This window comes from Cotesia glomerata, linkage group LG3 (genome assembly GCF_020080835.1).
Source record: "Cotesia glomerata isolate CgM1 linkage group LG3, MPM_Cglom_v2.3, whole genome shotgun sequence".
NCBI classification, from domain to species: Eukaryota; Metazoa; Arthropoda; class Insecta; order Hymenoptera; family Braconidae; genus Cotesia; species Cotesia glomerata.
In genome coordinates this window covers 13111913-13184001 of record NC_058160.1, presented here as the reverse complement: position 1 = coordinate 13184001, position 72089 = coordinate 13111913, and the positions used below count along the sequence as shown (strand labels likewise).

General features: G+C 32.6%; 4 protein-coding genes and 7 long non-coding RNA genes across 22 annotated transcripts in view; 6 read left to right on the top strand and 5 right to left on the bottom strand.

The window, feature by feature from the left end:
- LOC123262004 (alpha-1,3-mannosyl-glycoprotein 4-beta-N-acetylglucosaminyltransferase B) overlaps positions 1-5948 on the bottom strand; it is a 102939-nt gene extending 96991 nt beyond the window's left edge. For 2 of the 3 annotated variants that reach the window (XM_044723966.1, XM_044723969.1), the window contains exon 1: positions 5924-5947. The gene's annotated coding sequence lies outside the window, so the exon portion shown is untranslated. Of the gene's footprint in view, positions 1-5923 lie in introns of all 3 variants that reach the window. The other variant, XM_044723968.1, reaches the window with a different exon arrangement.
- LOC123262007 lies at positions 4358-4990 on the top strand. Its single transcript, XR_006508825.1, has 2 exons — positions 4358-4788; positions 4892-4990. It is a non-coding gene; the product is annotated as an uncharacterized LOC123262007 (long non-coding RNA).
- Positions 5949-14113: 8165 nt separating the features above from the next.
- LOC123260967 lies at positions 14114-17412 on the top strand. The gene is made up of 2 exons (XR_006508587.1): positions 14114-15959; positions 16051-17412. It is a non-coding gene; the product is annotated as an uncharacterized LOC123260967 (long non-coding RNA).
- A 343-nt stretch (positions 17413-17755) lies between these two features.
- LOC123260968 lies at positions 17756-19384 on the bottom strand. Its single transcript, XR_006508588.1, has 2 exons — positions 18814-19384; positions 17756-17895 (listed from the first exon to the last, which is right to left on the bottom strand). It is a non-coding gene; the product is annotated as an uncharacterized LOC123260968 (long non-coding RNA).
- A 138-nt stretch (positions 19385-19522) lies between these two features.
- Positions 19523-20877, top strand: LOC123260966. Its single transcript, XR_006508586.1, has 3 exons — positions 19523-20120; positions 20246-20545; positions 20622-20877. It is a non-coding gene; the product is annotated as an uncharacterized LOC123260966 (long non-coding RNA).
- Positions 20878-21428: 551 nt separating this feature from the next.
- Positions 21429-22671, bottom strand: LOC123260965. Its single transcript, XR_006508585.1, has 4 exons — positions 22540-22671; positions 21905-22143; positions 21658-21796; positions 21429-21583 (listed from the first exon to the last, which is right to left on the bottom strand). It is a non-coding gene; the product is annotated as an uncharacterized LOC123260965 (long non-coding RNA).
- Positions 22672-29626: 6955 nt separating this feature from the next.
- LOC123261346 lies at positions 29627-30463 on the top strand. Its single transcript, XM_044722936.1, has one exon. The coding sequence runs from the start codon at positions 29627-29629 to the stop codon at positions 30461-30463; it is 837 nt and encodes a 278-aa protein (XP_044578871.1).
- A 3844-nt stretch (positions 30464-34307) lies between these two features.
- On the top strand, positions 34308-43368 carry LOC123262211. Of its 3 annotated transcripts, XR_006508888.1 has the most exons (9): positions 34308-34415; positions 34560-34585; positions 39481-39555; positions 39880-40903; positions 41198-41391; positions 41497-41731; positions 42594-42683; positions 42767-42869; positions 43090-43366. It is a non-coding gene; the product is annotated as an uncharacterized LOC123262211 (long non-coding RNA). The 3 variants fall into 3 exon arrangements; XR_006508889.1 differs by lacking the exons at positions 34308-34415; positions 34560-34585 and having other exon boundaries at positions 39100-39555; positions 41482-41731; positions 43090-43368; XR_006508887.1 differs by lacking the exons at positions 34308-34415; positions 34560-34585 and having other exon boundaries at positions 39103-39555; positions 43090-43362.
- A 2637-nt stretch (positions 43369-46005) lies between these two features.
- LOC123262210 lies at positions 46006-51155 on the bottom strand. 4 transcript variants are annotated; one of them, XR_006508884.1, is made up of 10 exons: positions 51067-51155; positions 50738-50922; positions 49389-50413; positions 48901-49094; positions 48561-48795; positions 47612-47701; positions 47426-47528; positions 47121-47205; positions 46487-46675; positions 46006-46412 (listed from the first exon to the last, which is right to left on the bottom strand). It is a non-coding gene; the product is annotated as an uncharacterized LOC123262210 (long non-coding RNA). The 4 variants fall into 4 exon arrangements; XR_006508886.1 differs by having other exon boundaries at positions 46006-46675; positions 50738-50812; positions 50897-50922; XR_006508885.1 differs by having other exon boundaries at positions 46006-46675; positions 48561-48810.
- A 723-nt stretch (positions 51156-51878) lies between these two features.
- LOC123262208 lies at positions 51879-69394 on the bottom strand. Of its 5 annotated transcripts, none has more exons than XM_044724356.1 (7): positions 68961-69394; positions 68643-68887; positions 68319-68458; positions 68089-68241; positions 67949-68009; positions 67403-67616; positions 51879-51888 (listed from the first exon to the last, which is right to left on the bottom strand). In XM_044724356.1, the coding sequence occupies exons 1-6, from the start codon at positions 69089-69091 to the stop codon at positions 67420-67422; spliced, it is 927 nt and encodes a 308-aa protein (XP_044580291.1). In that variant the 5' UTR covers positions 69092-69394; the 3' UTR covers positions 51879-51888; positions 67403-67419. The 5 variants fall into 5 exon arrangements, with proteins under 5 accessions (XP_044580291.1, XP_044580289.1, XP_044580290.1 ...); XM_044724355.1 differs by lacking the exon at positions 51879-51888 and adding an exon at positions 66596-66683; XM_044724354.1 differs by lacking the exons at positions 51879-51888; positions 67403-67616 and adding an exon at positions 66161-66683.
- Positions 69395-69816: 422 nt separating this feature from the next.
- Positions 69817-69916, top strand: LOC123262209 (the record flags this gene model as incomplete). Its single annotated transcript, XM_044724359.1, is given in 1 exon segment — positions 69817-69916. A coding segment is annotated over 1 exon segment (58 nt), but the record flags the coding sequence as incomplete, so codon positions are not given.
- Between the last annotated feature and the right edge of the window lie 2173 nt (positions 69917-72089).

Below are 72089 nucleotides of genomic sequence, written 5' to 3'. Positions count from 1 at the left end.
TTTCAATAGCCAGTGTAGAAGTCGTGAGGTAGGGTCCTTAATTCTATGAGCCCAAACTAAAGGTCTATGATCAGTGACTAAATAGAACTTTTTACCATACAAGTAAGGTCGATAGTGTTTTACCGCAAAACCAATTGCAAATAACTCTTTTTCGATAACGGAATAGTTTAACTCTGCTCCTTTTAGGAGTTTTGAGGCATAGGCAACGGAAGATCTTTTCCGATCTCACCTTGACTTAGAACAGCACCGAGAGCATAGAAAGATGCGTCGGTAGTTACAATAAAAGGTTTTGTGAAATCGGGAAACTTTAGAATGGGTTCTTGACATAACAAATCTCGGAGATTTTCAAAGGCCTTTTGTCTTTCGTCAGACCAACGAAAAGGTTGCCCTTTCTTCAATAGTTGAGTAAAGGGGCGAGATATTGATGCAAAATTAGGTATGAACCGGCGATAATAGCCTGTTAAGCCCAAAAACTCTCTTATTTTCTTTGCATTAGTAGGGACAGGGAAGTTTTTGACTGAACTTATTTTGCCAGGATCGGGACTCAACCCATCCTGACTAATTATGTGACCTAGGTAAGTGACGCTTGTTTGAAGAAACCGACATTTATCCGTTTGTAACAATAGCCTAGCCGTCTGTAGCCTTCCCAACAACTTAATTACTTTTCTTTCATGCTCTTCTAATGAACTAGCGTAAACAACGATATCATCAAGGTAAACAAATAGTTCAATACCTTGTAACCCTGACAATATATTGTCCATTAATCGTTGGAATGTACTAGGGGAGTTCTTCAGCCCAAAAGGCATTCTTTTGAAATGATAATGACCGTTGGGGGTAGAGAAAGCAGTTTTAATTTTGTCTGCTTCATCCATGAGGATCTGATGAAATCCGGAGGCTAAGTCAAATACTGAGAAATATTTAGCACCACCAAGTTGATCTAAAATCTCTACAATATTTGGCAGGGGATACGCATCTCCGACGGTTTTTTCATTAAGGTGACGAAAATCAATGACAACTCGCCATCTTTTTCGCCAGATGAACTTGGTTTTTTGCTGACTATCCATACTGGTGAATTATACGGAGAGTTACTTGTTTCTATTATCCCTCCTTCTAACATTTCTTTTACCTGCCTTTGAATTTCCTCTTTATGCACTTGTGGATACCTGTACTGTCTTGTATTAATTGGTATATCGTCAGTTGTTATAATTTTATGTTTCACGTCATTAGTTCCTATTAATTTATCCCCAGGCAAATAAAATTGATATGGAAATTTGACAACTATTCTTACTATGCTGTTTCTTTCTTCTGTATTTAGTTCGTCAAGATGTAGTGTTTGTATTAGTTTTTGGACTCTTTCCCGTGTCAAGTCATCTCGAGTTTTATCACTTATATTTTCTTCCCTTTTTCTATTCTTGTTTAGACCTTCAGTTTCAATTTCCTCCAGCGTCACAGATGGTAGTTCTATCTTCCTTTCCTCTTCATTACAATTTACTACAAAAATCCAGGCGATCCCGTTTCTATTTCTAACTAAGGCACTTCCAGCATATATATTTTGCTCCAAATTAAGTTTTTGTATTACTCCTTCTTGTACCTCTCGGTTTGTTATTCTAACTGCAACCTGCATCCTACATCTTGCTGGGATTTTGACATAATGTTTTTCCAACGGTATACTGATATGTTTACGATTTATTTTCAAAGCATTGTCCTCGAAACAGATGGTGGCCTTGAAAGTTTGAAGAAAATCTAAGCCCAAAATTCCGTCTTGTTTTAGGGGTATATCCGGTCCAATAACTTGAAATTTACAACAAATAGAATTAAAATTAATAGAAACTTGCCCGAGGGTGATGGCTGATCCAGACGTTATTCCTGAAAGTTTATATTTAACACTTTTGTCGATTTTTAAGCTCGGTGATAAACAAGATATTTTTATCAAATTAACGTCTGCGCCTGAGTCTATTAGTAGTCAGTACTTTTGCATTTTTAATAGTTCATCACTGGTAATAGTGATGCAGGGTGGCGTAACATGGTTTGATTCGGCAAGTTGTATAGACGCTTCAATTTGGGATGTTGACCGTTCCGTTTCGACTTTATTACTTTGATTTGTACCGTTATTTTGATCGCTGCCATCAGTAATAGCGGCTTGGTTTGGGTTAGAATTATTTGTTACACCCATAGTATGTTTTCGTCTACAAACAGAAGCTACGTGATTCCTTCTACCGCAAGCTGTACAAAACAAATTTGAAGCTCTACATTCCGACTTAATGTGTCCTTGACCTCCACATCGGTAGCAAATCTTAGATTTCCGGTTAAATTTATGAAAATTTTCGTCATTGTATGTCTGAGCCACGTGTACGGCAGCAACTGCAGGATGATTTTTAAAACTTGAGCCTTGACCTGGCTTGTGATGATTATTATTTCTCTTTCCTCCTTGGTAACCGCCCGTGAAATTAATGTAACCTGATGTATCATTAGTTCCCATATTATGAGCCCGAGTATTGAAAAGTGAATCCCTCTGTTCCAGTTCCTTTTCTAATTCTAAAGCTAAATCGATCGCTTGTAATAAAGTTAAAGGTTTTGACTCGCTACCCAAAGCCCTAACTGTCCTCTTAAACCGCGTACAAAACTGTCCCGCGCTCCTTCTCGTGTGCTCGCTAATAACCCGGTTCTTATTTCTCCCGAATGTTTGTCAATAATTACTTCAGAAGTACCTTGGACGATTTCTTTGATTCTAGTTGCAAAATCTACAATAGATTCGCCTTCATTTTGATGGATATTAGAAAGAAGTGATTGCCACTGAGACAATGTGCGCCTTGGCGCTAAAGCAATTTTGAGGTTGTTCAGAACTTCTTCAAAAGTTAATTCTGATTCACTCGAAACATATCTACTAGCTTTGCCTTGAATGCGGGACTTTATTAATTGAGTCAAATACAATTTACCAGATGGATGTATCAAATTTACCGTTTGTTTGCAAAGTTCAATGAAACTATTTACCGGCATATTTTCTCCATTGAAAATAGGAATTAAACTCACTGCATCTTTGATATTCATATAAGCGAGGGTGAAAAAGATCGTTTGATCTTTGAAGATTATTTGTAGCATAACTGTGTTCATTATTTTTACTAGGTAAAACAGGTGTATTGAGCAGTGTAAGATTATTGAAAGTATTAGTAATTGGGATAGAATTATCAAAAGTTGCCGAGGAAAGGCCAGACGTACTTTCAGTATTATTGTTACTAATAGGAATACTTTCGACTACTTCTTCTGGTACTGTGAGAGGGGTTTCTTCTATAGCAATGATTTTTGTGGAAGGGGTTGAAGTTGACATTTTGGTGCCGTTCATTGAGATGTAAAACCTAAATATTTCTTACTAAATTATTTAAGTTAACTAGAAATTTTATAAATTGAAATAAAATATGGATCCAATTATCCTCGGATAAAATGATAATAATTCAAATTTGTCGTTAAATGATATTGAGATTGACAGGTGTTTTGACAGCTTTTAGTATAATTTATCTTTTATAAAATTTTAATAAAATTTAAGAGCAATTTTACTTATGCAGTAACAAAACTATGATCGCAAATTTTTAAAATAATTTTCAGTATCAACAGTTAGTCAATTTTATCAAATAGTCCCGAAATTTATCAAGCTTCTGTCGATCTCGATGTCATAATAATTGCTACTTTACCAAAATCTTTAACTGACGTTATATAAGATTATTATTTTAAAAATCAATAGATTTCATCGCTAGCATATCATATGACTTACAATTATAACTTACAGTTTGCAGATGTGATACAGGCAGAATACTTATAACTATTAAAATTCACTGTCACTCACAAATTGCCCTTTTTAAACACTAATTTTTGCACTACCGCTAAATTCACTACACAGATGGCTGTATCTCAGGTAGCAGTTCCTTAGTAGATGACCCTCGATGGTTGGATTGGCTCGTTCAATTTCCACTTGGTTTCCTGGATCGTTGACCTCGTAGATTATTTCAGTGGTCCTTGATTCTCGATTTCCTCGATGATTTCGATGACCCCTGATTTTTGGTTTCGTAGATGTGTCCAATGGAAATCGAATTTGTCACCGAAATTTTGCGTTTTTAAATTTGAATGGGGTGAATTAATTAATTCACCTGAATCCCGACTACTGTGACTATCCCACCGCTGTCACCAGTTGTTATGTCCAGCGAGGTCACTAGATTGCTCGTAACGCCTCTTCTGGACTGAAGTGTGAGTTGTAGTCACGCGGGATCAATTTAAATTTGTTGTTGTTTATTAATTCAGTTTTTGATAATGGGATTTGTTAGATTAAATTAAGAAAAGGGGGAAACTTTAGTTAGGCGAACTGTTTTAAATGATAAATAAATAATTATCAGAGAGCTTGATTTTATTCAGTGGTTTCATCTACAGCAAGTGCTCGGTTACGGCTCTCAGGGAGAAGTGTTATTACAAGGAGTCTCGGTTTTAGGTCCGAGTTTTCCAGTTTCACTTCCTCCCTCTCTGGTTCACACCAATACACTTAACATATACATGTCTTCATCTAACGTTTACAGAACGCATACAATAACATATATTCGAATACACACTAATACTTATAACTTTTATATGTAGGTTTACTGTATACTAACTAGGTACCCACACACAGACATATGTGAGGGCTGTCATGCTATCCTATATTATTCTTATACTTTAGATTCTTATATTTGTTAGTTACAATAGTTATTACTTTTGGTGTTTAACTAATTATTTCTACCCTTATTATTTATTATAATATTATTCTTAGTCAGTATTTTACTATTATTATTATAGTATTATAATTGCATGTATTATTGCTTATTAAATATTAACAAAGTTAGATTATAATATTTCTTTTATGTATTTTTAGTGTTGCGGCTGTGGTCCGACTTGTGCCTTTTGTATCGCATTTGCCCTGTTCCTCACCTTTCTTTAGGCTCTAAAGACAGTGACATGGGGAAACCACAGGGAAAACCCATGTCGATACAAATATATACATCATATTAAAAATAATATGAATCTATCATTATTTGGTTATTAATCCATATAAAAACTATCCTTTAGTTAAACTAAAAACATTAATATTATTTAATAATTATAAGATATTCTAAAAGTATTTGTTTATTTATCTAACAAATGGTCCTAGTGTTGGTTGTTTTAAGGCTTTATGCTTTCTATTTCGTATTTATTATATCTCATAATTTGTGACCTCTTGAGAATATTTAGCTAAAATGATTTTAGTTAGAAAAACCCTTAATAAAATGTTTAACACGTGTTTTCCTTTTTATGAGTTTTCACAAAGGTCTAGTTGTTAAGTAACACGTGTGCATTTTATTCAAGTACTTTTATAGTTCTGGGAAATGTTGACAAAGTTAGTTGGTTGATTGTTTATTTAAGGAGATTACTATACTTTAACTTATGTGCTACAACAATTTTGTATATAAACAAAATGCATTATTTGTAATATATAATTTATTATAAATTAAGTTAAATAATTCAAATTATAGTGAATTTGCCGCGTAATGCATCAAATCGACATCTACTATATCATCGGATATAACACAAGTAAGAAAAATCGAAAGTTTACTTATCAGCCTATGTTATACCCTAACCTATTTGGATCAACAATAACAACAACAACAACAACAACACATAATTTTTATGACAAATCAATCACAACAAAAAAAATGATTTAAAAAATTTCCGCTAATAACTTTTTTCAATTTTCACATGCGGTATTTTTTTATTAAATTTTTTTCATAATAATTTCACTGTTATAAAATTCTAAAAAAATTTATAACATTTGTCAACTTTAGTGTCATAATTTAATGAATATTGGAATATTTATTAATATTTTTATAGATATCAATAGGTTAGAATAAAGAATAGCTATAGATTTTACCTCATCGAAATCCATTATATTTTTTTTATTTTAATGTTTCATAAACAATAAATAATATTTTTAATTTAATTAAATAGTGCATAAGCGTCAATTAAATAAAGCTCAGAATTTTCAGCTTTATCACTGCTCTTTATCTAGATGGCGCTTTGATCGAAATTATACAGTGTGATCGAATTCGACGCTCGAAGCTGGCGTCAAGCGTCATCGTGAAATCGCACCTTTAAGTTGTAACCTCATGATGACGCTTGACGCTAGCTTTGAGCGTCAAACTATAGCTCCACCTAGCTGAAATAAATAAAGACATATCCAGCGTCAAATGCCAGCGTCAAATTAAAAAAATCAGCGGCGAAAAAAATGTATGAATATCGAAAGTCGATATCTCGAGATATACCTAGAAGCTAGTTCTTAACCTAATTTTTATAAAAACACATGGTAATAGTAAAATAACTTATGACAACAATAAATGTTAAACATTAATGAAATAATTACATCAAATTTAAGTGACTTATCGAAATTTCAATGGCAGATGAATATGATTATCAATTGTGGATTTATCAGTGTCAAAAAATAATTCGTCAAGCGCAAATAAAAAAAAAAATTCGACGTAAAAGGATCATATGTGCTTTATTATGCAATGAAATAGTTATCCAGAGATCTAAAAAAAAATATACACCAAAGAAATTTTGGATCCATCCTTTATTTAAATTACGACGAGAGCATGGATTTTTCGAAGCCGTCTTCCCAACTCTTTCTTCATACTCTGAAAAAATTGAAAATTATATTCGAATGACAGCTGTACAATTTGAGCAGCTCTTATATCTAGTTGGCCCGAAAATATCAATAATTGATTACTTTTTTCATATAAAAAATAATTTAACCAAATTTTATCCAAACATTTTTCCCACATTTATTGTTTCCATTTTAAATAATGTATTACTTACATCGACGAAATCTTCAAACAGTGCCATTGCATTTGCCTTCTAAAATTAATATTATTCTATATTTATTTATTTGTAAATTGACGCTCCACCCTCAGCATAAAAAGCTAAACCGAGTTTAGCTTTTTACGATTTGACGCTACTAAGTTTTTTCCAGGTGGCAGCACGGCCTAAATTAACCACGTGACCCAATTTGACGCTCATAACCAGCGTCAAGCGTCAGCATGAGGTTACACCTTTATTGTTTTTATCCCGTTTTGCAAAAATTGAGTTTTTATTAGATCTCGACGTTTTAAGGGGCTCACTGAATTTGGCCCCACTTTTTTCGATTTTCGGATTTTTTTTATTTTTAATTGTTTGTTCGCCGTTTGTTCGTTAATGTTCGAATGTAAAAATCGTTTGTTCGTCTTTTATTTATTTATAATTAATTAAACAAATGGTCACCCTTAAGTTGGCCCCCCTTACTAGATATCTTTATTTTTATCGCTCAGATTAATTAATTTTGATCAATTATCGTTTGTTCGACGACTACTGGTGATTGTTCGATCATAAAAATAATTAAATTCCCAATTATTAATTATTTTATATCTAATAAGCAAACCATCAATTCACGCCTACACTGCGCATGCGCCAGCAGTTTAATGGCGACTGAGCGATGCATAGTGCATATCATGTAAAAAAATGACATTATAAATAATGCTCCATTTCGAATATCATCAAATTATACGATTTGAATGAAGTATTTATTCAACAGTATGGGTACCTCGATTAAATATAAAGGTATTTAATTCTGATTAGAAAATATTGTAAGTAGTTCCGATAGTGGTAAATTTTATGGAGTGTACATGTGTATATGTGTAAATTTAGACAAAACCGTAGAAGTAGCAGTGATATCTCACACTCCGATAGAAAATGTGACTGTAATTCTCACGAAAATCAGAGGCATTTTCAAGGGTTCCAGGGTTCCGAAGGACGTCGAGGTGGGTGTAGAGGTAGCTGTAGCAACTGGATTCAACATTATTTTTCATGGTTGTGGACGATGAAAACGTTATTCTGACTCTAAAAATCAACAGGGTAATGCTGTTAGTGAACCCAAGAATAATATGAAATTCAATAATGATTACAATGTTAGGTAAATTAATACTGAAATAATTCAAAAAATTTAGTTAAGCTTTTAATTGTATTACTATTTCGTCGGTGATGATTATTTTTACTATTTTTTATTCATAGATTTTTTTATACTATATAAACTGATTTATCAGTTTAGATTATGATTGGCCAAAATAAATGTTGATGTTGATACCAAGAACAAGAAAAAATATGACAGTAGAGATGAAACTGGAGTTGGTGAAAGAGAATCTGCAGAGAAAACTGATGTTATTCACTACGGCAAAGTCAAATCGTTATTTAATGATATTAACTGTGATGGCGACGATGAGAGTGAAAAGTTAGTATTGCTTTCAAGTGTATTTTCTTTTTTTTTAAATTAAGAAATTAACCTTAAGTTTTTAACGTTAATATTTTATTATTTTTATTTTATAAAAAAGAGACCGTTGTACAAAAATAGCGATCAATGTTAAATTGATAAAAAGTTATTTTATTTGGAGAAAGTAATTAATAATTTTTCTTGTAACAAGTCTATCAAAAATTCGAAAACTTTGTAACAATGAAAAATCAAAATTAACTTTCTCACAAAAAATTTTTATTTCCCGATAGAAAATCTCAGCATTCGAATTGACGAACCGAGCGTAAGTTGAAATGAAAAACGAAGTATCCTGTTGGCTGGGTTCTAGATGACTGCATTTTTCATGGACGTGGACGATAAGAGCATGGTGGTACTTATCCTCCAAATCAAAAGGGTAACGCGGGCAATAAACCTTTAAATACTCTAAAATTTAAAGTGATTTTGAGGAACTAAATTTCAACTTCGATAACTCAGGTAAATTTTCATTAGCACTACTACTTATTACACTAAAAAAAAGGTTTGCTTGAACTACGAAAATTTTTCGAAAAAATCATGTATTTTGGTATTTGGTACTAAAAGACAATTCCTTAAGACAAGGATATTTCATTCCAGCCAAGATAAAATTCGTTTTCCCAATTATTATCTTGAGTCGAGAAAATTAGTTCTTCAATAATAAAATTCTATATACTTATCATAAATTACCCTCATAGATAACGTAAAATTTGTGCTGGATTCCTTTTAATGATTGAGTTGAATGATAAATATGATTATCACGCTATATTAATTAGATATGTTTATTAAAACTACTTTTTAATCAATGGCGTTTAATTTATATTATAATCGTTCACTTTTTCATTATTTTTTATTTTTTTAATAAGAATTAAAAAATGTGATGATCCATGTTAAAATTAAAAAAAAAAAAATTGATGCTGGCATTGAGAATGAAAAAAAAAAAAAGAATTACAATCGCCCTTTAATTATTGACGTTTGGCTTATGCACATAGCGCATATATTTTTTTAATAAATTTCATTTTAAATGTTGATGATTTTTTATTTAGATCACGACTGGCTGAATAAAATAGATGCTAGTATGGAAAATGAGGATAAAATTGACATTGCATTTAAGACTGAAGCTAATGAACGAGGACCTGGTGAGGAAACTGATACTCTCCATGATAAAGCTAAATTCGTTTCTCATCAATATGTAGTCATCAACATGAGTATGGGGTCAGTATTTTTTCATACCATATTTATTTATTTATCTATTTTTACACATTCATAATCATTTGGTAGTTTAAATGTATTTAACTATACCTATTCAGTAATTAAATTTAAAGCTTATCTGTTAGTGTAAAAAGTGTAAAAATTAATTATTGTACAATTTTTGTTTATTTATTTAATTATTATTGCTAAAAAATTTAAATTATCGATGAAGTGGAGTTATCATATGCCGGTATAGTAAAATTTGATTTTATCGTGGAAAAATTAGACAAATTTGTTATTTTATAACTAAAAATAACAAATAATAAATAACAAATAACAAATGAATTAAAAGTGTGATGAGTTACAGCTTTAAAAAAAAAATTTTTTTTCGAAAATTCACCTTTAATTGATCGTCAGTTATTATTAATATACATATATTATTATACTTGTAGTGCTGACAGCTTTAACAAATGACAACTACGTCCGTTATATTATTGTATAGATATATTGTTGCTTCCATTGTTGTAAGAAAATTTACCAACTAAGTTAGGTGTAGAAGGTTAATATTAATAATTTTTTTGATCTGATTATTTTAATAATTTTTTTGTTTTTTTTTTCTCTTACAGGCAGCTTTCGAGTAACTTATTATGCCACCTGTAGCAGCTGTGCCGGTCGATTTAGCTGTGAAAGTATTAAAAAAATACATAGCTCATTTCGCCAATGATGAATTTCCATTATGGAAGTCAGAAATTTGGAAAAAAATTGCCAACGATCCTGAGCTAGAGGGTAAATGGTCTATTGGTAGCGTGAGAACGAATGTTAGAGAAGATAGAAGAGGAATTTTGAGTGAAGCCAGAAGACAGTGTGGTATCACTGTAAATATTATATCTAATAAAAAATCAAACGTAAATGAAAATTGTGACATCTCAGAAGAGTCAGATGAAGATTGTGACGAGGATGATTTGAATGAAGAATCAGATTCTGAGAATGATGATATTTATAAGCATGAATGTTTTACAGTAGAAATTTCCCGGGATCTGTGGAATGAAATACACAACCATGAGCCTCTGCTTTACAAAGGTCGCAAATATATTGGGTTTAAACCCAAGGTGTGGACAAATGCAGTATCTACTGCTTTTTGGAAGCAGCACCATTTAAAGTGTGCTTTCGTGTTTAAAAGAGGCAGAATTACCGAAAATGGAAGAAATTATGCGACTATAACCGGACGCTGTAGAGCTAAAAATTGTCACAATCCAGTGAAAGGAATAATTAAAGACTGTCCTGGAGAGGTCGGGCCCGTATATATTAAAATGTTTTGTCGTGATACTCGTTTCGTAAAGCACGAAGATGTCAAAAGACCACTTAACGGAACAGAACGTGTGAAAGTGCAAGCAGAACTTTTGAAAACTCGTGCTTCTGCTTGGAGGAACGATAAAGCCAAAGATTATATAGATCCGGGAGATACTGGTTCGCCGTTCGTGTATGATTCGAATACTCTGCATCAAGCGAAGAAAGAAGCTAGCAACAAGAAACTTGGTATTAAAACTGATGACACGCGAGACATGATTTTAGCGATTAGAAACATGAATGTTGATCCGTCTTATGTTAATTCGATTTTGGCGATTGGTGATACACCATTTTATGTATTTTATGCAACTCCAACGCAGTTTCAAGCATACAGTGAATATCAACGCACACATCGGCAATATTCATGTGTATGTATAGATGCAACCGGTGGTGTTGCAAAAAAACTCATCGATTCAAGAGGCGACAAGACAGGTTATATTTTTTTGTACGAAATTGTGATAAATTTTAATGGAACTTCAGTAGCCGTGTATCAAATGTTGTCGGAGGTACATGACACTTCTTTCATCGCTTTTTGGCTCTCGCGATGGGTACAGAAAGTTAAATTACCCAGCCAAGCAGTTTCTGATGGCTCAAAAGCCCTCTTAAATGCGATGTCGATTGCTTTTAATAATAAAACATTAAAAGAATATATTAATTTTTGTTTTGAAGCATTAATTACTGGAACTAATAAACGCCCCAACACGTTTATTAGATTAGATACTGCACATTTCATCCATTCTGTGTCTAGGTGGAAGTGTTTTGAATCAGCATTAAGTAAAATAGTTAAGACTTTTTTTATCCGTTGCATGGCGCTAATTGTTGACTGTCGAGATTTAAAACAACTGGAAGAAATTTTTATTTTAATGCTAATTGTTGCGAACACAGAGTTTGAAGATTCAATAATTGCTGTTGATAATAACTGTATGACCCCTTTAGACGCCAGAAAACGCTTGGAGGGATTTATTTCTGATAGAAACATTAAAGTCGCAGAAAGTGATTTAGATGAACCTGATTCGGACGACAAAATTCTTCTGGATAAGCTTTCTAATTTTGATACAGATCACCTCGGTTGGTCTGTCTCCATTTTAACGTGGGTCGATAATTTAAGTCGAAAAGCTAATACAATTATTTTTACTGGGTCGAATCTAAATAGCTTTCGTGTACGTGGTTTATATGACAGACTACTAGAAAAAATTAAAGAGTTTCCAATTTTTACAAATATTTGCACTCCAGAGACGATGTCTAGAGGAACATCTTGTTTCGTAGAAGGTGACTTTAAAGATTTAAAATTGGATTTAGAGCAACAAGTTAAATTACCTACTACGATTCTTAAATTTTTAAAGCTTCACATATCACAATTATTAGGTGGGATTTGTATATTTCGAGCTAAAGTCAATAAGTTCATTGTCGATAATCAATTTAAGGATGACATGAATGAATGTGAACACGGAAAATGGTTTGAAAACTGGAAAGGGCAAGGAAAGGAAAAAACTGCTAGAAATGCATGGACAGCTTGTGAAAATCCAACAAAAGAAGAAAATGATGAAAAAAATGATAACGATGTTATATTTGTTAATAGTGAAAGCCCAAATAACGATTCCTCAATTTCCCATGATCATGATTATTCGATTAAATCGGAGAACTTGGAAAACGTTTCATCGTCGACACAAATCACAGAAATTAGTCCAAATGAAAACAATCATAATGATAACAAGAAAAATGTAAATATTACAACTGACTTACCTTCTATTGAAGTAAATAATGATTGTTTACTTAAAGCTGTAGAAGAGATAAATAAGAATAAGATGGACAATAAAAACGAAACCAAATATTTTCAGAATTATCCTGAAGTAAAACTCCAAAACAATTTAATTAATGAAAAAGTGAAAAAAATTTTTGTTTTAAATAATGGAAATTTATCTGGTTCGGTTTTTTTCAGTAAAGAAAATTGGATAGTATACAATACGTGTCCTTTTGACACGATTGTTCAAGTATTATTTCATAGTGCACTAGAACATCCAAACTTTCATGAATTTCTCACACAATCTAATATTCCAGTTTTTAAATTTTTATCAGATTTTATGAACAGTGGGCCATCTAAAAAAATTTATGAAAAGAGACTATCACTACTGCATCCATTATACATTGGAACAAATGATGGGAAATTGCAGAAGATATCTGACAAAGGTTCGAAAAGCTCTGTGCTATGTCAGACTATTAATTGTCAAGACAATATTATAAATTTGTGGAAGACATTGTTGCAAGAGGTACCTGGAGTACTTGAAGAGATGATGTGTTCGAATCCAGGTTGTGGTTGCTCTTACACAAAAATTTTACCAGTTCTATTCGTTAACCATAATGTAATAATCAAAAAAGGATTCTCTTCATTGGAAAAAGCTCTAGATTTTCATCCGAAAATTTTTAATGTTTCGTGTTCATCGTGTAAATCTGGGAAACAAACGCGTCATTATACTCCTAAAGAGTGCATTTTTATTGAATTAGATATTCGTGGAAGTAGCAAGGAATCATCTGGACGTACCTGTACATTAAGCGAACTTCCAGCTAAAATTACTTTGAAAGCTCACAATAAGGATGAAATTTATATTGACTTATGTTACCGGTTAGTGAACCTTATTTTATATTATTTTTACATGTATGTATTTAGAACTAAAAATTATTATTCTATGTAAATTTTCAGATTGTCTGGAGTAGCAGCTTATGATGTCGGTCATTATTTTGCATACTGTAGGAAAATATCAGGTAGTTGGAAAAAATTCAATGACCTCAAAGTGAAACCTGAGTATGTGTCACCTAGCACTCAATTGCAGCCTCACGGAGTTTTTTATGTTTTAGAACCACAATGAGTCATTCAATTGTGATTTTTTAACGAGTTAAAGAATGTTATGTTCTTGTGATTTTATTTTTATACTTTTTAGAAAAAATGACCAATGATAAATAGTAATAATGATAAGCAATTATAGTTAACATTAAAATATAGTATTTTTAGATTAAATATGCAATATTAAGTTTCGATCTTTAATTTAAAAAATTTTAAGCTAATTTTTTTTTTAAAATATAAACTTCAAAATATTTTAATTTATAATTGTGTGACTTATTTTTATCATTTTCACATTGCTATTCAAGTAATATAGATTCTTTAGTAATTAATTGAATCTGCTTAATTTTTATTATCTTTCATTGAGTAATTAATTTAAATCTTAAAATAAATTAGTAAAAGATAAATTATTTGACTTCAGTGTCTCAATACTTATATAATTGATTTTTCTGAATGTTTTGAAATGAATCTTCACTATGTGGTATCTTATAAAAAATAACTTTAGTATTTTGACTTGGTTTTTAACTAAGAATGAACATTGATTTGTATAATTACTAAAATTATTTAAGAAATGAAGAAGTTTGGATTAAATGATGAAATTTGAGTGTACTTTTATAAATTTGTGACTTAAGTGCTTAATTAAAAAGCCTGATTTAGAAAAAATTTCATAATATTCATTGTGATATAATAATAAAAGAGTTTGAAATTATTAGCAATTATAATGATGACTGGTGTTATTTTCCTTAGGAAAATCTGAGAGAAATTAAAATTCGAGACAATTACAGGAAGTCGGTTTAACTTTGATGTTTTATACTTACAATGAAATATTTTACTATCAAACGAAAATAACTTTATTAATAGATTAAATATAAAGACTTAAAAAACTATAACCAAATCATTTAACTCCATCAAAAAAATGAATCCAGTTCAATAAATAGACCTATTTTAAAAACAGTAAAAAATCATTTTCGACTGACGGTGTGTCTGATGAATTATTTTATAAGACACGGTGAGTCCTTTTATTTATAAATTAAAATTTGTGAGCATTTTTTATATTTAGTCTAATTACTAATTGATATTTAATAAGTAGGCATGAATGAATTTTCTCACTGAACATTGGTTATCAACGTTAGCTACTGTAATGAATGGTACGATTGAGTTGAACGAGACTGGTGAATAAATCTCTCTAAGCTCATCCATGGGTTGATCGATGAAACAGTTATGCAAACATATCTTTGATAACCCGTTTAAAACTTGGAAGGATAAATTGCAAAATAGAATAGAAAACTGCGTTAATATACTTGCTGATTTTTACATAAGATGAGATTTTTACTGTGTTGGTGGATATTTTCATGGATATTCGACATTGTTGTTTAATAAGTATTCAATATTACAAAAGTTGAGGAACGTTTATAAATTTTATTGATGGTGTTCATATCATTATTACAGTATATTTCCATAGTTTATTTAATAAAAGATAAATTTGAATTAAGATATCAAATCATAAAGAACAAGAATCTATTAATATTAAAGAAAATTCTGATGATTTAATGACAAAAAAAAAAATTTATTGCTTTAACCCGCGATTGTTCAATGAAGACTATCAACTTTTGCTCTTATTCTGCCAGCAGTCTTAAAGACATAGCGGATTCATATTAAACGTAATTTCAAAATTAGTGGGCTGTGTAATTTTGATAATTATAATTATAAACAATTAATAACTTTTTAATCATTTTTTAGGACAGAGCATTAGACCTTAATTATGCGTTTGGTTCAAACATGTACTCTGAATCATCCCGAAAGTGATATTAAAGTATGGAGATAAATAGACAATTAGTTTTTCTTTGTTTAATCTACTTAAACATCTGTTTGATGATTTAGCTGAAACAGATCAACTACTGTGTAAAAATCAAGACGATATTTAAAACAATGAGACAGGTGCTGGCTTGTTGACAACTTGGATATTGAGTGTCGTTAATTCAAAACAATTTTTATTTAACTATATAAGACTGACAGGAATATACAATAAAATGCAATTTCAAATATTCTAATTTATAGTATTTTATTGTAGGTTTCAAATTAGTAGAAAATTAGGAGATTTACCGAAAATAGGAGAAAAATAACCAAGCGATTGAACTCCATAAGAAAAAAAATTTCAGTCTAACAAACTCAGCATCTTGCGAACAAAACGAAGATTACTTAAAAAAAAAGTATTTCATCTGAAAATTAATTTCATATCAATGTATTGTAAGTTCTTATGGTTATAATTAACAATTTGAAATTCTTTTATAAATTTATACTAAAAATTAATACCATATATTTATTTTTTATTAATTAGATAGATTTAATTTACTACAGGGGATGCTACGAATAAGCTTAACAAGAGTATTTTAATAAATTGATTAAATATGAAAGAATAAATTGCAAAATAAAAAATTGTCCATCAAAGTATTTTTTAGCTTTGTCATTTAGACGCATTTACAAAGAGGACAAGTACTTTTATTAAATAAATAATTAAATGATCACTGTCTAACCGAAACGAGAGTAATAACAGGATAAAGAATTTCGTATGCCTAACCCTATAAAGAAAAAATGATTAGTTCGAGATAAAAAAACACCGTTATCTTAGAATTATGTAAATGTAAATTAAAAAAATGAACTTTTTTTAATTAAAATGAAGTTTTATGAAACCTTTTGATTATTTACTTTTATTAAAATTACAAAGTTATTTTTTTTAATTAAAAGACAATATTGAAACTACAATTAAAATGTCCAAGAATGTCAAATGTATACACTTTTACTAGAAAAAAATTTCTTATTCTACATAGGTATGTTTAATGTCCATTTTTCATAACAAAATTATGTACAGTGTTTAATCTCCATAATTTTTTAGTGGTTGATTAATTTTTAGAAAGAAATTTCTTTCATCATAATTAACAATTTTCAATGAAAAAAATTACAAAACACGATACATAAAAAAAAATCTGCACATTTTTTGAGGTTAACTAATAGTTTATCAACAATCATATATACTTATATACATTTTTAACAGAATTATAAACAGGCCTACCATTTTAGCAAAGAAACAAATTAAAAACAGTTGTATGATATACACACCCACACACATATGTACATATAAGTTAAATTCATATGTAATTAAAGCAATTACTCTTTTTGTTTACTCTACAAACAGCTTTATGAGTTAAGTGCATATATTGGACGTCATGCAAGTAAATGGACTATATAGACATTAGATGTTTTTCGATGATTATTAATAAGTACATTATTTATTAATAATGATTCTTTTACTTTAATCATTTTCCTTTAATCATAAAACCGTCAACCATTTAGCATTTCAAAAAGTTTGTTAAAGAAGCTTTAATTTCATTCTTGTTTATTTTAGAAACAATGAAGATAATCCTTGAAAATGATGGAAAGTAATTTTTGGTTAACGCCAGAAAAATAATCTAGAAAAATTACTTTAATTTTCTAATAATTAAGATATATGAACAAAAGAGTTCTGTATTTTTCATAACGGTAAAAAGGTGGATTGTATCCACTAATTAACATAATTAATAAAATGTTGACTTATACTTAATTCATATTTATTGAAATAACATTATTGACTTAGTGAGTGCACCGAGCTCTCCGGTTACCTGACATGAAAATTAACTTAGCTTAAATTGTGGCCAAGAAAAATTATAATAAAAAACTGAAATGTAGAAATCTAAAAAAATAAAAGATGCAATTTTTTAAAAAAAATTTTTCCGAACAAATTTTTTCGTTAAATAAAATTAAAAATTGTAAAGTCACTGCTATGTAACTTTTATGTCAATTAAGTTAATATAGACGTGAATAAATAATTTTTTAAAATAAAATCCTGTTTATAGAGTATATATATATATATAATAAGTTTATTCTTCCATATTAAATGAATTTCTACTAAATGTCCCTGCAATATATTTCTTGAACTTATAAATAATCATCATTTCAACAAAAACAGATTGTGTGTGCATTACATTTACATTTTTTGAACTACGTAATGAATTTAGAAATTATTAATTTTATTATAAAATACAAGTATTATAACTATCTCCTATTGCATGGTAATGAATAGTATCATTTTAACACGAAAGTTGTACTTCTAAAATATTCTTAGAATAATTAGAAATCACCGAAATTTCTATTGGGTGATTCTCTGTAAGGATGTTTTTTGCTGTCCCAGGCATTTTTTTATTAGAAAAATTGTTATTTTGTTACTAAATAAATTTTATTACAAAAGTAAAAAACGTTTCTATTTGGAGCATTGAAAACTAAAATGGAATAAATTTTGGTTTTGCTATACATTCGTAAACCACCGAAATGTCAGTCCCCTGGGATGTCCCAGTCCCAAAATTAAAACTTTAAGATTAAATTTTAAGTTATTCGTCAATAATATATATTTTGGTCCATAATGTTTATAAACTTAATTAGTTAACTAATAATCTTCTTTAATAAAAGTACCGAAAGTTAATTTGTTTCATTAACTTCATTAAACCAAAGTTTGTCGCAGGCATTTTAAGATTAGTCCCCTGCTAGAAGTTCAAAGCCAAAAAAAAAAATCTAGCGTGTTATTTTACCTTTTGTAAGGTTTATAAGGATCTAACTAGCCTTAAGTTAATAATCATAGGGCTGTTAGCGCTTTATCGCCATTTTATTTAGTGTCAAAGCACCGTTTGTGCTGGAAATATGTGTCTGGGCGACTTCAAAACTCAGTCCCCTGACAACTATTTTGATTTATAAAATTGGATACCTAAGTCTTAATATCATTCTAATTCATGTAAACATTCATTGAGAACTTGAAAAGTTGAATGCATTGGAATAGTTTGCTTGATTTTTCTCAATTTGATAAAAAAAATCAGTCCCTTGGCAGTCAGTCCCCTGTCATGTTACATGGCAAAAGATACACAAATATCGAAAAAGCAAAAATTAATTCGGCTGTTTATTTATTATAACTAAGCTGATAGTTTTGTAGCCCTTGTTAATTTTTTTTCCAATAAAATCAAAAATAATTTGGTCGGACAGTTTTGTACAGATTTAAGACGTCCTTACAGAGAATCACCCATATGCTTGTTAATATTCAATATCATTAAAAATGACTGAATTTATTAAAACCACGCTAATCGTACTCTAACGACTAATTGGCCGTCTTCACCCACATTTTTTTGTCGAAGTATTGTTGAAGTTTTCAATATTTTTTTGATCTACATAAGAAATAATTAGACAGTATAAACGCACTCGTTAACAAAACGCTAGTAAATACGGCCATTGCCAGCTGATGGACAAAATCGGCGCATGCGCAGTGTAGGCGTGAATTGAGGGTTTGCTTATTAGATATAAAATAATTAATAATTGGGAATTTGATTATTTTTATGATCGAACAATCACCAATAGTCGTCGAACAAACGATAATTGATCAAAATTAATTAATCTGAGCGATAAAAATAAAGATATCTAGTAAGGGGGGCCAACTTAAGGGTGACCATTTGTTTAATTAATTATAAATAAATAAAAGACGAACAAACGATTTTTACATTCGAACATTAACGAACAAACGGCGAACAAACAATTAAAAATAAAAAAAATCCGAAAATCGAAAAAAGTGGGGCCAAATTCAGTGAGCCGTTTTAAGGTCACAGGAAGCATCCCTTACTACCCCTGCGAAGTTGTCACTAATCTGTATTATGTTATGCTTCCATCTAGTGGATGTTATTTTTATTTATTGAAAACTTTACTTAGAGCTGTATTCATAGTTCCGGCTTAAGTGTAAGTGCACCTTAAGCACAAGCTTAAGGCAGCGTTTAGATTCATATACGGCTTTCTTAAGATATACTTCAAAATTTGATCTTATCTAAGACATGTGGCTGGGATAAATATTCATAATTTTAACTTAAGACAAGCTTGAGCATTAGATATTTCTGATGTATTCATATTCAAATAAGACGGTCTTATAAAATACCTTAACCTTACTTTTCATCCAAATAAGAGAGTTTTTTTCTAAGTCATCATTTCAGTTGACTTGAGATAATCTTAAATGTATTTACAGTGAAAAAAGTGGTTCAAATAATGAATTTTTTGGGGTTATATAATATTGACATCGACGATAATAATGATATCAATTTTGATTTGGACGACGATGATTTAATCATACGTATTCCAAAACGTTATATTCGAGATGTGCAAGATCCTTTTGATTTTTGTTCAGACATCGAATTCAAGTAAAGATATAGATTTGACAAGGATAATGTTAAATTCGGAATATTACCTCTTATAGAACAAAATTTAACTAAAGTCAATAAACGAGGATTACCAATCCCACCAATTTTTCAATTATTATGATTGCGATTTTATGCAACTGCAAGTTTTCAGGTAATTATAAATCAAGTTGAGAATATTTATTTCTTATTTACAGTTATTTGCTAACTTAGAGAACACTGAAAAGAGCGTTTTTATTTTTCAAACAAATATATATTTTGATAAAACTATTCTTACAGCTCATTTTAGGTGATACCATGACAGTATCACAACCAACAGTTTCCAGAATAGTTTTTTGGGTGAGCGTTTTACTTGCAAGCGAAATTCATGATTACATTAAAATGCCTCGAACTCAAGCAGCAAAATTAGAAAACCAGAGACTTTTTGAACGTTTGGGATTTGGTAATGGAGCAATTGGAATACCCGGGGTTGATGGAGCAATTGATTGCACTTATATCCGATGAGTTCATACAATGTTTCAAAATATTAATGAAATCAACAGAAATCGAAAGGGCTATTTTTTTTCTCTGAATGTACAAGTAAGTATTTCTTTTATTTTCACTAGTCATTACAGACTGAACAACTTATAATATGATAATTTTTATTATTTCGTAGGCGATTGTTGGCTCATGGATGGAATTTTTAGATATTGTTCCAGAATGGCCTGGTAGCGCTCATGATAGTCGAATTTTTCAAAATTCTCGAATTTACATGAGATATTCTGAACGTGAACTAACTGGGATACTTGTCTACGTATTCTTGATAATTTGTAATCATAAATTAAAGTCACAATTTTATCTCAGTTGAATTCCGAACTGTAAATGTAATAAATTCAGAATTGTAAATATAATGGATTCTATAAAAATTTAAACTTTCGTTAAATAGATATCATTTGTAATTACTTTTTCAAAAATATATCTATAAGAAAAGTTTTTGAACGTGTTTTAATAAAAAACAAAATTTTTTATAAAAAAACTATTTTTATTTTCAACCTTGACATTTTTGGTTTGATTACATTAAAAAAAGTAATTTATTTAATATAAAAATTTAATACATGCTTTAATAAAAGTTACGGGCTTAACACTCTAATATAGTTAAAAATTGCATTCAAATGCACTTTAAAATTAAAATACTGTTAGCCCTTGGTACTTGAAAAGTTTTTAACGTACAGTATAAAATTATTTGTATTTTAAAAATTGCTATCACCTTATAAAATCTTTCAAACTAACGATAAATTTTTATCTTTACATTTCTATGCTATTTATTATCAAAATTAATAATAAATTAGAAATATCCAGAAAAAATCATGTCAATCATGCCCGTAATTCTTATTTTGTTGTCTTAATAAATTTAACTCACTTAGTTCAGCTGCAGCGGTTGCTGCACGAATCTCTAATTTATATTTTTGTTTCAGGTGTTCTATTGTTAGATTATGTATCTCTTCTTTATGTTGACATTTCAGTTGAAATAATTTCTCTTCTTGCTTTATTATTTTCTTAACCTTTCGCTTCTATAGAATTTCTCGTCTTCATTGGGTGGATTTTTTCTTCCTTTAGTTCTTTTCCTATATTGTTGAGCTAAGATGATTTTAAAAATATTAATTAAAATATATATTTTAAGTATTATGGCTAATAAAACTATTTCTACCAACGATTTTTTAGTAACAATAGACGATGAGGGTTCACGTGGTAATTCTTCATCATCATTGCCATCATTCTCATCATCTGGGAATAGTTGTTCAAGGCTTATGTATTCTTCACATTCCATTGAGTCAACAGCATTACACTTAGCTAGATAAAAAATATTTCTTATAATTTCATTAATAGTGAACGATTAACCAATATATAAGAAAGTCAGAACTGCAAATATCTTGGTAGTTTTAAAAATAAAATAATTACAGAAGGAAAAAAAGATGAAAACGTCCTAGTAACTTCTTCTTCAGACTTATTTGAAGAAAATAAAATCGGTGCAGTTTTAATTAAGTTTGGGGCAATAAGGAAATATCAGGATCAACTTCAGAATCTGGAATTGATGGACCGACCCCAGTTGCAAGGCGATGTTGCTTTTTGGTTGTCAGCGCATTCCGTTGTTTTGTTTTTAGATTTGACCAAAGTTTTTTGAGTTGATCTGCATTTCGCTGCAATATTTTTAAAAATTATTATAAATTCGGCATACTATGTATTAAAAAAATAAAGATGAAATTAACAGATAACTAACAATTTTTAATTGTTTCTCTTTGAAAAAATCAAAATAAAACGCAATTAACGAAAAAATTTCACATCCCAAGCGGCACAAATTTTTTCGTTAATGTTTTGTTAAATTTAAGTTGACAATTATTAATTTTTAACTTCTTGTTGAGTGAAATCTACCAAAAGTTAACATTTTTTTTGTGACGCTTGGGATGTAGAAAATTTGAAAACTACAAGTCCAATTTTCAAGAAAAACTTTCTAAAACTAATTTATTTGTAAAATTTAATTAAAAACTGATCAAGTGGCTGGTAATTTTAGAGTCATATTAAAAATTTAATTTTACCCTTTCAGTAATTATACTAGATGAATTAAAGTCGGTTGCGATGAAATCCCATGCTTCTTTTTTTTCACTTAATGTAGCAGCATAACTCTTTTTATTTTCAATTACTTGGGCATAATTTTTAAAATTTGTAGAAAATATTTTTTTCTACAGCGGTAAAATTAGTACTTTTTCCTTTTTTTGACATATTTTCTTCTGATCTTGCGGTAATAATTTTCTAGTTGAATTAGAGGCTTGAATTTGAGGCTTACAATTTTCTAAGGTACATTTGTACATCTGTTTACAATTTTGAATAAAAAACTTCATTGTCAAAATTTAAGTACTTTTCAACCAATGAGATTGTTGGAAACATAAGAATTTTCACGGAAATTGACGAACACGCGTTGACTTGGTCTTAAGTTGGGTCTTACTAAAGCTTATCTTACTGAAAATAAGATCCTGCTTAAAACTTTTTACTTACTCAAGTTTATCTTAAAGAATGACTCTGAAAACATCATAACTTACAGCCGATAAGGCCGTCTTCATGAAGACAGGCTTAAGTACAAACTTAAGACCGAACTATGAATACGGCCCTTACTGTCGTTCTTTCGCCCGGGAGTATTAAAATACTCGGTTTCAGCGCGGGAAAGGAATCATTTTAAATAAAAGAATTCTATTTAGACGTTATTTAATTTTGATCAAAATTATTTAGTTAGTTTCAATTTATTATTCAAGTTGACAAAATATTAAAAAGCTTCAAAATATAAAATTGAGGTTTACAATGACGCGATCTTAGCAATCTAAGCTCTCGGTGAGAAGTGTCGTTACATAGTTTTTCCGAAGAGCTTCAAACTCCGTTCTTCTCCCACCATAACTTCCATACATACATCCACTCTAAGGAATACATAAGCACACACATTTTCTACTACTTATAAATGATCCTTATATACTAACATGTATTTTCTCTATATCTATATATATTTATTTCAGCCTATCGGCCTGAAAGTTAGACCACTAATATACACTTTTAGCAATACAGTCATTATGTTTATTTAACTATTTTTATTAATTTAACAGACCCTTTTAAAATCTATTTATAATAAAAATTAACTTATAATTAACTTGAAATTAAATTACTATAAAAATTATAATAAACTATAACATGAAAATATATATATTATATTATTTATAATATGTTGAATTAATGTTTGAGTTTGGCTAATTAATAACTTGAATTAAATATTATTTCTATTGTTTTACAATCGGATTTTTTAATAAAATTATAAGTCAGTTTAATTATTATCATGTATAAAAGAATAGACATTATCGTTTAATTACAAATTAAATAATAATTAAATAATGATTTAATAATAAATTAATTAAATAATAATTATTAATTATAAATCAAATACAAGATAATAATTATAAATTATTTTAACTTAATAGATTTTAACAGTAAATGTTACTTAACAATCTTATTTTTGTTTAGTTACATATGGTTTTTTATTATTCTTTGTTACTTTAGAACAAGGGTCTATTGAATTTTACACGTGTCTTTTACGACTTTTCCTCATAGGGTCTTAAGTTCCATGTGGCGAGAAATAGTCCTTGAATTATTCAAGTACTTTTTATGGGTTCTGAGAATTCGGTTACAACGTCCTTTTGTACCGAAATATGTTTTTTTATTTTATTTTATTTTCTTTTGTAAATAAAACAGAGTTAACTAAAAGATGTTTATTACAACTGGTAAGAGTAAAAGCATTAAATAAATGATTTGAATATTTACTTCGAATATAAAATTGAAATAATTTTAATCATTTAATATTTACTAATTTGAATATTTCATTTGAATTCGCGCTCTCATAATAGATAGCGCTCTAATAACAGGTAGCGTCACCTGCTGGATGCACTAGGTGCATCACAATTATGGAGGGTAGAGGTGTTATGCTTCCATCTAGTGGATGTTATTTTTATTTATTGAAAACTTTACTTACTGTAGTTCTTTCGCCCGGGAGTATTAAAATACTCGGTTTCAGCGCGGGAAAGGAATCATTTAAAAAAAAAAACTTCTATTTAGACGTTATTTAATTTTGATTAAAATTATTTACCCTGATAGCCAGCGCTTTCTCAGTAAGTGTTGACTTCCAGCAGTTATGGTAAATTTATACATCAAGTTGGCGGTAATTCTTCACTCTACAACAGTTGTAAGCAAATTGACGAAAATCTACGGCCGCAACTTGAATACAAGTTAACAATCAAACTTGTAGTTAAATTTCCTTTCAACTTTACTACAATTTGACGGAAATACTTGTACAGCAAGTTTTGACGTCTATTTGCAGAGTAAGTTATAGGTAATCTGTTATGTCCAGCAAGGTCACTAGATTGCTCGTACTGCCTCTTTCTGGACTGAGGTGTGAGTTGTAGTCACGCGGGATCTATTTAAATTTATTGTTGTTTATTAATTCAGCTTTTGATAATGAAATCTGTTGGGTTAAGTTGAAGAAAAAGGAAAACTTTAGTTAGATGGACTGTTTTAAATGATAAACAATAATTAACGAAGAGCTTGATTTTATTCGGTGGTTTCAGCTACAGCAAGTGCTCAGTTAAAGTTCTCAGGGAGAAGTGTGTTACAAAAGTATCGGTTCGAAGTCGGTGGTTCCCGGCTTCACTTCCCCCTCTATGTTTCAAACCAATATACTTAGTCTATTACATCTTATACTTATTCTAACATATATATATATATATATATATATATATATATACTAATACTTATTTTAACTTATATACACTAATACTTATTCTCGTCCATGTCTGTGCCTACATATATTTTGCTTGGTAAATACACAAATGTATACCTGGGCTCACAATTATATCTTAAATTCTTATGGTTTATCCATTAACAAAAGTATTAACTTTAGAACATTATTATTATTATTATTATTATTATTATTATTATTATTATAACTATATTATTATAAATGTTATAAATATAATTATGTAAAGTGTGGGAGTACTTTTCCACTCTCGAAAATTTTGCGTCAACCACCGTACTCTTTGGGCCATAAAATCCCTTCCCCGGCATTCAAGGGGCTCATGACGTCACGGGACCCCAAGACCAACGCTAAGTGTTAGCAAAGGCTAACACCCTCAAGAGTCAAGGGGCACGAGGCAGATTTTCCTCAGCCTCTGAGATACACACACCTACGGTCTAGGACACATCCTATTTTCTTTTATTTCACGTATCGTATTATTGTAATCGCGAAGTACTATCTTGACATTATTATTTATACACAAACTTTATCTATTGCATCATTTTCTGATAACTATATTCTACGGGATTGATTATTTATTGTGAGATTTAATTAACTTCATTCGAATATTGTAAAGAGTATAGTTATAACTTGAATAAATTATAAAACCAAAAAAATAGATTTCTACAAAAGTTTATCTATCATAGCTATAAGTTTAGATATTAATTTATAAATGTTACTTATTAAATTATTATGATTAAGACGTTTAAATTTAATATATGTGTTGCAGATTAATTATGATTTTGGTTTATTAATTAATATGAGATATTGTTGTTTTAATTAAATATTAACTATTATTTTTAATATTATTAAACGTAACTCCAATAGTTTATCAGTTATTTATTTAACGAATAGTATTATTGTTGGCTTTGTTATGTCCGAAAAATAAGATCTTAAACTGCGGTAGCTGGATTAACGGAGGTTCGGATAACAGATGAATTTCCCTAACGAAAGAATCGTTAAGTTTATATTTTATGGGTTCGTGAAGGTGAAAACCCCGGAGAGGGCCCCTTGAATACGACAATCGACCTCGGAAATAATAAAATATCCTCCACTTACTATTGCGAATCCTAATTCCAACGATGATTCGGCCTTTGATTGGATGTTGTACCTATGAGTTCCGCTGCTTGGCTTCTCGCTTCCTCCTGCTGACTGGAGATTGAAGGTTGAAGGTTCTTAACTTAAGAATGATGATACACTTCGATTCGGGTTTTTAGTTTATATATTCGGTTTAACTGGCCCTATGGGCAAACACGTCTTAACTTACACTATTCACTTATTAACTAATAACAATATAAAAACAAAGGTTGAAAGTTAATATGAGTTCGTAACCAGAGTAACGACTCCGGCAAACAAAGTTCGCCGATTATAAATTTACAGAAGAAGAAAATAATAATTTGAGAGTGGGACCAGGTCACTGGAACTGTGGGAATCTCGATTATCGTCAAAACGAATCGTGGCTCGAAGAATCGCTATAACAGAACTCAGAAATACCGTTAAGGAAATCGAAATGAATAATTAGGGAAAAGATGACTAATTAATTTAATAATTGAAGTCTGCCTATACGTGTCGGGGTATAGGACTCACCCGGGCTCTAAGGCAGAACTGTTACCTTGTAAATGAGCTGTCGAATTATGGTGTTCGTGTCTTTTATCACCTCGGTTGCGATTCATTAAGTGGGGCTACTAATTAAACAATTGGTTCCTGCGATGAGGTGACAATGCGCGGTAATGTGTATTCTTCGGCCACGAGTAAGTTGTCACGCAGTCCAGTCCCTAAATATGCAAGCGCTGCACTTTTCGGCAGGAATGGGAGGCCCTGTATTATAGACGGCACGCCGGATATAACAGCTTGGTTCTATGGTCTTATTCTATTTTATAATTTACGACCTCTTGAAAATGCTTAACGAGAATGTATATGTAACTAACAAACCCTTGAAGGACATTTAACACATGGTTTTTCTTTTATTAATTTTCACAAAGGTTTAATTGTCTAGTAACACAAGCAAGCTTGTTCGGGTACTTTTATAGTTATGAGAAATGTTGACAAAGTTAGTTTATTGATTGTTTATTTAAGGAGATTACTATACTTTAATTTATGTGCTACAACAAATTTTGTATATAAACAAAATTCATTATTTATAATATATAATTTATTATAAATTAAATTAAATAATTAAAATTATAGTGAATTTGCCGCGTAATGCATCAAATCGACATCTACTATATCATCGGATATAACAAAATACCAAAGATATACTGCAATTTTGCCACGTTTATACTGATATAATTAAAGATATAATGCTTTCTACCATAAGATGGACGGTTGTGTTTATTAGTCGGTGAGTCTTATTAGGTGACTGAGTAAATAGATACGGATAGTGTCTCTGATAGCTCAACTGCTAGAGCCTTCGGTGCGTAACTAAATGATCCGGGTTCGAATCCCGGTCTGAACTAAAAAAAAATGATAATAATAATAATAATAGAGAAATTAATTGATCAACCTCTTAAAGATTATTCGTGATAATTTGTAATATTATAAAAAAAAATGTTAAGCTATTGAAAAATAGTAATAAAGCAACCGGAAGGAAGTTAGCGTAGAATAATTTTTTTTTTAATTAAATTATATGCCAATTAATTGCTCTTTAAATGCTCTATTAGAATCCGTAATTGCTCCAGGTCTATTACTATTAGTTAATTTTTAATTAATTTTTCAAAAATTAAATTTTAATTTTACTATAAAACCTAAAATATTCACTTTTTCAAAAGTTTTTTTTGCTTAAACAATTGCTCTATTAATTAAAAAAAAAAATATCATAATTTTGCAATATTTATAATAATTAATATAAAAAAATTATTAATGTTTACAGTTTAATTTTAAGGTTATATAGTCGTATTATTATTATGGTACTTAATAAATAATACTGATTATTAATTTTGAATATAATAATAACATGATAATTATACATAATTACTCCTGCTCAAAAATAAAAAACCGTCGGTTTCATATTAATTAAATTTTTATTATTAATACCGTTGTCAGCGATCTATTGAAGGTAGTGATATATTTGTTTACATATTAATGACATGTGGCAGTATCAAGTTGACAATAATCCATTAAATATTACAGGTATGTTATATTTAAGTTTGGTATTAATATTTTTAAAATAACAATTTTTAGTCTATAATTATTAGAAATTAACATTAAATTTATTTATTATATGGGCCAGCAACACTTAGTTAATAATTACAAATTTTATTTTCAGATCGTAAAAAATTATTACCTGTGAGATGATATTTGGCGTGGATCTGAAGTCACAAAAAATTTTTTTCTTGAACCTGAATTTAAATTAACCTTAATTGAAATTAAAGAGGATTCTGTTGATTTTTTTGTGGATTGAATTTGAGCGATTAATCATCACTAAATATATTTTACAATAATTATTACAGCTTGTATTAATTCTGCTACAGTAGTGCTAGAGGAATACAGACTATGGAAGGTAAAATTGTACAGAAATAAAAGCTGTTAAATATTAAAAAAATCGCTGTTATTGTTAAAGCTATCTAGCAAATACCGAAAGTTGTACAGAGAACTTTAAACGTTGTTATTTCTGATCATAACAACGTAAGCTTTATCCAAAGATAGTTTTTAAGTCATTAAAAATATTTTATAAATAATTTAAATTGTTAAGTGTATTTTTTAAATTAAATATGCTACAAAGAAGAAAGCTGAGGTAAATGGATTCGTGATAATCAAGATTTACTATACATATTATTTATATTATTTGAGAAGCATCAATATTGCAATATATATCAAAATTTGATTTGAAATAGCTCGATAGCCAGTCGTAAGTATTTATTTATAAAATATTAATGATATACAACGTATTAACAATCAAATCATCAAGAAAATTATGCTATACTTTATTTGTATAGGTATATAGGTTACTATTCAGAAGAAATTCTCAACGAAGTTCATCGATACAATGTTAAAAATCCCCATCGCAATATATGGGATACCAGTTGACAGTGTGAAGAAAGAATCTGAAGATTCAAATTAAAAAATAATTATATGGTGAGTTATCCACAGATTCGGTAGAATCTGGCGCCAAGTTCCGTTCAAATCTGCTGTAAACGGAGCGCCAGACTACCGACTGTGGTGACCCCTAGTTCGAATAATAATTCGCGTGTTTTAAATTTCGACTTACAGTAAATTTATATCGCGCAGTTTATTTTTCTTCTGGTGAAGTGTGGTTATTAGTGTGAGTAGTTCGCGTCGTATTTTCAAATAATTTTAAAATCATGGTGAACCCTCCAGTTGGCAATGGTGGTGTAGTCCCGGAGGTTGAGGCACGCATTGGTCGGACCGTAGCTCTGACGCGGTTGCCAGAGTTTATTGCCGAAGACCCAGAAATGTGGTTCGTGATGGTAGAATCGCTCTTCCAACGATATAGTGTAACCGACAAACAAGATCGCCTGACTCACATTGTGCCAGCGCTACCTCCGCGAGTCGCGAAACAACTGCGCGATGTCATAATGAAAGAACAAACCCCCGCATTATACGATGAACTGAAAGCGCAGCTAATCAAGAGGCTCGGCATCAGTCAGGGGGAGAAAACGAATCGGCTGCTAGAAGGCGAGAAGATGGGTGACGAGAAACCATCAGAATACCTACGCCGGCTACAAGAGATCGGAGGTGAGATCCCTGAACACCTTCTACAATCGATCTGGTTACGAGGTCTTCCAGATGGTTACCGGATGACGATGGCAGCGCAGCGCGGTCAGTCACTGGAAAATATGGCTGAGGTCGCGGACAACATACATGAGACGGTACCGACACGTCAAGCCGTGTTCGAGACTGCAGCGTCCCAGGACACGTCGATCGCCACTGCACTCCAAAACCTTCAGCTGGAGATGGCGAAATATGCGCGAAATATCCGCTCACCGTCAGAAGGCAGGCGTGGCAGATCACCGACACCGCACCGTAGTAACCCGCAGACCCAGTCCCGATCAGGAGCACGATCACGCGGCCCTCGTCCCCAAGGAATCTGTTGGTACCATTGGATTTTCAACGAGAAGGCAGATAAGTGTACGCAACCGTGCAACTGGACTCCGGGAAATGCCCAGGGCAGTCGTTAATGACGGCCGACGACACTCGCCCGCAGACATCTAGCCGTCTGTTTATCCGCGACCGTGAGTCAAATATGCATTTTCTAATTGATACCGGTGCGGATCTGTGTGTAATTCCGCGAAAATATTACCGTGGACCGTGCAAAAAGTCAAACTACGAACTTTCTGCGGCTAACGGTACGCCCATATCTACATATGGTGTCGCGACGCTTACACTGAACCTGGGCCTGAGGCGAGATTTCACGTGGAGGTTCCTGATTGCGGATGTGTCGAAACCCATCATCGGCGCCGATTTCCTATCGCACTACGGGTTGCTTATCGACCTCAAGCGCGGGAAGTTGTTAGACACGATCACCAAGTTATATCTCGAAGGAGAGATTGTTCAGTGCGGAGATCCAGGAATCAGGATCATTTCCGGCTCGTCTGAATATCACAAACTGCTCGAAGAGTTCCCGTCGATCACGCATCCCAGCGGAACTCCAGGAGAAGTGCGACATCAGACACAGCATCATATTGAGACGACTCCAGGACCACCGGTGGCACTGAAACCAAGAAGATTAGCCCCCGACAAGCTCAAAGCAGCCAAGAAGGAGTTTGAAGCCATGCTACGCTTGGGACTCGCACGACCATCGAAGAGTCCTTGGGCTACACCGCTGCACATGGTTCCCAAAAAGGGCGACGAATGGTGTCCTTGCGGGGATTACAGAGGTCTCAACACCCGGACCAAGGCAGACAAGTATGCGGTTCGACATATCCACGATTTTTCGTACATGCTGCATGGTAAGAAAGTTTTCTCCAGAGTTGATCTTGTGCGGGCGTTTAATCAAATTCCAGTTGCACCGGAGGATATTCAAAAGACAGCTATCACAACACCGTTCGGCCTGTACGAGTTTCCATTCATGACTTTTGGACTACGGAACGCAGCACAAACGTTCCAGCGCTTCATGGATGAAGTACTTCGCGGGTTAGATTTTTGCTATGCGTATATTGACGACATCCTGATTGCCTCGACATCACCTGAAGAACACAAGAGACACCTCAGAATACTCTTCAAGAAGCTCGAGGAATATGGCGTCGTTATTAACCCTAACAAATGCGTCTTTAGAGTTTCAGAAGTCGAGTTCCTCGGATACCTCGTCTCAGAAGCTGGAGTACAACCACTGCCCGAGAAAGTCGAAGTCATCCGGTCATTTCCAAAACTGACCACCGGCAAACAACTCCGTCAATTTCTAGGTATGGCTAATTTTTATCGCAGATTTATTCCGAAAGCTGCAGGTATCCAGGCTCCGCTGAACGAGCTGCTCAAGGGAGACATCAAGGGACGTGCGCCGGTCAAATGGACTCCAGAAGCTGTCAAAGCATTTGAAGCCTGCAGGGAGAGCTTGGCCCAAGCGACACTATTATCTCACCCGAAATCCGACGCACTGCTGGCAATATTCACCGACGCATCTGACATCGCTGTTGGAGCCGTCCTACAACAATGGGTCGACAACATGTGGCAACCACTTAACTTCTTCTCGAAGAAGCTCAGTCCTGCCGAAGTCAACTACAGTGCGTACGATCGAGAATTACTGGCGATTTATCTGTCAGTCAAACATTTCCGTCACATGGTAGAAGGTCAAGAGTTCGCAATTTATACCGATCATAAACCGATTACGTTCGCGTTCAAATTGCGGTCAACTCAATGCTCACCCAGGCAGCAACGTCACCTGGAGTTCATTGAACAATTTTCTACCGATATTAGACATGTTTCAGGTACAGATAACGTCGTCGCTGATGCCCTGTCAAGGATCGAAGAAGTGGAGTCACCCATCGACTACGCAGCGTTGGCAGAAGCCCAGAAGACACATGAAGAGCTTCTGGATCTCCAACACGAAACTTCGTCACTTCAACTACAACCCATCCCAATTCCAGGATCAGCTGTCATCGTAATGTGTGACGTGTCAACAACGATACCACGTCCATTCATTACCAAAGGGTTCAGAGAAGCAGCATTTAACTCCGTCCATCAGTTGTCGCACCCAGGAGCTAACGTAACATGTAAGCTCGTAGCACAACGATACGTGTGGCCATCCATGAGAGCTGATTGTCGTCGATGGGCCAGAGCGTGCATCGAATGTCAGCAATCGAAGGTAACACGCCACGTGTCAGCTCCAGTGGGATCGTTTGCCCCACCATCGTCCAGGTTTGAGCATGTACATTTAGATTTAATAATCATGCCATACTACGATGGCAACCGCTATTGTTTAACTATGATAGATAGGTTTTCTCGTTGGCCTGAGGCGATTCCACTTCCAGACCAAGAGGCCGCAACAGTTGCCCGAGCATTTTTCGACAACTGGATAGCACGGTTTGGAGTTCCACTACGTGTTACCACCGACCAAGGGAGACAGTTTGAGTCTAACCTGTTCAAGCATCTTAATAGGTTGACTGGCACGACTCAAATACGGACAACAGCATACCATCCAGCAGCAAACGGGATGATCGAGCGGTTCCATAGGCAACTCAAAGCAGCTATCCGCTGTCATCAGAACCGATGGACCGAGTCACTACCAGTGGTCATGCTGGGTATTCGATCAGCGATAAAAGAAGATTTGAACGCGACAGCTGCGGAGATGTTGTATGGTCAACCTCTCCGTATTCCAGGCGAATTCTTGACGTCACGAGCACCTCAAGGTGAAGACATGAGTTCAGCAATCTTCATTAAAGAACTTCGGAAACAATTCCAGAGATTACGTCCAACTACTGTTACCAGGCACGGTGAGAAGAAGATCTTTGTGTTCAAGGACCTTGCCACAGCGAGTCACGTGTTCGTGCGCTATGATGGTCCAAAACAGCCACTTCAACTACCGTATACGGGACCATATCCAGTTATCAGCAGGTCTGATAAGTAATTTGTGGTCAACATCGAAGGAAAAAACAGTACGATCACGATTGATCGCCTTAAACCCGCTTACACGATGTCAAGCGACATCGAAGAGCCAGAACTGGAGGAACCAGATGACGAGATTGTCATCGCTCTTCCACGACGCGGTTGTCCAAGAGCGCCTACAACTCCACCAGAGCTCCCGACACAACCAGAGCTCCAACAGCAACCAGAACTAGTGGGACCTGACGACGGGGTAATCATCGCACGCCCACGGCGTGGACGACCTAGAAAGTTCGCGGCCCCACCAGAGCACCAACATCAACCAGAAGTCCAAACAGCTCCAGAGCTTCCAATTCCAGCACTACCAGAGCTGGACCCGGACGTTCCACCAAGGATCGACGTCCCACGGCAAACAAGGACAGGAAGACAAGTACGATTTCCTGACCGTTTCCAGGCTGGATATTCGTGACTTCATCACTGGCAGGGGGGTGATGTGGGGGTCATATCTTCCACCACTTTTTTGTAAATTAATTTAAATAATTATTATTTATAATTATTAATTTTAATTCATTATCAGTTATGATTATTAATATTATTTAATTATTATTTATATTTATTAACATTATTTAATTATTATTATTAGCATATAATTAATTAGTTAATAATTATGATTATTATTATTATTATTATTTATTAGTGATAGGTAATTAATATAGTATTTACTTAAGTTGTAGATTTTTCTACAACGGTATTAAAATTTTGTTAGAAAAGTTTCAGTTGTGTCTCATCACCATAAATTATACTAGATTATAATTTACTTGGTGATGCCAAACAACTGATAAGTCTCGTCTGCTGCAAGAGCATTTTTGGGAAATTTTAGTTTATTATAATTTTGGTGCAATATAATAAAATTCACATTTGCACAAAAAAAAGTTAAATTGAATAGATGGCGCCATATGTAACAAAACTTTCATCTCATTTTAAAATTTAAGATTGTTTTTATTAAGCGACAGTATAATCAGATATGTTCAACTTATATTTATTATGGAGTAGTGTAATGTGTGTAATGTTGTGACAGTTTATAAACATCAGGTGAGGTTATAAATTAAATTAAAATAAATAAATAATTAACTCAAGGAAAATAATTTACTGTTGATATAATTAATTTATTGTTGTGAATAATTAATGGGTGAGTACTGTTTTTAAATACATAAATGATAAATTATTAATTTACAGCATTGGCAGAAGCCGGATTGTTACCTGTTGACGATTTACTCAATTTATGTGAAATCAACAGCGACTTATAGTCTACTGTCCCTACTACGAAGTGTTTGGCAACAAAATTATAAACCGGGCAAACTTAATTGATTTTTATGTAAAAAAATGTGAGGAATTCAATGATGCTATTTGCCAAACTGCATGAGTAACAGCAAATTAGTTATTAGCAAAAAAGTGTGCAAATCGATGCTAGGTCATACTTTAATCGCTATTTATATTATAGTTAATAAAGATGATTGCCTAAAATATTTTTTTTTGGCAAGCTCCATTATTGGTTCATACGAACCAACCATTTTTTTTATAAAAATCAATTAATTATTAGTCCAAAATAATTAATAAACTTTTACAAGCGAATGCTAACAGCTGAGTGAGTTACCGACGCAGTGCGCGCAGCTCCGAGCGACTGGCGGCGATGCGCGCGCAACTGTTTCGTTCAAATTACCCTTCTAGGTGATGTCTCTGATAAAAATAATTTAACGTGATAATAATTATTTAATATTACATTCAACTGATAGTTGTTACTATTTTTTACTTTTAATATTGACATTATACTCATTCAATATTTAAGTATAAAAATTTTAATTAATTATCAGTAAATATTACTGCAAAAAAATCATTTATACTCACTTATACCAGGAAACTTAGACATCATTTTCTTTTTAAGCCACGAACAGTTACTAAAATCTTTTATATAATTACAAAGCTCGATAAATATTTAAAAAATTCTGAAATTAAGTAAAGTATTATAAGTGTTTTAGGATGTCAGATAAATTAGGTAAACACATATATACAGTATTGATTTTTATTTGTTCAAAAAATACATATTCATTTTACGGTTTTAAAAAAAATGGGATACAATATTAAAAAGGTTCTTCATCGTCTTCTTCAGCCGCTACACTGGTTTCAAGGGATTTTTCTTTTTCAATAGCTTCTTCGTCATCTGAATCAACGTCGTTATGGGGTTGATTTTTCTCACAATTTGTACAAGCGTCCCCACTGCAATATTTGCATGAATCTGTACACGGCATTCCGGATTTTCTGCATGTACATTGGCTACTGTCACATGCAGTTTTGCAGGCACAAGAAATCTCTTTTAGTAAAGTATCAGGTGCTACTGGATGGGTAGTGGTAATAGGTTGTAAGTAATGAAGGATGTCATTTTTTTTCCACCCCCAATATGTTGGATTGATTTCTCGATTTCCGGTCCATAATTGTACTTGGTAAAATACTCGTAAAGAATGGAATTTAGCTGCGTTATCTGTTGGTGGCAATAAAGCAGGAGTAATTTTATTTTTTTTACTAGCACATACCCGATGATAAACTTTATGTCTACTTTGACATAATGATGTAGCGTCCGTTAATTTATAAATCTTATAAAAAAGAAAATTTCCAGCGGTGGCGATACCGTCAATTTCGTTTGCTGGGTTATTAAATAAATCAAGCCAAATTTTCATAACGTCCATTGATTTCATGAAGCTATTTATTATGGATATTTTACCATAATTATAAATAGCAGACGTAGTTTGACATCCTGTGAAAGCGTGTAGAATTGGTAAATATTTACAGTAATCGACAAATTTCTCGCGAATTAAATCAATTGAATAAATTTGTTCATGGGCTGCACCGACATTTGGTTTTAAAAAATAGAAATGTTTCTCTGTCACAACAGAGCTTAAAAGCACAAGGAGATCGATGTTTTCACTGGCGAGACACTTCACACCGGTAGACGTGACAGAAACAATGGAATCAACAACAGTTTTTGCAAAGTATTTAGGCTCAATAACTTCAACCTGTATATTTTCTTCGATCAACACTTTTTTCAATAGATTGATGAAACGTGATTTATTTGCGGAATTTGATAGTAATTTATCTTTTGCATGAGTAGCAACATTAGCTTCTGTAAATTCAATAGTGCAACATGAAGATAATAATGATTGTTTATATTTCATTGCAGCTATTGGATCTTGATCAAGGAAGCCTTCACCCTCAAAGTAAATTTTGACATTATTTTTGAAATTATTTTTGACAAATTCGACATACTTGTTGAAAATTCCTCTGTAGTTTGTTGCTCCAGTCCAAGTTACTTTCTTTAATAAATACTCTCCGTCTATAACGAAGAAGCAATCATTTTTATTGAAATTTGATTTATAACTGTCAAAAAATTTAAAAAATGAAATTTTCGGAACACGCATTGTTTCAAAATCTTCGAATAATGTCAAAGGAAACGGACATAATTCAAATTGGAGAATATGTAATCGTTTTCATTGAAGTACATTCCTTTCTTGAAAGACATGAAGCCTCAAACAATCGAACTTCTTTATAAGTAGCACCAAAACCCATTGACGATATTAGATCTATAAGCATTTCAGAACCAAAATTTTGATGTAAACTGATTGACAGACCTAATAATACAGGTGAAATAAATGAACGTGGTCGCACCAATGATATTATAGAATGACAAATGCTCGTGACTTTTCTTTTCAATTTGTCATCACATTGAGATGATTCATCATTGTCTATCCGTTCAGCAAAATTTGGATCTGTAATTTCCTCACCATCGCTGTCATCGGTCAAACCATCAGCAGATTCGTCAAGGCTCATGGCCGATGTATCATGGCTGGGTGCATCACTTTTTCGAAATTTGCTTTTATTAGGATCCATAGTCAGATAATTAAAAAATGTTAACAAAGAAGAAGGGATATTATCTTCAGCATCTTCCAAGAAGTTATTGGGTGGTGGATAAACGTCGTTTCTGTATATCTGCTTCCGAATATCTTCTCGCAATATTATTGCAGCAGCTTTAACTACTTGCAGACGCCGATCTTCTGCATTGGAATTCTGCATCAATTTCAAATGTCGAACCAGAAGTTTATCTACCTTCCCGGTGAAAGTTAACACACACTTACTTGAGCCAGTACGTGAAAAATACATTCGATCTCCAAAATGATCTTTCAAGAGTCTGATAAAATGATTTTTGGTTGGCCGCTGCATTCCCATTTGATCATATAATTTATCAAGGTAAAATTGGCAATCGGACGAATTTTCAATAAAAGAGCAAACTTTTTTAAAAGTGTCCTGCGTTTCTAGATCAGCAGGGCGTCCTTGATGTTCCTGAACAGTCGGCTTTCTTAATAAAAATTTAGAAACACATGGCTTATGATAAACTGCGTTTCTTTCAAACAAATCAATATCTTCTGGTAAACGACTCGTCACAGCGACCCCGAGATGATCATCTTTAACGGCAGCAGCAACTCGTATTTTTTGAAGCAAGTCCGTTTTTCCTGAGTATACACACACTTTTCTTCTTTTATTTTTCGGCCTGAATCGTTCCCGATCTTCACTACACACTTCATTGCAAATAAAACAATAGCGAGAATAGTCAAATGCATCTGATTTGCTTGGAGAATCATCATCAGCAACTCTTATCACCTCTGCTGCTCTTTTTCTCGAAGTCTCAGCTTTCTGTAATGCAGATTTTGAACTTGCTCTACTTAAATATGCTTTTCTGCATTTATCGTGTAAATGTACAACTTCTAAATCTTTCCACTGCAGCCACAGATCATCATCAAATGTTTTACTTGCTTCAATCAATTTCACTGCACCTTTTGAAAGAACCCTAGTTCTATCATTCACAATTTCAGAATGACAAATAAGGCAAATATCATTTGAGTTTTGATTGGCCATTTTTCAATACTGAGTTTAAAATTTATGAAAACACGTGTATAACGAATAATTACTACCTCGTGATTCACTCACTACACTGTATTAATATTTTATTACTAGTTTGTACTTATAAAAATATATAAATATATAAATATATATATATATATATTTAAATGTTAAATTGAAAATTAACTGAATAACTTAAATGTTATTTTATCGCACTGTGAATGAAGGAAAAGTTTTAAAATACAAGATCGTATGTAAAACGTCTATACGTACAGAATATCTGAGTCAGAATGGCGTAGTCTCATCAGGTCGGGTAGTATATTTTCTAAAACATCAGTAGTATAGACAAATGTTAAACACATGATAGTATAAGAAGGTAGTATAAGAAGGAGAAGTAAAGCAGATGTTGAAATTTTCGAAGGTCAGCTTAGGACCCTTGCCTGACAATCTAATCTATTGTTAACCGAAACGTTGGGCTCTATACCTGAGCTGTAAGACTAAGTGATTTTATTTTCACATCAATGTATAATATATATTCAAAAATTCTAAGTAAATTTCTGATTTTAATTTGACAAAAGGCTACAATATATTTTAATTTGTTTTTAATGACGACGTTAAAAACTAATTATAATATTGCAAATAGCTAATTATAGTATAAGTTAGTATAAATGGTTTTTTCGTAGTTATTTTTATACTTAAATAATTATTATCACGTTAAATTATTTTTATCAGAGACATCACCTAGAAGGGTAATTTGAACGAAACAGTTGCGCGCGCATCGCCGCCAGTCGCTCGGAGCTGCGCGCACTGCGTCGGTAACTCACTCAGCTGTTAGCATTCGCTTGTAAAAGTTTATTAATTATTTTGGACTAATAATTAATTGATTTTTATAAAAAAAATGGTTGGTTCGTATGAACCAATAATGGAGCTTGCCAAAAAAAAATATTTTAGGCAATCATCTTTATTAACTATAATATAAATAGCGATTAAAGTATGACCTAGCATCGATTTGCACACTTTTTTGCTAATAACTAATTTGCTGTTACTCATGCAGTTTGGCAAATAGCATCATTGAATTCCTCACATTTTTTTACATAAAAATCAATTAAGTTTGCCCGGTTTATAATTTTGTTGCCAAACACTTCGTAGTAGGGACAGTAGACTATTAGAGGGATATCCAACTTCCATTTGACTGAAAATGTACAAACAGAGTCAACTAATGAGATTGCTACGTCAAATGATGAAAATAATCAGCTTATCTCATAGTGTCAAGTGAATTATCAAGGTAATCATAACATTATTATATTATTTTAGAAAATCGTCATCAGTCTTTTGAGTTAGTTTAATGAAAACACATGGTTATAACCCTTGTGTTGCGGCTTCTAAAGTTTAAAATTATTCACAAAACTACCGCTGGATTAAATTTTCACAACTTTTTCTCGATCAAATAATATTACTTTGAATATAATTTTTTTAATTTTATTCAAAAGTGCCAAATGATAAAAAAAAGATTCTAAAATTATTTCTTAATATATTAAATTATTATAAATTATTATTAATATAGTAAAATATAAAAAGAAAAATAATTAATCTAATATATTCTAAATAGACTATCTGCGACCAATGACTCGCCGAGGGCCACCCAGGTATATTCTACGAGCAGTTCTTCGCGAATCGGGTCATCGCCAAGCCCCAGCGACCCAAGTGGCAGCCCACTAGCCGTGCTATGACTAGACTCAACTGTATCGCAGTGCTGGAGTCGTAGAATTCCGGCGCTAAGAATTCAGGTGCACCAATTAGACCAACTAACAGAAAACTACGTAAGCATTACGTACGTAAAAAACGGAGACAAAAGCAAAGGGGAGCAATGAAGGGTGCCAGTGACAAGTCTAGGTCTACCAACAAAACCAGTGGTGTCCTGCTGGCATGGACCGAGTCTGCCACGAGTCCTGTCCACTCCGGTGATAACCTCCCTGATGATCGTCAGCCCCGAGATATCGATATCCAACCTTGGTCAATTGTCGAGCGACTGTACCGCAGACTCGTTGAAGGCCAAGAGTCAGCTGACCCTCCGGCAAAGGGACTCTCCTCCGAGTAAGCTGACAGAGACGAGCACTTGAAATTAGAAGAAGCGCATTTATCAGTACCACTTGTAGCAAACAGTCGCTTCTCTGTCTAGCGACCGGCCGCACTCATGTCCGACTGTTAAGGGGAGTTTCTACGGCGGAAAAGTCAACCCCTAGTAACAAAAAGAACGACAACAAGAACGAACAATGATGCAAGGTAATCTCCAGACCCGGTCGTAGTAGTCTCGACTCCCGGCAAGCTGATGTAACGAACACCTGTCGGCTCTTGACTCCTGTTCGCAACCAAGATAATTTTAACGAAGTGACTGACGAAGACTTCGAGCTGCTCTCCGCTGAAAATACTCTGACCGAGGACGAAAAAGACGATCCAGATTCCGGTAGGCTAAAGATCGAGTTAACTGATGAAGAAAAGGAAAAGGAAGCCTCCGGATAGTATCGATGAAGAAGCTGTTGTCTCTTCTATTGACATGACCATGCTCGGAGACTTTGAATGTGTCATGTGGGCTGAAGAATGCAGCACTGCTGGCAGTTCATTAGAATCTTAAGGTACTAAATTATTTTTTAAAACTCGTACCTCAGGAAGAATTTAAGATTATTTGAGCTACAATTTTATGTATTAGCGACTTTTTTCATTTTTTGTAGTGTAGTTTTTAGTTTTGTTGATTTGTTATTGCTAATATTTATTTTTTTTTTTTTTCAATATCCTCTTTTTTCACACTTACACATATTGAAGTTCTTGTAAATTTGTGTATATCAAACAAAATTATTTAAAGTAATATTTAATCTATTAGTAATTATTTAATTGTTATAAATTGTAAATGATAAATTATAAATTTACAGTATGGGTAGAAGCTGGATTGTTTCCTGTTGAAGATTTATTCAATTTACGTAAAATCAACAGCGACTCAGATGGACATACAACTCCAAGATTGAATTTCGTTGATGAGGGTATTATATCCCTGGGTTGAGGTCTTTCAGTTGCTGCTGATAAGTATGGCTTATATTGAAAAAAATTATGACAAAGCCAATTACCGGTAAGCATTTTGCCTACGCTATAAAATACACAATGCTTGCGCTATAAAAATAAACTTTTTTTATTGAATAATTTTATTAATAAATCATAGAATAATTAATTTTAGTGTATACTATTTAATTGGTGATGGAGAATCAGCAAAAGGTACAATTTGGGAAGCCCTACATTTTGTCTCTTTCTAAAAACTTGATAATCTTACTGCCATTTTTGACATCAATCGTCTCGGTCAAAGTGAACCTGCTTCTTTACAACATAACAAGGAAGTATACCGAAAGCGCTTCAAGGCAATTAGATTTAATGCTTTAGTTATCGATGGCCATGATAATAAAGAATTGGACAAGGTATGCATAAATTTTCTTGGTTGCATTCATTAGTTATTAAACATTAGACAAACCGATTGATGAAGCAATCAGTGATTTCGAATGAAGAAAATTTTTATTTAAAAATTACAATTTTTTAAATTGATATTTTTTTTAAAGCTTGCCAATAAATATACTAATATTTATTTATTTATTTATTTAGAAAAAAAAATCCAACAGCCATTCGGCCAATGACAGGGTCACTTAGTTCATGTACATAGTTATCATTTTATTATGAAATTAAAAAAAAATAGCTGCTAATTCAAGAATTAGTTTAGCGCTTTTAATAATATTATTATTGTTAAACAATTAAATTAATGACTGTAAATTAGATTAAAAAAAAAAATACTCAAAGTCTAATAATTGTAATAATAACTATAATAAATTTAGTGCGTACGTATTAAAAATTTCATCAATTAATTTCATTAATAAATTATATAACAAAAAATTTCACTTGCAGAAAATTAAAAAAATTATACGTGAAATTAAAAAAAAATTTTTTTAGATATTTAATAAAAAAAAAATTATTTACGGTCGGCTAATTTTCGAAAATTTATTTAGCATATATAATAATTTTACGAATTTTATAACAAATTAATTGTGTAAAAAAATAAATTTGAAAAAAAAAAAATTGACAGTTGAAATTTTTTTAAATAAAAAATGAAATTTAAAACAAAAATTTTTTTTGGTAAAAAAGTTCAAAATACTGATATCTTCATAATAAAAATAATAATAATAATAATAATAATAATAATAATTTACATATTTAAAGAATCAGTGTGAAGTGAGTGTTACATTATTTATCTTGCAATTGTTTAATTATCTATTTTCATTTGTTTTCAAGCATCACCATTTTACAAGCCTCACACACCGTTTATCTGCCACAGCGTCTATCCGTCTATCTGGCGAAAAATTGCGTACAAGATGAACAATTGTAAGTTGTCAATTTTATTGATATTGTTTAATTATTGAATATTGTTTTCATAAATTTATAATTATTTTTGCTAAAAATTACAGGGACAGCACAAGAAGACGCAGCCTTGTTGAATCTCCGGCTGATAAGACATGGAACGGCATACATTTTCAACCAATTACGGAATGATGAATTGGACGTTTGGATGTAAGTTTTTTATATTATAATTATTATTATTTTAATTATATTTACAATTACAATTCTCATTATCGATGTTTTACTTATTTTTGCAAGTATCATAATTATTATTATTTATTAATATTATTATTATTCAGAATTTTAGAAAATCAACCCTCTTATAAAACAAAATTATCATATTTATTAAAATAATTGAAATAATAATAAACATTTTTTTTTTTAATTACAGTGTTATCTCCCACGAAGCAATTTTTGGTGGATAAGGTGCTCAAGCTCTATAGGAGCGTTTTGAAGAATTGCTCGATGAATGCTTGGTAAGTTTTATTGTTTTTTGTTTTTTTGTAGATTTTTTGAGAAATCTATAAACGAGCTGTGGGCGCTCGAAAATTTTTCTTATTTTTATCACCATATTTTTCATATTTTTTTTATTTTAACCACCATAAATTTAAGCTATTATTCGTCTAGTTTAGATGATTTTTTGAATAATTTCGTTATTTTGATAATTTGAAAAAATTTTTCAATTAACGTACTTCGGTGCTTTCTCCTAAAATAATTTTTAAGTTGTAAAAGTTAGCTCAAATCAATTCAATTTATTTTAAAGTTCATATGATTATCTTAAATTTAACCTATTATTCTCGACTTTTGACACTTTTTCCAATTTATTTCGTAGTTGGGATAGCTAAAAAGAAATCAAGAATAATTTTATTTTTAGCTTTTATCACCAAATGACTTTCATCTGTTACAAATCCTATTTTTTAGGTAGATGTTTTGAATATCAGATATTCAAAATTTGTTTTATAAGAGGGTTGATTTTCTAAAATTCTGAATAATAATAATATTAATAAATAATAATAATTATGATACTTGCAAAAATAAGTAAAACATCGATAATGAGAATTGTAATTGTAAATATAATTAAAATAATAATAATTATAATATAAAAAACTTACATCCAAACGTCCAATTCATCATTCCGTAATTGGTTGAAAATGTATGCCGTTCCATGTCTTATCAGCCGGAGATTCAACAAGGCTGCGTCTTCTTGTGCTGTCCCTGTAATTTTTAGCAAAAATAATTATAAATTTATGAAAACAATATTCAATAATTAAACAATATCAATAAAATTGACAACTTACAATTGTTCATCTTGTACGCAATTTTTCGGGAATATGTCATTGTCCCAGCTGAGCAATGTCCCAGTTGATCAATGTCCCATTTTTTACTGTCCCAGTCAGCGAAAATCAAACTAGCGGCCTCTGGTAATTAAAAAAATAACTATAAAAATTTAATTTTCGTTATCGGAGAAATTTTTTTTACAGATGGCGCTGATTTGCGGAAAAATGAAAATATTGAAATAAATATATCTGAGTGATTTTCTTCATAGCTTTTGACTTTTAATACTGGTGCTTGAAACTTTTAGAGGTATCCACAGTACACTGGTACTTTGGACGAACTTCGAATGTTTATTCCAGGTCTTTCCCTCCATAGGTTTTTATTGTAATTACTACCAGTGGATTTTTTAATCAACCCTAAATGCACCGACGACCTTTTCGAATTGATACCTCTACACCAGGTCCTTGCCTCCATGGGTTTTTGTTTTAAATACTACCGGTGGATTTCTTAATCAACCCTAAATGTACCAACGACCTTACCGAGTTAATACGTTAACTCGAGGTGCTTACCTTCATAGGTTTTTATTTTAAATACTACTAGTGGCTTTCTTAATCAACCCCAAATGTACCAACGACCTTACTGAATTGATACCTCCACTCCAGATCTTTGCCTCCATAGGTTTTTATTATAAATACTACAGGTGGATTTCTTAATCAACCCTAAATGTACCAACGACCTTACCGAATTGATATCTCCATTCCAGGTCTTTGCCTCCATAGGTTTTTATTTTAAATACTACAGGTGGATTTTTTAATCAACCCTAAATCTACCAATGATCTTACCAAATTGATACCTCCACTCCAGGTCTTTGTCTCCATAGGTTTTTATTTTTAATACTACAGGTAGATTTCTTAATCAACCCTAAATGTACCAATGACCTTACCGAATTGATACCTCCATTCCTGGTCTTTGCCTCCATAGGTTTTTATTTTAAATACTACAGGTGGATTTTTTAATCAACATAAATCTACCAATGACCTTACCGAATTGATACCTCCATTCCAGGTCTTTGCCTCCATAGGTTTTTATTTTAAATACTACAGGTGGATTTCTTAATCAACCCTAAATGTACCAACGACCTTACCGAGCTAATACGTTAACTCCAGGTGCTTACCTTCATAGGTTTTTATTTTAAATACTACTAGTGGCTTTCTTAATCAACCCCAAATGTACCAACGACCTTACTGAATTGATACCTCCACTCCAGGTCTTTGTCTCCATAGGTTTTTATTTTTAATACTACAGGTGGATTTCTTAATCAACCCTAAATGTACCAATGACCTTACCGAATTGATACCTCCATTCCAGGTCTTTGCCTCCATAGGTTTTTATTTTAAATACTACAGGTGGATTTTTTAATCAACCCTAAATCTACCAATGACCTTACTAAATTGATACCTCCACTCCAGGTCTTTGTCTCCATAGGTTTTGATTTTTAATACTACAGGTGGATTTCTTAATCAACCCTAAATGTACCAATGACCTTACCGAATTGATACCTCCATTCCAGGTCTTTGCCTCCATAGGTTTTTATTTTAAATACTACAGGTGGATTTCTCAATCAACCCTAAATCTACCAGTGACCTTACCAAATTGATACCTCCACTCCAGGTCTTTGTCTCCATAGGTTTTTATTTTAAATACTACAGGTGGATTTCTTAATCAACCCTAAATCTACCAATGACCTTACCTAATTGATACCTTCACTCCAGGTCTTAGTCGCCATAGGTTTTTATTTTAAATACTACTGGTGGTTTTCTTAATCGACCCTCACATATATATATATATATATATATATATATATATATATATATATATATATATATATATATATATATATATATATATATACATTTATTTATTTACCGAAGTCAAGTTTGAAGATACTATATATATCATATGTGTCGTCTTAAAATTATTTAGATATGCCAATATTCGAAAAGTTTCAAAATTATAAAAACTTATATTTCTCACTTTCTAACTCGAATAACTTTGGAATGGTAAAACTTATTGAATCTCTGTTAGTTGAATCTTAAAGCTCTTTAAATAAGCTTCAATTTGAGTACCATATCATATGTGTAGTCTTAAAAATAAGTCCTATTCCGCTATGCTAAATATGAAATTTGCTGTTGCACTCATTTTTATTTATAATGAAATCTACTTCCATTTCGGCTGTCGAATGGCACTTTTTTTAAATACTACCGGTGATTTTGTTAACCAACCGTTAATGCACTAATGAAACTGATACGTTTACTCCATGTGTCTATTTTGATAGGTTCCCATTTTAAATAATATAGATTAATTTCTTAATGAACTCCAAATATATTGACGACTTGACCGAGTTCATACGTCTACTTCAAGTGTTTCTGATACTTCATCCTATTAATTATTATGTTTATAGTAAGTTTTAGTTTAAATTTATTGAAGTTAAGATGTTGAAAATTCAGGATTACATTACGTATATTGTTTTCATTTTGTTTTTTCCCTGCAGGTTTATATTTGGAATTTTACTTTTATGTAAGTGGCAGAGTTAGCCGAGCGGCACACGTTTGATTTGGGCGATCACCCAGGTAAGCAGCATTGAGCGTGGTCGCACATCCAACTAATAACCACGCTTATTAGTTGATATTCAAAACATCTACCTAAAAAATAGGATTTGTAACAGATGAAAGTCATTTGGTGATAAAAGCTAAAAATAAAATTATTCTTGATTTCTTTTTAGCTATCCCAACTACGAAATAAATTGGAAAAAGTGTCAAAAGTCGAGAATAATAGGTTAAATTTAAGATAATCATATGAACTTTAAAATAAATTGAATTGATTTGAGCTAACTTTTACAACTTAAAAATTATTTTAGGAGAAAGCACCGAAGTACGTTAATTGAAAAATTTTTTCAAATTATCAAAATAACGAAATTATTCAAAAAATCATCTAAACTAGACGAATAATAGCTTAAATTTATGGTGGTTAAAATAAAAAAAATATGAAAAATATGGTGATAAAAATAAGAAAAATTTTCGAGCGCCCACAGCTCGTTTATAGATTTCTCAAAAAATCTACAAAAAAACAAAAAACAATAAAACTTACCAAGCATTCATCGAGCAATTCTTCAAAACGCTCCTATAGAGCTTGAGCACCTTATCCACCAAAAATTGCTTCGTGGGAGATAACACTGTAATTAAAAAAAAAAATGTTTATTATTATTTCAATTATTTTAATAAATATGATAATTTTGTTTTATAAGAGGGTTGATTTTCTAAAATTCTGAATAATAATAATATTAATAAATAATAATAATTATGATACTTGCAAAAATAAGTAAAACATCGATAATGAGAATTGTAATTGTAAATATAATTAAAATAATAATAATTATAATATAAAAAACTTACATCCAAACGTCCAATTCATCATTCCGTAATTGGTTGAAAATGTATGCCGTTCCATGTCTTATCAGCCGGAGATTCAACAAGGCTGCGTCTTCTTGTGCTGTCCCTGTAATTTTTAGCAAAAATAATTATAAATTTATGAAAACAATATTCAATAATTAAACAATATCAATAAAATTGACAACTTACAATTGTTCATCTTGTACGCAATTTTTCGCCAGATAGACGGATAGACGCTGTGGCAGATAAACGGTGTGTGAGGCTTGTAAAATGGTGATGCTTGAAAACAAATGAAAATAGATAATTAAACAATTGCAAGATAAATAATGTAACACTCACTTCACACTGATTCTTTAAATATGTAAATTATTATTATTATTATTATTATTATTATTATTTTTATTATGAAGATATCAGTATTTTGAACTTTTTTACCAAAAAAAATTTTTGTTTTAAATTTCATTTTTTATTTAAAAAAATTTCAACTGTCAATTTTTTTTTTTTCAAATTTATTTTTTTACACAATTAATTTGTTATAAAATTCGTAAAATTATTATATATGCTAAATAAATTTTCGAAAATTAGCCGACCGTAAATAATTTTTTTATTAAATATCTAAAAAAATTTTTTTTTAATTTCACGTATAATTTTTTTAATTTTCTGCAAGTGAAATTTTTTGTTATATAATTTATTAATGAAATTAATTGATGAAATTTTTAATACGTACGCACTAAATTTATTATAGTTATTATTACAATTATTAGACTTTGAGTATTTTTTTTTTTAATCTAATTTACAGTCATTAATTTAATTGTTTAACAATAATAATATTATTAAAAGCGCTAAACTAATTCTTGAATTAGCAGCTATTTTTTTTTAATTTCATAATAAAATGATAACTATGTACATGAACTAAGTGACCCTGTCATTGGCCGAATGGCTGTTGGATTTTTTTTTCTAAATAAATAAATAAATAAATATTAGTATATTTATTGGCAAGCTTTAAAAAAAATATCAATTTAAAAAATTGTAATTTTTAAATAAAAATTTTCTTCATTCGAAATCACTGATTGCTTCATCAATCGGTTTGTCTAATGTTTAATAACTAATGAATGCAACCAAGAAAATTTATGCATACCTTGTCCAATTCTTTATTATCATGGCCATCGATAACTAAAGCATTAAATCTAATTGCCTTGAAGCGCTTTCGGTATACTTCCTTGTTATGTTGTAAAGAAGCAGGTTCACTTTGACCGAGACGATTGATGTCAAAAATGGCAGTAAGATTATCAAGTTTTTAGAAAGAGACAAAATGTAGGGCTTCCCAAATTGTACCTTTTGCTGATTCTCCATCACCAATTAAATAGTATACACTAAAATTAATTATTCTATGATTTATTAATAAAATTATTCAATAAAAAAAGTTTATTTTTATAGCGCAAGCATTGTGTATTTTATAGCGTAGGCAAAATGCTTACCGGTAATTGGCTTTGTCATAATTTTTTTCAATATAAGCCATACTTATCAGCAGCAACTGAAAGACCTCAACCCAGGGATATAATACCCTCATCAACGAAATTCAATCTTGGAGTTGTATGTCCATCTGAGTCGCTGTTGATTTTACGTAAATTGAATAAATCTTCAACAGGAAACAATCCAGCTTCTACCCATACTGTAAATTTATAATTTATCATTTACAATTTATAACAATTAAATAATTACTAATAGATTAAATATTACTTTAAATAATTTTGTTTGATATACACAAATTTACAAGAACTTCAATATGTGTAAGTGTGAAAAAATGAGATATTGAAAAAAAAAAAAAATAAATATTAGCAATAACAAATCAACAAAACTAAAAACTACACTACAAAAAATGAAAAAAGTCGCTAATACATAAAATTGTAGCTCAAATAATCTTAAATTCTTCCTGAGGTACGAGTTTTAAAAAATAATTTAGTACCTTAAGATTCTAATGAACTGCCAGCAGTGCTGCATTCTTCAGCCCACATGACACATTCAAAGTCTCCGAGCATGGTCATGTCAATAGAAGAGACAACAGCTTCTTCATCGATACTATCCGGAGGCTTCCTTTTCCTTTTCTTCATCAGTTAACTCGATCTTTAGCCTACCGGAATCTGGATCGTCTTTTTCGTCCTCGGTCAGAGTATTTTCAGCGGAGAGCAGCTCGAAGTCTTCGTCAGTCACTTCGTTAAAATTATCTTGGTTGCGAACAGGAGTCAAGAGCCGACAGGTGTTCGTTACATCAGCTTGCCGGGAGTCGAGACTACTACGACCGGGTCTGGAGATTACCTTGCATCATTGTTCGTTCTTGTTGTCGTTCTTTTTGTTACTAGGGGTTGACTTTTCCGCCGTAGAAACTCCCCTTAACAGTCGGACATGAGTGCGGCCGGTCGCTAGACAGAGAAGCGACTGTTTGCTACAAGTGGTACTGATAAATGCGCTTCTTCTAATTTCAAGTGCTCGTCTCTGTCAGCTTACTCGGAGGAGAGTCCCTTTGCCGGAGGGTCAGCTGACTCTTGGCCTTCAACGAGTCTGCGGTACAGTCGCTCGACAATTGACCAAGGTTGGATATCGATATCTCGGGGCTGACGATCATCAGGGAGGTTATCACCGGAGTGGACAGGACTCGTGGCAGACTCGGTCCATGCCAGCAGGACACCACTGGTTTTGTTGGTAGACCTAGACTTGTCACTGGCACCCTTCATTGCTCCCCTTTGCTTTTTGTCTCCGTTTTTTACGTACGTAATGCTTACGTAGTTTTCTGTTAGTTGGTCTAATTGGTGCACCTGAATTCTTAGCGCCGGAATTCTACGACTCCAGCACTGCGATACAGTTGAGTCTAGTCATAGCACGGCTAGTGGGCTGCCACTTGGGTCGCTGGGGCTTGGCGATGACCCGATTCGCGAAGAACTGCTCGTAGAATATACCTGGGTGGCCCTCGGCGAGTCATTGGTCGCAGATAGTCTATTTAGAATATATTAGATTAATTATTTTTCTTTTTATATTTTACTATATTAATAATAATTTATAATAATTTAATATATTAAGAAATAATTTTAGAATCTTTTTTTTATCATTTGGCACTTTTGAATAAAATTAAAAAAATTATATTCAAAGTAATATTATTTGATCGAGAAAAAGTTGTGAAAATTTAATCCAGCGGTAGTTTTGTGAATAATTTTAAACTTTAGAAGCCGCAACACAAGGGTTATAACCATGTGTTTTCATTAAACTAACTCAAAAGACTGATGACGATTTTCTAAAATAATATAATAATGTTATGATTACCTTGATAATTCACTTGACACTATGAGATAAGCTGATTATTTTCATCATTTGACGTAGCAATCTCATTAGTTGACTCTGTTTGTACATTTTCAGTCAAATGGAAGTTGGATATCCCTCTAAGTCGCTGTTGATTTCACATAAATTGAGTAAATCGTCAACAGGTAACAATCCGGCTTCTGCCAATGCTGTAAATTAATAATTTATCATTTATGTATTTAAAAACAGTACTCACCCATTAATTATTCACAACAATAAATTAATTATATCAACAGTAAATTATTTTCCTTGAGTTAATTATTTATTTATTTTAATTTAATTTATAACCTCACCTGATGTTTATAAACTGTCACAACATTACACACATTACACTACTCCATAATAAATATAAGTTGAACATATCTGATTATACTGTCGCTTAATAAAAACAATCTTAAATTTTAAAATGAGATGAAAGTTTTGTTACATATGGCGCCATCTATTCAATTTAACTTTTTTTTGTCACGGTATAAGAAATCTATGCGATAGGGATTGTAAGTTATCAGAATTATAGGCAATCGGATTTCTAGGCAATCGGATTCTAAGTAATCGGGATTCTAGGTAATCGGTAATCTACCCCATAGGAATTCTACGTCATTGATAATTTAGGTAATCGGATTCTAGGTTATGGAAATCTAGGTAATTGGAATCTAAGCCACCGGTAATCTAAGTCATTGGTTTGTAGGCAATCGACCTCTTCCCGTTTGAAGGGCCTGGTTTTTTCGAAACGATCCACACAGGCGAGTTGTATGAAGAGTCAGAGCTTTGAATGATGTTGGCTTTAAGGAGCTCATCTACTTGTTTCTGGACTTCCTGTTTTAATGATTGGGGATTCCGATACTGTTTCGTATTAATTGGTACCTCATCAGTGGTAACTATTTTATGTTTTAATATATCGGTAGATTGTAATTTATCACCCGAGAGATGAAATTGAAATGGAAATTTTTTTATTATGGCTAAAACGCTGGTTTTTTCTAATTCATTTAAATGATCTAAATTAAGATTTTCTGTCAATAATACAAATCTATTGGCGACGACTTGCTCAGTTATTTCCTCGGAAGATCACGTTTTTTTATTCCGCGTCATCGAGGGTAGAATCTCAAAATCTTCGATCTCTACAGGCGGGATCGTTAAATTTACTGGATTGGTTAGGGTATTGATAGCAAAAATTTTAACATGATTATTTATAGGTGTCGTCAATACTTCACCGAGATAAACTCCAGGTCCCGTATTAATCCTTTTTACGTAACCAGGTTCTTTTCGGTCGCCCTTAATTTTAATCGTCAGTAATTTTTTGTTCTAGGATGTAGATAATGGGATGTATGGCCACTCAATTCAATTTGTTGGTCACCTAAAATTAAATGACCCGGTAGATTATCTTTAAAAATTAACTGAGCTTCTTGTTTTTGCAAAAAGGGTACTCCGAGAATATCTTCCTATTTAATGGGGAATGAATTTTCAACTATTTGAAATTTTATTATTATACCATGTACATTAAGTTCGACTTCCCCGTGAGTGTGTAACATACCTGAACCAATTCCAGTTAGATTAAAAATAACGTTTGAATTTACGAGAATTTCGGAAGTGAGAGAGTTAGCTTTTATTAAATTTAATTGTGCACCGGTATCTATTAGAAATATAGCTTGTTTATTATTGAATTTATTATTATTTAACTTTATGGTGGGTAGGCCAGGGGTGTCGTGAATATTTAATTCGTAGTTGACTCGGTAGATTGCGAACGCGCTACCACTTCGGTGTTCCGTGTCGCGTTCTTCTGCGGAACCTCGTTTGAGTTTAAATTACTACTGTTACGAACATTTTTTCTACGCTCCCTATATGCTTCTAATTTATTTGGATATTTCTCAAAACAGTTTTCTTCGGTATGCCCGTGACGTGAACAGAATGGACATATTATCTCGCTTTTATCTTTTTCCTCCACCGGACAATTAGCTACTATATGATCTAGTGAACCGCAACGATAACATTTTTTAACTTTATCTTTATTGACTATGTATATTTTACCGTTTTTCGCGGATGCTTTAATGAAAGAAGATGATTGATTTACACCGAATAATGTTTTCCGATTCTCGGTTTCTCGGTCTAGATGTGAAGCTACATTTATCGCATCTCCCAATGAAACCGGATTATCTTTAGTAATAAGGGCGCTAAGTAAAGAGTTCCGGAGCCCTCGAGTAAAACCCATGGTTGCAGCATGATTCAGAATACATCTGACTCCAACGGCTTCCGACGGTTGATATTTTTCTTTAATCGCCTCGATTCCACGACTTAAAATTTCGCTTACTCGTGCCCCATATGCCTCGGTGTTCTCGTCGTTTTTTTGTTTTATCCTTTTAAATTCATCATGAATGTGCTCGATGTCAAATATATTTGTGAATGAATTTTTTAATAGACTAATTAATTCATCAAGGTCAGCTGGGTCACCGCGATTGGCTATAAGTTGGTCTGCTTGGCCTTCAATTTTATTTCTAATTAAAGCAAGGAGGTTTATTCTATCTCGGGGGTGGACGCGAGAATCTGCAAGTTTACTTTATTTTATAAATTTTGCTAAGGAACATGATTTCCCGTCGAACCGCGGGACAAGGTCAACAGCTAGTTTTAAATTCATATACGACGTTGGGATAGAAAAAGGGTCAAGATCAGAGTTGTTTGTTGAAACATTAGAATTTGAGGACTTACTATTTGAGCTAGTTGACTCGACTGATATAACTGCAGGTAATAAGGGCGCTGGCGGAGCGTTAATAATCGCTCCATCGATTACATTGGAAGAATCATTATTGTCATTCTGAAGGGCGAGAGAATTATTACTGTTGTGAGTGATTCTACGACTTGGGGTTGAATTTGTTTGATTTAGCTGATTACCACTACGGCTACTGACGCGACTACGACCTCGGTGTGACGGCGGCATTTTAATTTAATATACGAAAGTAACAACTAAAATTTTTACAACTAAATACAATATAGACTTAAAATAATGGACTTATAATAACAATCGTTCGTAAATTACAAAAGAAAGTTTTATATGATAATTAAACTAATCTGAAAATTGGTACTTTACTCTTCCGTGGATTCTTTTTTCTTTTAATAGACCTTTTGACGGTGACACTTCTCTCGATGAGGATGACGAGGTTGACGTTGATCCAGGTGATGAACTCCGATTATCGATGAACTCCGCTGCTTGATCCGTTGATGGCACTCCTATCGTAGTTGATATGTTCCTTGAAAGACGATGATCCTTTAGCCTCAATGGAATAACTTCTTATCTGATGATGACTGATGGTTATCCGTAGATGATATTTTGAAGAAAAATAAGTGTTTACAATTGCCTATGATTTCAGAAATTTTATTGCGTGCGGCTACTGAAATCAACCATCTCCGACATTCGTCCTTCGCTTAAGGGAAACGCACGGAAACCCGTTAAGAGAGTGGTGGCTGGATATAAATGAATTTATCACTTATCACTTGTATTAATTATTCAAGTCTAACTGTTCAATTTTATTGATCACTGATTTTATGACAAAATTTATCTAACTGTTCAATTTTAATTGTACTGTTTAATTCACTGAAAATCTACTAGTTCACTATCAAATAATTAATTAATATAGTCTTAAAAAGTTTATAGTTTATCTGAACGCACAATTATAAATGTCAATTTTCAAGAAAAACACGAATAAAGTTTTATTCGCGAAATTTAAAATTTCCACGCACTGAAACTGGCGAATCCCACTTCTGACACCAAAATGTTATGCTTCCATCTAGTGGATGTTATTTTTATTTATTGAAAACTTTACTTACTGTAGTTCTTTCGCCCGGGAGTATTAACCCGTCAGAACTCACGTGAATTTTAGTTTCTCACTTGCACTACAGCGCCGCTCTATAAGTCGGATGTTGTTGCGTGAGCAAAATGCTCATAACGTGAGTGCTGACGGGTTAAAATACTCGGTTTCAGCGCGGGAAAAGAATCATTTTAAATAAAAGAATTCTATTTAGACGTTATTTAATTTTGATCAAAATTATTTAGTTAGTTTCAATTTATTATTCAAGTTGACAAAATATTAAAAAGCTTCAAAATATAAAATTGAGGTTTACAATGACGTGATCTTAGCAATCTAAGCTCTCGGTGAGAAGTGTCGTTACATAGTTTTTCCGAAGAGCTTCAAACTCCGTTCTTCTCCCACCATAACTTCCATACATACATCCACTCTAAGGAATACATAAGCACACACATTTTCTACTACTTATAAATGATCCTTATATACTAACATGTATTTTCTCTATATCTATATATATTTATTTCAGCCTATCGGCCTGAAAGTTAGACTTCACTAATATACACTTTTAGCAATACAGTCATTATGTTTATTTAACTATTTTTATTAATTTAACAGACCCTTTTTAAAATATATTTATAATAAAATTAACTTATAATTAACTTGAAATTAAATTACAATAAAAATTATAATAAACTATAACATGAAAATATATATATTATATTGTTTATAATATGTTGGATTAATGTTTGAGTTTGACTAATTAATAACTTGAATTAAAAATTATTTCTATTATTTTACAATCGGATTTTCTAATAAAATTATAAGTCAATTTAATCATTATCATGTATAAAAGAATAGACATTATCGTTTAATTATAAATTAAATAATAATCAAATAATGATTCAATAATAAATTAATAGTAAATTAATTAAATAATAATTATTAATTATAAATTAAATACAAGATTATAATTATTAATTATTTTAACTTAATTTTGCTTAACTACAATATTATATAAAGTTAGATTTTAACAGTAAATGTTATTTAACAATCTTATTTTTGTTTAGTTACATATGGTTTTTTATTATTCTTTGTTACTTTTAGAACAAGGGTTTATTGAGTTTCACACGTGTCTTTTACGACTTTTCCTCATAGGGTTTTAAATTCCATGTTGCGAGAAATAGTCCTTGAATTACTCAAGTACCTTTTATGGGTTCTGAAAATTCGGTTACAATGTCCTTTTGTACCGAAATATGTTTTTCCCTTATTTTATTTTATTTTCTTTTGTAAATAAAACAGAGTTAACCAAAAGATGTTTATTACAACTGGTAAGAGTAAAAGCATGAAATAAATGATTTGAATATTTACTTCGAATATAAAATTTAACTAATTTTAATCATTTAATATTTACTAATTTGAATATTTCGTTTGAATTCACGCTCTCATAATAGACAGCGCTCTAATAACAGGTAGCGTCACCTGCTGGATGCACTAGGTGCATCACAAGCTATTTATATACAGATATTTTGTGCACGCTTGTTAAGGTGCAATTTCATGCTGACGCTCGACGCTGGTTAAGAGCGTCAAATGTGGTCACGTGGTACAATTTTGACCATGGCGCCATTTTAAATTAACGCAACGTCAAATATTGGAGCGTCAAGCTTCGAAACGCTGAAAAAAAAACAATAAAATTTTTAAATTTTAAAAAGCTAAACAATGTTTAGCTTTGACGCTACATTAATTTAAGATGGAGTTCCAGCCGAAATTATACCACGTGACCTCATTTGACGCTCTAAGCCAGCGTCGAGCGTCACCATGAAATTGCACCTTTACTGTGTACGGGAGAAATACTTGTCGCCGACTGTAGAGGGGGAAGTGAAGCCGGGAACCACCGACTTCGAGTCGATAGTATCTTATAATAAGAGCAAGATCACGTCAACTGGACCCCTTATTTTCCACTTGATTATGAAAATTAAATTCATGTATTTTTTTTATAAGTATATACCAAGATAAAATGATCCCCGCAACGATTTTTAAAAATTTCGATTTTAACAATAATTTTTTTTACAATGAAAATTTTAGGTACTTTTAATTAAAAAATGGATTGTAAATCAACCGTTAAAGTCAAATTAATGGGACTTGAAGGATTTGTTTTTAAAATGTTTGTATTTTAATAAAATATTAATAACTAAAAATTATTTGTTTATTATCATATTGTTAATTAACTTTTAAGTTAACAAATGAAAATTTCACTGACTTCTCGGTGAAAAAATGAAGTTTTTTTTTATCGGTTACATGCGTTATTTATTAAAGTTTAAGATTTTAGAAAAAAATTTCACTGCTCGCGATTTGTTTAAACAATATAAATTTATTTATCACAGCGCGCCGAGCGCCAGGCGCTGTTAGAATACCGCGCCGTCGAACGTCAGACTATGTTACAGCTTCGATTAATTATAATTAAAAATAACAATTAAAAATATAATTATCAAACAAATTTTATTATTATTATGATCAATATTATGACTAATAAAATAAGTAAATTCTCTATTATTAAAGAAAAATAGAAAAAACGAACTAGTATTAAATATTAAATTTTGTAGACATTTGTTAACTTTATTTTATTTTTTTTTTTTTTAAACTTGGTTAATAAAAACTTTTTTATCTTCCGAAACATTATTATATTATTATTAATAATATAGTAATATATTACTATATTATTACTAGCGGACCAGACAGACGTTTTCTTGTACACACGTCTTAAATTAAAAAATTTCAAGTTTATTTGAATGAGCTGTTACAGTTTGGACCGTTTTGATGAAAATTATTATTAAAACGTTATTATAATGACATATTTCAATTAGCAACTGATTGATTTTAACACAATTACACAAAATTTTTTTGAATTTCGATTATAATTTTTTTTCTCAAATGAATATTCGATACTGTCTGTCAGATCCAATGTAAAACATTCCAAGATCAAGAACAATTTATAAATAAAAATTTAATTGAATAAACATTTTTCCGTGGACTGAATTGTGAATCTAAACCATTTTCGAATCCACCTAAAGACACACAAAAAGTTTCATTAAAATTGGTCCAGCCGTTTAGAAAAAGTTCAGTGACAAACACACGCACAGAGAAAATATATATATAAAGATTAATAATATAATAATTTGTCGGAAGATAAAAAAGTTTTTATTAACCAAGTTTAAAAAAAAAAATAAAGTTAACAAATGTCTACAAAATTTAATATTTATTACTAGTTCGTTTTTTCTATTTTTCTTTAATAATAGAGAATTTACTTATTTTATTAGTCATAATATTGATCATAATAATAATAAAATTTGTTTCATAGTTATATTTTTAATTGTTATTTTTAATTATAATTAATCGAAGCTGTAACATAGTCTGACGTTCGAATGCGCGGTATTCTGACAGCGCCTGGCGCTCGGCGCGCTGTGATAAATAAATTTATATTGTTTAAACAAATCGCGAGCAGTGAAATTTTTTTCTGAAATCTTAAACTTTAATAAATAACGCATATAACCGATAAAAAAAAACTTCATTTTTTCACCGAGAAGTCAGTGAAATTTTCATTTGTTAACTTAAAAGTTAATTAACAATATGATAATAAACAAATAATTTTTAGTTATTAATATTTTATTAAAATATAAACATTTTAAAAACAAATCCTTCAAGTCCCATTAATTTAATTTTAACGGTTGATTTACAATCCATTTTTTAATTACAAGTACCTAAAATTTTCATTGTAAAAAAAATTATTGTTAAAATCGAAATTTTTAAAAATCGTTTCGCGGATCATTTTATCTTGGTATGTACTTATAAAAAAGATATATGAACTTAATTTTCATGATCAAGTGGAAAATAGGAGGTCCAGTTGACGTGATCTTGCTCATAACATAAAAATAGTATAATAGTTATTTGATCTTAGCTAAATTTTAACTGCTGTGACTTCACAGTATGAAAGACGCGAGTTCGAGCTTCTGATCTTGACTTATATTTTTTATTTTTTCTTCTTTTCAAAATACTTTTAACGATATTCGAATAATAATAATAATAATAATAATAATAATAATAATAATAATAATAGTAATAATAATAATAATAATAATAATAATAAGAAGAAGAAGAATAATAATAATAAACCTGAAGCTTTATAGTGCTGATGAAGATCATCTACAGGCGGCCCTTAACATCGTAGCAGAGTACACGCGGGATGTCGGAATGTCTTTTGGGTTGGACAAGTGTGCGGTCGTACATCTGGCGAGGGGTAAGTGCTCTGTTACGGGTGATGATGTCGAGTTGGTAGATGGGAGCGTTTTAAGACAATTAGACGCCGGAGAGTTGTATAGATATCTAGGAATGGAAGAGCACCGCATGCATGCGGTCTCCGAAGTCCAAGCAACTCTCCGTAGCGAGTATGTTAGGAGACTCCGGAAAATTTGGTCCTCCGAACTTTCCGGTAAAAATAAAGTCTCCGCTTCTAATATGCTCGCTGTCCCAGTCTTACTATACTCTTTCGGTGTCTTAAAATGGGCCCGAAAGGATCTGCGAGATCTCGACATCAAAACCCGTAAGACTATCAACATGAACCGGAGCATGCACCCCAATTCATCAGTCGCCAGATTATACCTCTCCCGGTCCATCGGTGGGAGAGGTCTGCAGAGTTTGGAGCGGCTGCATGATCGTTTGGTCCTGGGTTTAACACACGAAGTTGTCAATTTCACTGCAGACGAGGATGACTTTCTTATGCAAATTGTTCATAAACATGAGAATGCGCATAAGGGGTCGTTCTTGTATAAGGCAGCTATATATGCAGCAAGAACCCTTGGTCTTGGAGAGATAAACGCTCTTATGGAACTCCGAAAGGAGGAATTCAAGAGCGTCATCAGGAACGCCGAGGAAAAACTACTCCTAGGCGAACTGATGGACAAGTCCATGCACAGCGTATTCTTCAAACACGTGCGTGATCATGGCTTGTCCACCCAGCTGACGTTTTCCTTCTTAAAGTCAGCTGGCCTGATGTCCGAGACTGAAGGGTTCATATTTGCTTGCCAAGATGGTGTCATTAACACTCTAGAATACCGTAGCAAGGTGCTCCAGGTGCAGCTTCTGGACACGTCATGTAGGATGTGTAAACAACACCCGGAGACGCTCATGCACCTTTTGTCAGCATGTCCTGTGCTGGCGAGAGGTGCATACATCCAGCGTCACAATGCTGCCCTGAGAGTACTGTACTACTATCTTCGTCACCGCTACGGTATTGACGTGACACCGGTGCTGCCTTATCTGCCAGGAGATATTCCCCAGGTTGTTGAGAATGACAGTTGCAAAATTTATTGGAACATGCCGTTTGCAACAACTCGGCGGATAGATCACAACAAACCTGATATTGTGCTCTTCGACAAGGCTACTCGTGACATTTATGTCATTGAGTTCTCGGCCCCGGCTGAATACAACATCTCAGCCAAAGAAGAGCACAAAAGACAGATATATCAGGATCTCCTGTTTGAAATTGGCAAACTTTACCCAGGTTACCGTGTCAAGCTCGTCGTCCTGATTGTTGGCGTCCTCGGAGGGATGAAACAGTCTTTTGTATCCTCACTTGCCAGAGTTCCAGCTTGCTCATCAAAAGCTGAATTCTTGGCGGTCAGGATGCAGAAGGCTGTCATACTAGGTTCCCTCCGTCTACTTAGGAAAATGACTTTGGCCTGCTGTGATCACTAACCGCCTTGTTGTGCGGAGTGGTCCAGCAGTAATGGATGGAGCTCAGGCTGGGCCCTCGGAGAATCGGACTCCGGGGACAACCCCCCTGAGCATTTAATAACACAATAATAATAATAATAATAATAATAAATGAGCGGGCTTGTTACGTGGCCTCCAAGTGGCACACCGCGGGAAACGCAGACCAGAACACCAGGTCTGTAGGCAAACGACGTAACAGGTGCAGTGGGCCAACTACCCACTGCATTGAAACTCTGAGTTACAACGAGACATAATCTCAGAAGTGCTCCCCACAACCGGTCCTTTTCGGATGAGGACCATTTATCAGGTGGGAGGAGCACACCGGACCCGATAAATGATGATGACACTGGCGCTTTAAGGACTAACTTTAAGTGGACGGAGGAACTGCGAGTCGATCTCTTGGCGTGTTACCAGCGCAGCGATCCGGGGATGATCGGTTACATAGCCCGGATGCACACTCTTTGGAGTGACATGCATCCGGAGCTAGCACATTTTACGCCGAAACACCTGCGTAACTATGCCGCTCATCTCCGGCGTAACAGACGATCGCTTGTGCCGGATAGAAGGCAGTCTAATAGACTTTCCTTTCCGGCGCAATTACACCAAGAGCGACGCCGTTCCTCCTTGGATAACAACAATCCCTTTATAGGACGGCAAGTAAGTATATCTAAAAAGATAACTTACTCCCAACAACAACTTGACAAGGTCAATGAAGATCTCCTTACACAGATCCAGGAGGATTCCACTCTGCTCGCTGTGAACCAGGTTGTGTATGGTGCAGCAGTTTCGGCTTTTCCGAGAGAGAGACATCGTCTCTCAATCGAGGCAAGGTTGAGACAGCGCATCGCACAACTTGGCGACAAAATTGACAGATCCCGGAAACATGTCTCTCGCATCCAATGTGTGATTGAGTTCGAAACAACCCAACGAGCCTACACGCCCCGAGTACGTCGCATTGCTGCTGAACTTCGGTGGCGTCATCACACATTGAATAAAAGTACTCTTCTTGTCATCAAAGAAGAGTCGCTTAATAAATTGCGAGCTCTAGTGACTGCCAAAAAGTCACTAGAGAAAAGGCTGAAACGGCTGGTCGACAATTCGTTGTTTCGATCTAGCCCTTCACGCTTTCTGACACCAAAGACTGTTGTTACCGGGAATTATCCAGCACCTGAGCGGGTGGAAGCCTTTTGGACTGAGTTGTATGGAGATCAACCAAACGTAAACGCCAACACTCCAGCTCTGCATGACTTCAAAGCATTTTGTCGGAAACACCGTCGAGAGAATGCTGATGAAGAGAGCCCTGCAGTCAGTGTAAATGAAGTTCGTTTAGCTCTAGATGGCAGCAGAAATTGGGCTGCCCCGGGACCAGATGGCATTAATGTCTTCTGGTGGAAGAAGTTTACTTCTACCCACCTCCATTTGGCCCGTATATTTACATCCTACATTAGAGCTGACGAACCGATTCCAGACTGGCTCGTAGAAGGGCGAACCGTACTGATACCCAAAAAAGGTGACTTGTCTGACCCAAAGAATAACAGGCCTATCACCTGCCTGAATGCGGTTTATAAAATTTTTACAAAAATTTTGAATAACCGTATCTTGCAGGAGATAGGACCTATATGGCAACAGATATATGAACAGCGTGGCAACAAAAGAGGCCTGTCAGGTTGCAAAGAGAACCTGATAGTTGATCGATGTGTCATACAAGATGCGATCTACTATCAACGCAACCTGTCAATGGCCTGGATTGACTATCGCAAGGCATTTGACTCAACTCCTCATGAGTTGATTTTATACCTCCTCAAATGCCTGGGGGTCAATCCCGAAACGGTGGAATGCATTCGGCGTACAATGCAGCTCTGGCGAACGCGTTTCCATATAGGAAATGGAAACGCATTGCACGTAACCGGAGTTGTAGAGTACAAACGAGGGGTCTTCCAAGGCGATTCCTTGAGCCCTCTGCTATTTTGCATCTCACTGCTGCCTATATCTGTTGCTCTCCGTAAAACTCATGGGTACTCTGTGGGGCCTCCGGGTGATCGAAAATACTCGATCACCCATCTGCTTTACATAGATGATCTGAAGCTATATAGTGCTAATGAAGATCATCTACAGGCAGCCCTGAACATCGTAGCAGAGTACACACGAGATGTCGGAATGTCTTTTGGGTTGGACAAGTGTGCGGTCATACATCTGGCGAGGGGTAAGTGCTCTGATACGGGTGATGATGTTGAGTTAGTAGATGGGAGCATCTTAAGACAATTAGGCGCCGGAGAGTTGTGTAGATACCTAGGAATGGGAGAGCACCGCATGCATGCGGTCTCTGAAGTCCGAGAAACTCTCCGTAGCGAGTATGTTAGGAGACTCCGGAAAATTTGGTCCTCCGAACTTTCCGGCAAAAATAAAGTCTCCGCCACTAACATGCTCGCTGTCCCAGTCTTACTATACTCTTTCGGTGTCCTGAAATGGGCCCGAAAGGATTTACGAGATCTCGACATCAAAACCCGTAAGGTTATCAATATGAATCGGAGCATGCACCCCAATTCATCAGTCGCCAGATTATACCTCTCCCGGTCCATCGGTGGGAGAGGTCTGCAGAGTTTGGAGCGGCTGCATGATCGTTTGGTCCTGGGCTTAACATTCGAGGTTGTCAATTTCACTGCAGACGAGGATGACTTCCTTATGCAAATCGTACATAAACATGAAAATGCGCATAAGGGGTCGTTCTTGTATAAGGCAGCTATATATGCAGCAAGAACCCTTGGTCTTGGAGAGATAAACGCTCTTATCGAACTCCGAAAGGAAGAATTTAAGAGCGTCATCAGGAACGCCGAGGAAAAACAACTCCTAGGCGAACTGATGGACAAGTCCATGCACAGCGTGTACTTCAAACACGTGCGTGATCATGGCTTGTCCACCCAGCTGACCTTTTCCTTCTTAAAGTCAGCTGGCCTGATGTCCGAGACTGAAGGGTTCATATTTGCCTGCCAAGATGGTGTCATTAACACTCTAGAATACCGTAGCAAGGTGCTCCAGGTGCAGCTTCTGGACACGTCATGTAGGATGTGTAAACAACACCCAGAGACGCTCATGCACCTTTTGTCGGCATGTCCTGTGCTGGCGAGAGGTGCATATATCCAGCGTCACAACGCTGCCCTGAGAGTACTGTACTACTATCTTCGTCATTACTACGGTATTGATATGACACCAGTGCTGCCTTATCTACCAGGAGATATTCCCCAGGTTGTTGAGAATGACAGTTGCAAAATTTACTGGAACATGCCATTTGCAACAACCCGGCGGATCGATCACAACAAACCTGATATTGTGCTCTTCGACAAGGCCACTCGTGACATTTATGTCATTGAGTTCTCGGCCCCGGCTGAACACAACATCTCAGCCAAAGAAGAGCACAAAAGAAAAATATATCAGGATCTCCTATTTGAAATTGGCAAACTTCACCCAGGTTACCGTGTCAAACTAGTCGTCCTAATCGTTGGCATCCTTGGAGGGATGAAACAGTCTTTTGTATCCTCACTTGCCAAAGTTCCAGCTTGCACGTCAAAATCTGAGTTCTTGGCTGTCAGGATGCAGAAGGCTGTAATATTAGGTTCTCTCCGTCTACTTAGGGAAATGACTTTGGCCTGCTGTGGCCGCTAACCGCCTTGTTGTGCGGAGTGGTCCAGCAGTAATGAATGGAGCTCAGGCTGGGCCCTCGGAGAGTCGGACTTCGGGGACAATCCCCCTGAGCATTTAATAACATAATAATAATAATAAATGAAATATTTTTTATTTGAAAATGATAAAGAAAAAAGACAGATATGGTTTAGAGTATCAAATATTATACTTTTATTTTATTACAGAAAAAAACAAATTCAATAAACTTATTTTATATAATTAATAAACTATTTTGCTACACCTTTTAACTGCGCAATTTTAGCAGCACTGCCAGATCGTATTTCCGCAGATTTTAACTCTCTATTACGTATCTGACATTCGACTTGTAATAGTACTGTCGCCAAACGATTAATCAAATAATCTTTAATTAATTCTGCTTGCCCTTCTTCATTACACAGTACATTGCACTCAATATCAAACGAAATATCTAAAATTATCACAGTATCTTTATAAATACCTAATTTATGTAAAGATGGTCTGATTTGACTATTAAATAGACTAATTGCATGTCTAATAAATTGACTAATTTTATTAGAAAAACTATTTTTAGTCACAGATCCATCTGCTTCTTTTATATATAAATATGTATCACAGATTTTACAATTGGACTTCTTGCGTAAGCTTTTTAATAATTCGTTCTCCACGATTTTTACGTGAGAACTTTCGGAATCAAATATTAGGAAATTTGAAAACAAATCGTCAACATCTAATTCACCCTCTTCAATATGGTAATGTGTCGCGAAATCATCTATAGTTTCTTCAATCAAACTAGATCGATTACTATCTTCAACATGCAAACTTTCATTGCAGTTTGAGAGCACAGGTTCAAACTTCTTTTGACTAGTTCTAGGTTTAACATTTTCAGTTTGAATGCTCAATACTTTTTCTTTTAAGAAAGTATTAGAGCTAGTCATTTTAGAATTATTAATTAAGTTAGTCAAATCAACTAAATTTTTTGTTTTGTGACTTTCACTATTTTGCTTATCTAATTTCAAATCAGCATATCTTGAAATTAATAATGTTTTAAAAACATTCTCGAAATGCGCGCAACATAAATTATCATTATCGCCCTGAACATGTCTTAAAAGACCAAAAAAATTCTCAAGCATGTCTTGAGTTGTGTTTCGAACATTGAAGTCCGTTAAACCGCCTTCAGAAAATAAATAAGATGTTAAGCCAATTAAGGCTTTTAAATTATCGTTAAGAGCTTGTGGTGTTGGCGAACTTATCGTCCGTTTCGTCGTTGAATTTTTTACAGCCTTCCAGTTCCCGTACTCAAATTTTAATGTCTTAAACGTATTTGCTAATTCCACCCACTTCCTAATTGCTCTGATGTTGGATTCACATTGCGTCGGCTTGTATAACGCTTGGGATCCGGTTTTTTTAAATTGCTACCATTCATATGATCAAACGCATCATCAAAAAAAAATAAAACTTCGGCAGTTTCAGCAGCTGTAGGATATTTATCAGGGGATTTTTTAGCAAATTCTGCCATGCTATTAGCTAAACTTGAACTAAATATCTGGCTCGCATAGCATACCTTCATTTTATTATTAGAAGATGGGAAAACATGCTCTTCAGTGATGTTGATTATTTCATTGTTATCGCGAGCATAGCAGAATAGAGCTATGATATCACGCCAATATGCTTTTTTCCCATTTATTTCGATAATATTACCGTCATACAACCATTTGTCTTTATTTTCGCCAGCCTGGCTTCGCCACCAACCACCCCAATCACCCATGAAACAGTTTCTAGTCGTTTTTATCAGATGAGCAATGTCAAAAAGATTATAAATTTTCTTATCATATCCAATGATTTTAAAAAAGACACCTTCCTTTCCACCTTCTGTTTCATTTCGTAGAGAATTAAGAGCTGTCTTATTTGGTTTTCCTTGATCTGTCACAATACCAACAACATGTAGACCAGCATTAATTATATCTTGAATAGTTTTGACGATTATTTTTTTTAATTCTTCAGAGTTAAAACCTGATTTAGAAAAATAATAGCAAATTGGTTGGGAGAAAGAAGTGTTGATACCGCATATCATGCCAACTAATACAGAACCAGCAATATCTGAAGTTCTATTTCACGAGCCGTTGGTACCAAACCCAGTAACTGATAAAGAACCAGAAGTAAACACTAATCTTTATTTCAGTTTAGTTTCATCCATAACTAGTAGAACATGCTTATCTTCCGGATTAAGTTTTTGAAGTTTGATAGCCTCAATAACATGTTCATTGGTCCCTGGTGTGATCGACATTTTTGTTAATAATCGATTTATTGTTCGTTTTGAAGGCAACGATGGCACGAAATCTCGTAAATGCTGGTAACCATAACTTCCGTGCTTCGCCATTGACAGTGACAGTATTTTTTGTTCTATGGAATATCGATGGCCTTGTGGTTTTTTTTTCCATTATTATGTTCCATTTGAATTATTTGTTGTAAAGCTGGAGGTTCTATGTTGTTCATTGTTGACGAAACGCCACTGCTGGTAGAACACTGTATGCGATTGATAAGTTCCTCTAGATGAAAAATTTTAGTTTTCAGCTGTTCAACAGTCCGCCTCTCTTTTTGGATAGCCGTTAATAATATTTTCTTCTTGGGACTTACATTTTCCCCCTTCAGACCAACTTGATCCATAATCAATTTATGAGTTGTACGATCCACAGCACCTGAATATGGGAGTAATATTTATTTATTTATTTATATTTAAATAACTAACTTATTAAAAGAATAGTCACAATAAAAACGTAAAAATAGTTAATTATTCAATTAGTAGTATATCGATACTGCCATTCTAATACGTCGTACCCCACATTTATAAAATTTTACACCAAACGGTAAAAACGGTTCATTTTTAACATTGGTTAGATAGGATTCGACAATTTGTAATATTTATTTAAAAATAGTTATGAAACGATTTGACTGGTAAATTTTTTATATGATTTGCATCTTATTGCTATAAATCCATTTTTTACAAAAAGTCAAATTCTCAAATTTTTTGGGTTACGACGTATTAGAATGGCAGTATCGATATGTGGGAAGTAGTTGATATTGATTTACTATGAAAAATTATAAACCTTAATTAGCTATTAAATATTAAGCGAGTATAAACAATTACAATTTCTTTACATTTTATTTGTACCAGTTTATTGACAGTAAATTTATGGTTTGCTGATTGATTAGCAAAAAATTATATACAATTTTATATACTATTATATAAAAATCAGATACGATTGTACAAAAATGTACATAATCGTCTAATTTATAAGAAAACAAATTCCCTATTTAAATTATTCGCAGTTAATTTTGTTGCTTTAGTATTTGGTGTCTATAAATCAATAATTTTGTTCAATTTGAATAAAACTTCTTTTGCGACAGAAAATTTTACCTCAGACATAAATTTGTTCAACTTTTCATTGAATACATTATACATTTTGTTCGGATCCAAGTGGACGCTTTCCCAATCTTCATGTTGAATGATTTCTGTTGTTCATCAGCTGATGTAATAGCAGCATCACGTTTATTTGTTATTAGCGTAAGACCCTCCGAGCTCATATTATTTCTCGATAGCCATTCTTCATCATGAATTTTACCAAATAGGTCTAAAAAAATTTGTCTTAGTACACTGAAAAAAAAGTTTTCTACCTTTTTAAATAATGATTTATATTATCAAAGCCAAGTTTTAAATATTTTATTCAGTAACAATAATTACGACAATAATCATTATGCACTTAATAATTGTCGTATTAAAACGGTTATACAACGGATACTGAAGCGTAGAAAAGTTTTTTTTCAGTGTATTTTATTCATGCATTTATATCCTATACCTTATAGATGATGTCAGTTAAATATTTATATTATAAAAAATTAATTTTTTTAATGGAGCTAAAATAATTATGAAAATAAATATTAGAATCGATTAAAATAATATTACCTGAACAGCGGATAAATCGTTTTTTCTCAGCTGATGGTGGACTTTGAATATTTTCAACATCCTAAAAATAAAAATAAATAAGTCTCACAGTTCAAATTTTCAAGTGGAAAAAAAATAATAAAAAATAACGAATTATTTACCGTTGTTGAATAAGATATTTTCCGAGATTTGCCTTGAACACAATTATCACTGTTGAAAGAAGGCAATGACAAACCTCTGCTTTCTGAGATTAAACATAACTCATTTGACAGTGTTTTCATACTAGCGGTTGAGTTATCCCCAGTGATAGATTCCTGATTACAATAATAAATTATATTATATTTTTTATGATATGTATTACATTCAAATATAAAATTTCGTAGAAAATTACCTTTAATGAAAGTTGCTTTTCTTGCTTTAACGAGACATCATTTACCGATCCAATAGGCAGTACAGTTTTTAATCCATTAAACATATTATGGAAAGAATATTGGTTCGACTGTTTTATGGTTTCAATTGGTACTTGAACTCCTATTAATAAAACACGTGACATTAGATTTAAGAAATAAATAAGTTCATATTTTTAAATTATTCAATCATTATAAATTAGTATTTATAAACTGTATATAATTTTTTGGATCTTGACATTAACTAACTTTATATACGTTCGAATGAATTTATAAATCGATTAAATGAAAAAATTAAATTGACTTACGACATGTTGAAATTACGGTCGACACAGTTGGTGCAAATTTTGTCAAATCTAGTTCATTCAAAGGAATCGTATTTTCGGTAAATACAGATGGAATAGCATGTTCAAGTAAACGTTTGCCATTTTTAATTAATCTGTAATCATCTGTTTTGAAATGACAACTGCAGATGAATCTCAGGGTAGAAAGTTTAATGATTGGTAAACCCACAAAATCTTTTACTCCCACAGCTTTCGACCATTCCTTACACCTGTAAATTCAGATATTAATGAGTAAATATTATTATTGATTATTATTTAAATATTTTTTATAATTTTTCTCACCTCTCTGGGTTTCTAGGAAATGTTGAAAAAACACAATCATGTGAATCCGTCCGATGACCACAATCTCTTGCCCAGCACTTTTTGTGCGTTTTGTGTGTAGATACTTTTCTTTTTTCTACACTTCCGTTCATTCTAACATTCCAGAATCTAGTTTGTTTGATAATATAACTTTTTTCACAATCAACAATAATCAAAATTTTTGCTACTAACTTGCCTAATACGTTTGTGATCTTGGTTTTTTAGATTATATTTTAGGTTATGTTAAAATCACTAGTGTTTTTGCTTATTATTATTATCAGCAGTTGAGCCACCCGGATCGATCAATTTTAATTTGAAATTATTTTTTTTTATTGTGGTATTGCTACAAAACTGATGGTCAAATAAGAAAGTGGAGGGGACAATAAGTGGCAACCCGCTGACTTGGATCATATATATAACTGTATTTTGTTGATTTATATGATTTATACAAAAATTATTACATTGAAGTAAAATGAATAAATTGTAGTTGTTCTATTATATGTTTTCCAACTCTTATTTCATTTCTTTCAAATTAATAAGAACCGTTATTTCATGAGTAACATATTGATGACAGCGTAGATGAAAACACTACATTAAAATAAATGTAGATTAACTAAAAATTTAAAGTTCAAGTACACGATTACATTTTTTGTTTATACTTACAGTGATAAATTTGTGAATAAATCCATTTATTTTTGGTGTCAACTTAATAATTTTGCGAATTGATTAAAACAAGTTTTACAAAATATGTATCAAATAAAATACTGATTTGAGTGTTGCTTATTTGAAGTAGTATGTTATACATAAGTATGAACTTGATTTAAAATATTATTTATCGTGACAGGATATTCATTTGTGTGGTTCCAAATAAGCAGTAATTATGGCCCGACCAATACTTAATTCTGATTCTTTACCCAGGGCTGGTCGAGTGAATGAAGGTAAGAGAATAAAGGTGCAATTAAGTTCATTTTTGTTGGAATGCAGTATTTGACTTTCGGCTAAGTGAATTAAAAAAATCAGAAATTTTCCAAAATAAGATTTTATTGAGACTTCGATGTTAAATGGTCCTGAGAAACTATTCTGTCTACACAAAAAAGGAGATTTAGGAAAAATTGCAATTGTCAAGTCGTAATCCAGGACCAGACATTCAATACGATCACTTTGATAACTACACGTTTTAAAATTTTCGATGTTAAAACGTAAAAATGCTCATAAAAGTAGTAAAATATCCGATTTTTTACGATGTCACATATTGTAAATTTTAAGATGTAAAATTATCCAAGTTACCGTAATGAAAGTCTGGCCCTGAATTACAATATTACAATTTTTTCCTATAATTTTTTTTTTTCGTGTAATGCACGACTCATGATGCGTAGCATCAGAGAGTGCTTTACGATCGAAAAATTTGTTTTGCCTCGATTTCGCAACTATTTAATTAATTACACGGTTGGTAATCCACGTACTCTAATTAATTTGCGCATTATTCGATAGAAAATTTAATGAAAATTAATTCTGTCACTGGTAAAAATCACTTTAAGATAATAGAATCAGAAAAAAATATCAAAATAGTTAAAAGAAAATTCCTGTCAATCAACACAATTTTCCGTTTGAAACACAATAACTTGCGTAAAAATTCACGAATTTAATCAGTTTTTTTTTCATTAGCATGGCATCGACTTTGTGGAGATGACCATTGAAGATGGTTATCTTATTTAGTGTTGATTAATTATTATTAATGAAAAACTAAAATCAATGAAAAAAATACAAATGAGTGTTTTGTATATATACAATCGCGTGCATTAATTCGGGTAGGTTTCTATGTTTACAGTTTTTTTGCCACTTCTAAATTTGGCCGTTTCTAAACTCTAAACTTTGAAATCTGTAAATTTAGCCGTTTGTAAATTTAGCGAAACGTAAAAAACGATATCACTAAAATGAGAAAAATATAAATAATTTCAAAGATAATTTATGCCTATGATAAAATTTGACAAAAGAAAAAACGTCCATGTAAAAAAAATAAAATTCTTAAATAAAGCCGTTTGTAAAATCAGCGAGTTAAAAACTTGGAATTATTAAAATAACGCTAGCTTTAAAATAGCCGAATTAAAAAAAAAGAATTATTAAAATTCTTTCAAATTAAAATGTAAACAGTTGAAAAAAAGAAATATTTAAAAAAATGAAATTAAAAAATTAGAAAATAATAAATTTAGCCGATTGAAAACCTCGCCACGTGAATTTAGCCGATTCTAAACTTGGGGATATATTAATAACTAATTATAAAACATTTAAGTAATAATTTCGCCAAATTTTAATCCTATAGCAGCTATAGAATAAAAGTTATAATTTTTTTGAACTAAACAAAATATTACTTTGAAAAGGAATATTTCTCCCAAATTTCAAGTCTCAAGGGTTGATGGTTCCAAAGATGTCTTGATGAGTCAGTATATAGATGGAAACCTCTCATATAATAATAATAATAATAATAATAATAATAATAATAATAATAATAATAATAATAATAATAATAATAATAATAATAATAATATCTAGGAATGGAAGAGCACCGCATGCATGCGGTCTCCGAAGTCCAAGCAACTCTCCGTAGCGAGTATGTTAGGAGACTCCGGAAAATTTGGTCCTCCGAACTTTCCGGTAAAAATAAAGTCTCCGCTACTAACATGCTCGCTGTCCCAGTCTTACTATACTCTTTCGGTGTCTTAAAATGGGCCCGAAAGGATCTGCGAGATCTCGACATCAAAACCCGTAAGACTATCAACATGAACCGGAGCATGCACCCCAATTCATCAGTCGCCAGATTATACCTCTCCCGGTCCATCGGTGGGAGAGGTCTGCAGAGTTTGGAGCGGCTGCATGATCGTTTGGTCCTGGGTTTAACACACGAAGTTGTCAATTTCACTGCAGACGAGGATGACTTTCTTATGCAAATTGTTCATAAACATGAGAATGCGCATAAGGGGTCGTTCTTGTATAAGGCAGCTATATATGCAGCAAGAACCCTTGGTCTTGGAGAGATAAACGCTCTTATGGAACTCCGAAAGGAGGAATTCAAGAGCGTCATCAGGAACGCCGAGGAAAAACTACTCCTAGGCG

Bases quoted from the DNA above. Each gene is read 5' to 3' on its own strand.
- LOC123262208 (XM_044724354.1), bottom strand. From the start codon at position 69,091: ATGAACGGAAGTGTAGAAAAAAGAAAAGTATCTACACACAAAACGCAC. The intron at 68,242-68,318 runs GTAATTTTCTAC...TATTGTAATCAG, and splicing joins AAAAGCAACTTTCATTAAAG to GAATCTATCACTGGGGATAA. The intron at 68,010-68,088 runs GTAAATAATTCG...TTTTATTTTTAG, and splicing joins AAATATCTTATTCAACAACG to GATGTTGAAAATATTCAAAG.
- LOC123261346 (XM_044722936.1), top strand. From the start codon at position 29,627: ATGGTGAACCCTCCAGTTGGCAATGGTGGTGTAGTCCCGGAGGTTGAG.